We start from the raw sequence: 72089 nt of genomic DNA, 5'->3' as shown, positions 1-72089 counted from the left end.
CTGGAGGAGGCCCATAGCTCGCGGTATTCCATTCATCCGGGTGCCGCGAAGATGTATCAGGATCTGAGACAGCATTATTGGTGGAGGAGGATGAAGAAAGATATCGTGGGGTTTGTAGCTCGGTGTCTCAATTGTCAGCTGGTGAAATACGAGCATCAGAGACCGGGTGGCTTGCTTCAGCAGATGGTTATTCCAGAGTGGAAGTGGGAGCGGATCACCATGGACTTTGTAATTGGGCTCCCACGGACTTTGAAGAAGTTCGATGCTATTTGGGTGATTGTGGATCGGCTGACCAAGTCCACACACTTCATTCCTATTTGTACTACCTATTCTTCAGAGCGGTTGGCAGAGATCTATATCCGAGAGGTTGTTCGCTTGCATGGTGTCCCAGTTTCCATCATTTTAGATAGAGGCACTCAGTTTACTTTGCAGTTTTGGAGGGCCGTGCAGAGAGAGTTGGGTACTCAGGTTGAGCTGAGCACAACTTTTCACCCTCAGACGGACGGGCAGTCCGAGTGCATTATTCAGATATTGGAGGACATGTTGCACGCTTGTGTGATTGACTTCGGTGGTTCATGGGATCAGTTTCTACCGCTCGCGGAGTTTGCTTATAATAACAGCTACCAATCGAGCATTCAGATGGCTCCATATGAGGCTCTATATGGGAGGCGGTGTAGATCTCCAGTTGGATGGTTCAAGCCGGGTGAGGCCAGGCTTTTGGGTACGGACTTAGTGCAGGATGCTTTGAACAAGGTGAAGGTGATTCAGGAGAGGCCTTGTACAGCGCAGTCGAGACAAAAGAGTTATGCTGACAGGAAGGTTCGTGATGTGTCCTATATGGTTGGGGAGAAGGTTCTACTGAAGGTTTCACCCATGAAAGGTGTTATGAGATTTGGGAAGAAGGGTAAATTGAGTCCTCGGTTCATTGGGCCTTTTGAGGTGCTTCGGAGGATTGGGGAGGTGGCTTATGAGCTTGCTTTGCCACCCAGTTTGTCGAGTGTGCATCCGGTATTTAATGTTTCTATGCTACAGAAGTATATTGGAGATCCGTCTCATGTTCTGGATTTCAGCACGGTTCAGTTAGAGGGTGATTTGACCTATGATGTGGAGCCAGCAGCTATTTTGGAGCGTCAGGTTCGAAAGTTGAGATCAAAGGATATTGCTTCAGTGAAAGTGCAGTGGAGAGGTCGGCCCGTGGAAGAGGCTACCTGGGAGACCGAGCGGGAGATGCGGAGCAAATATCCTCACCTATTTGAGGCTTCGGGTATGTTCTTGACTCGTTCGAGGACGAACGTTTGTTTAAGAGGGGGAGGATGTAACGGCCCGGCCGGTCGTTTCATGAGTCACCGCTCCATTTTCCCCATTTCTGCTTCTTTATCTTTGTTCATCCGTGTTATATAGTATCGGGTTGGTTGGTTCGAATTCGGAAGGGTTTTGGAAAGGTTTGAGACACTTAGTCTCTTTTGAGTAAGCTTAAGTTGGAAAAGTCAACCGGATGTTGACTTATGTGAAATAGGTCTCGGATGTGAATTCTGATGGTTCGAATAGCTTCGTGAAATGATTTGGGACTTAGGAGCGTGATCGGAATGTAATTTGGAGGTCTGTGGTAGATATAGGCTTGAATTGGCGAAATTGGAATTTTGGCGTTTTCCGGTTGGTAGCGGAGATTTCGATATAGGGGTCGGAATAAAGTTCCAGAAGTTTCAGTAGGTCCGTTGTGGCATATGGGATGTGTGTGTGCAAAATTTCAGGTCATTCGGACAAGGTTTGATAGACTTATTGATCAAAAGCGGAATTCGGAAGTTTTTGTAGTTCTTAGGCTTGAATCCGTGGTTAATTTGACGTTTCGATATTGTTTTAGGTGTTTCGAAGATTAGTATAAGTATGGATGGTGGTATATGACTTGTCCGTACTTTTGGTTGAGGTCCCGGGGGCCTCGGGGTGATGGTTGACGGGAGGTTTGAAGTTGGGAATTGGCAGCTGAAGCTGCTGAAGTCTGTCATAACGACACCTGCGGCCTGCGGTCCCGCACAAGCTCCATCAGGGTCGCAGATGGAGAATTGGGCATGAGGGACTGAAACTGCAGATGCGGGTGTTTCAGCGCACCTGCGATAGAGCAGGTGCGGATTACTGATCACAGGTGTGGTCCATGGGTTGTTAAGTGGTTTCCGCAGGTGCGAGATTTTTGTACCGCAGAAGCGGTTTAGCTGGGATAGAACATATATATTTGGCCTTCGCGATTTTCATCTCTTCTTCACCATTTTTAAATCGATATTGGAGCTTTTTGGGAGATTTTGAAGAGGGAATTCAAGGGTACTTCATTGAGGTAAGATTTTTGAATATAAAAATCGTTTCTATGGTGTTATTTCACGGATTAGGCTTGTAATTCATGGAAGTTAGTGGTTGAAATTGAAGAAAACTAGGGCTTGAAATTGGAGACCTAAAATTTGGGATTTGAGGGGTCATTTGTGGTTGGATTTTGGTAAATTTGGTATGTATGAACTCGTGGGAGGATAAGGATTCCATTGATGTTAATTTTGTCGGATTCCGAGACGTGGGCCCGGGGGTCGGGTTTGGTCAATTTCGGGATTTTTGGTGTAAATTGGTTATTTTCGAGTGGGCTTTGTTCCTTTAGCGTATATTGATGAGTATATTCTGGTTTTGGATAGATTTGGAGCATTCGGAGGCCGATACGAGAGGCAAAGGCATAGCGGCCTAGAGTTTGAACCGGATGATCGTATATGTTGTCCTGAGGGTATGAAACCCCAGATTTCACATCGTTGTGCTATTTTGAGGTGACACACACTCTAGATGACGAGCGTGGGGTCGTGCACTGTTGGGGATTGTGACTTGGTCTGTCCCGTACGACTGTTAAGTCGCGTATTTGATTGAACACTATTTAATATTATTATGTTTTGGAAAAACATTACTATGTTTGGGGCTAAATGCCGTGTCTGGGCCTTGTGCCGATTGTTTGGACCCTTAGGGGCTTTTACTACTATTTTCCTCACTGTTTTCGGTTTGATATTTACACTCAGTTATGCTATATTCTTACTATTTTCATAACTCGATTTTATTCACTCCTTTTGATTTCATAAATGATATTTTGAGCCGAGTACTTGTTTTAGTTTCAGCCCGAGGGGCTTGAGTGAGATCTGACTGAGTGAGGCCGAGGGCCTGTGTTGTGAGGATATCATAGGATCGGGTTGCGTGCCGCAACATGTGGTACTGATTTGTGATATATGAGAGACCGAGAGCCTGATTTATTATGCCATGAGGTGGCTTGTCATTGTTATGAGGCCGAGGGCCTGTTTGATTATGCCACGAGATGGCTTGTCACGGCGCTTGGGCTGTAGGAACCCCTCCAGGAGTCTGTACACCCCTAGTGAGCTCGGGTACCCAGTGTGAGATGTGATATTGCCCGAGGGGCTGTTGTGGTTTCATGTTATTGCCCGAGGGGCCGATTACGAGTGATTGTGAGGTAGCCCGAGGGGCTGGTTCTGTTGATATTTTGCCCAAGGGGCGGTTGTTGATTTATGTTGTTGCCCGAGGGGATGTTTTTCATTTCTATACTTTTACTCACCGTTTCCATCACTCGTTTGAAACTTGTTCTGAACTTATACTGTTTTGCGGTAGCATTATGCTGTGGTTTACGTACTTTCTTACTGCTCAGCTGCCTTTACTTTTATTACTTACTGAGTTGGCATACTCACATTACTCCTTGCACCTTGTGTGCAGATCCAGGAGTCTCGGGTCACGCTAGCGAGTGCTGATTCGTCTTCCAGCAGGCTTCGGAGTTGACTAGGTAGTTGCTTGGCGTTCGCAGCCCAGTGCTTCTCCTTCCTATCTTTATTACGCTTTGTATTAGCTTTGTTTTAGACTATGTTGTGTTTTCCATATTTCTAGACGAGTTGTAGATGCTTATGACTGGTGACACCCGATGTCGGGCTGTGTTTTGTTTCTGCACGTCCTATGCTATCTTACATTTCGCGTTTTCAGCTTATTAATGACTTATTATAATTGTTGGATTGGTTTTTGGGGTTTGTGTCGGCTGGCCTAGTTTCACGATAGGCGCCATCACAACTGGGTCGGTTTTAGGGTCGTGACAGATTAAGACGTCTGTTGAGTTGTATTTGGGCCATTTTATTTATCTGCTTTGTTTCTTTTATTACATATGTAATTAGTTAGGCACGTTCTATAAATACGTATACAGTCATACATTTTAGACTAATGAGAAAGTCCAGATATTTTCTATTCCATCTGTTGCATGTCTCACACGCCATTCTTCTCTCTGTTTCACATTTGTTTCGGTCGCCGGAATTCACCATAGATTCCGGCTCGGATTTCTAATTTGTAACATGGTTTCAGAACGAATTCTTTGATTTTGCATCTCGTCTCATTTTTTGGCTTTGTATCAAGGTGTTCTTTGAGAATTTTCAGAAACCCTAATTTTCGTCGGAGTTTTTCTGATTTCATTTTTTTTTTTAGATTTGTCTTCACATTTGAGGATTTTAACTGTGTCTCTCAAGCTTTGAGCTGTAATTTTCACTTCTTCAACAAGTTCAAAGGTTCGTTTGCAATTTCGTGGTTTTGACGATAACTTCATTGTTTTTCTACCTCCAATTTTGGTAAATTCTCTCGTTTTCTCATCTTGTTTGTGGTAGCGATGGGTGATAATTCAGTATCTTCTGGACCTTCTATTGTTTCTTCATGTAACCCGTCAAATTTCAATAATCCAACTCATGAGCTCTATCTCAATCCTTCTGAAATCCTGGCACTATGATTGTCCCTATGCTTTTCAATGGTACTGGTTTTGGGGCATGGATCCGTGGTGTGTATATTGCTTTGGGGGAAAACAATAAACTTGGTTTTATTGATGGTTCTTATGTCAAACCACCCATAAGTTCGCCTCTCCTCAAGCAATAGGAACGATGCAACCTAATAGTATCTAGTTAGTTGTTTAACTCTTTGGTTCAGTGTCATATATAGTAAGTATGCCTATCATATTTGGGATGAACTTATTGAGCAATATGGTCAGTCGAATGAAGCAAGAATTTATCAAGTACAGAAAGAGCTCAATGCTTTAACCCAGGGATCTCTTGATATTCAGACTTATTATACAAAAATTAAGAAGAAATGGGATGAATTAGATTCGCTATTCAGGATGCACTTGTGAGTGTCAATGTGGAGGAAAAGCAAAATTACTGAAGGAGAAATGAACTCAGAGGCTTAACCAATTCTTAATGGGACTTAATGATAGTTATAGTGGAGCAAGGAGAAATATCGCTATGATGAAACCTGTTCCTAATATCATCCAAGCATATTCTATGCTTCTCCAAGATGAGACACAATCTGAAGTACAATCTATCTCTCATATTGTTCCTGAGTCTGCTTCTTTGTCTGCTTCTTTTGATGGACAAAAATTTCCTCCTAAACTCAACTTGTCTGGCCAGAAGAAGTCTAATGTGTCATGTAAATACTGTAAAAAAATTGGTCATACTATCGACAAATGTTATAGGTTGAATGGCTTCCCTTCAGACTTCAAGTTCACCAAGAACAAGCAAATAATGGTTGCTTCTGTTCAGACTGGGAGTTCACCTGGTGTTGGTAATGCTGACCAGTATAATGATGCTCCCAGACAAACTTCCTCTTCTGTCAGTGGTACTTTCACACCACAACACTTTCAACAATTGCAAGATTTGGTCTCACTACTGCATCACACTCATGTTAATCCTGAAAAATAACCTATGTCTCCTGAGCCTTTGACTGCTTCTGCACATTTTGCTGGTAAAATACCTTCTGTTTTTCATGCTAGTTGTGGTTCTTGTATTTGTCTTAATTCTAAACTTTATACTTATTAGTGGATTATAGATTTTGGGACAGCAGATCACATGACCTCAAACAAGTCTGTCCTTTTTAATCTACATGTTTTATCAGTTCCATATCTCATTACTCTTCCTAATGGGTATAAGGTTAAGGTTACCTGTACGGGATCACTAGCTTTAACCTCATCTATCACTTTAACAAATGTCCTCTTTGTACCCAGCTTCAAATACAACTTACTCTCGGTGCATAAGTTGTGTTCTCACTTACAAGCTAATGTTCTTTTTACACCTGATTCCTGTCTTCTGCTGCAGGGCCTTTCTCTGAAGAGGCCACTGGCTCTTGGTAGACTATTTGAAGGTCTCTACATACTGGACCACTCTATGCTTGAAAATTCTACCAGGCCTGATTTATCTTACTCAGTTCAACTTCTCAGTCGGTTTATGCACTCACCTTGTGAGGGCCATTTCCAAGCTGCCTTGCATGTACTCCGTTATGTTAAGGGGACTGTCGGGCAAGGCCTTTTCATGTCTACTAGTTCTGATTTCAAGTTACAAGCTTTTTCTGACATCGATTGGGCTGCATGTCCTGAATCTGGAGATCCATCAGTGGCTTTATTGTGCTGCTTGGTTCTAGCTTGCTCTATGTAAATCAAAGAAACAACCAACTATCTCCTTGAGTTCTGAGGAAGCTGAATACCGTTCTATGCATCACGTCATGGCAGAATTGGCATGGCTTTCTTGTTTGTTGGCTAAGTTAACTGTTCCTTCCGTGGTACCAGTTCCTCTTCACTGTGACAGCTAATCCGCAATTTACATTGCCAAAAACCCGGTTTTCATGAAAGAACAAAGCACATTGACTTGGATTGCCACTTTGTTCGTGAAAAACTCTATGAAGGTCTTATTTCCCTCTCCTTTGTCCCTACGAAGTTGCAGTTGGCTGACATACTTACGAAGTCTTTATCTGGTGCTCAATTTCGTACAATACTTGGCAAGTTGGGGGTTGGTCATCACCCGCCAACTTGAGGAGGGGTGTTGAGTTGTATTTGGGCCACTTTATTTATCTACTTTGTTTCTTTTATTAGATATGTAATTAGTTAGGCACAATCTATAAATACTTGTACAGTCATACATTTTAGACTAACGAGAAAGCCTAGATATTTTCTATTGCATCTGCTGCATGTCTCACACGCCATTCTTCTCTCTGTTTTGCATTTGTTTCGATCGCCGGAATTCACCATAGATTCCGGCTCGGATTTCTGATTTCTAACAACGTCTGAATCTGAATACACATCTGAATATCAAGGTGTGCATTAGGATTAAGATATTTGAATTTGAATATACATCTAAACATTAAGATGTGTATTAAGATCTAAATACTAGATGATTAAGACTGTTTATTTTTTAACATCTGAATGTAAAAATTTGCCTAAAAATTAATAAACATAAAATTTAAAGAAAATACTAATTAAACCAATATTCTATCAATAAAATATATATTTTTTAAAATATGGTAGTTAGTGGTGGTGAGGGCTAACAATGGTGCTTATGAATGCCGACTAGCGGTGGTGGTGGTGGTAGTTTTGGTTGATGGTGATGGTTCTGAGTAGTAGGTAATAGGTAGTGATGATGACTATGGTTGAGAATGTTGGTGGTAGGTGATAATAATTGATAATGTTGCGTGGTGGTTGTAATTGAGGAAGGTGGTGGTAGTTTATAATGGTGGGCAGTGCCGGCTATGATTGTTGATGGTGATGGGGTGGTTAATTGTGGTAGTTGAGGTGGATGAGTTTGTGGTTGTGGTTGAGAATGATGGCGGTGGTGAAAGTGGGATTCTGGGTGATGGTTGTCGATAACGGTGGCGATTATGATTAAGGAGGTGGTGGTAGTGGTGGTGGTTGAGTATGGTGATGGTGGGTGGCATAGTAATAGTTGATAATGGTAGGCGTTAGTGGCAATTAAATGTGGATTATAGCATCTTAATTTGTTATAGATTATAATCGGGAGAAATTCAAAAATAGCCAGATTTACAAGTGGCCATTCAAAAATAGTCACAGTTTCAAAAGTAATAGAAATATAGCCACTTTTCATGTAAAGATAAATCTGAACGAAAATACTGTTCAAAATCCGGACAAATACTCCAGTATAATATACTGGAACTCCAGTATATTATACTGGAACTCCAGTACTCCCTTTGTTTCTGTCACGACCCAAAAACCACAAGTCTTGATGGCACCTAACTCAACCCGCTAGGTAAGCCAACTAACAGAAGGACACAACTCAATTGAGATTATAAGTAGAAAGAGAAAAGATAACTGAACCTTTACAAGTTTACCAAGACCTGGTAATAGGAATCACGAGCTTCTAAGATTTGGAGTTTCAAAACCGATACTAATAAATACACGTTCTATTTTAAGGTTACTGATCGGTTCCAAGCCTGTACCACTATCGAGTGGCAAGGATGGTCGATGCAGTTTTACCCAACAAAGGTCGGGATCGATTTTCACAGGGAGTTAATTGATTTGGAGTTAGGTATCTAACTAATCTAGATATACGTGTTGTTCCAAATTGCACCTCCAAACATGGTTATGATTGATTATACTTCTAATTCTATATTATAATATTCTAGAATAAGCTAAGTGCACTATTTTTGGTGGGAGTTTTCAAGTGTTAAAAAGGCACTAGGGTGGTGACTTTTGCCTAGGTGGGTATCTAACGGGTATTGAGAATTCAGGGCAAGCTTGTTATGATTGGGGTCATGATATAGCCATCACACATAAGTGCTCCCTCTATACCTCTCGGTAGTTTGAGTGATTTTACCCAATTCGGCTTTCTCAAGTCCAAATGGGTGTTCATGCATAACAAATGATATTGGCTTAAGTCGGGTATTACTATCTCTATGTTTAACCCTTTAATTGGGGCTATCAATCTCTTGAATTCACCCTAATTCCTTTTTAGCCTAATTTTCCTAGACTTAGTCACTCTTTCTCAGGAAGAGTCTAAGTCATCAAGGCACGAATCAGTGTTTGTAACCACCAATTCTATAATTAAAGCATGAATTAAGCTAAATATCACTAACCCATAAACAATGAAGCCCTAAATTCAAGACCCATTAAATACCCACACTAGGGTTGGGTCACAACCCTAGACATGGGGTCTAGCTACTCATAATAACAGTAGAAATCAAAGATGAAGATGAAATATAAGCCATAATATTCAAATACAAGATGAAAATCTAAAGATTGAAGATGAATCTACTCTAAAATTACTCAAAAAGGTAAAAATCAGTCGCTCACGTGTTCTCTCTAACAAACTTAACCTAATATGTCAAAAAGGTCTATTTATACTAAGCTGAAATTTCCAGACAAAAATGCCCCTGCGGAGAATTTGCGGACGCGTAATTCTGACCACGTCCACGCTTGATCTTTTGCGGCCGCAATATAATGAGCGCGGTCCGCATTTCTTCATAACTGGGCTTGGGTAGAGCTTGACTTCGCAGATCGCGCATTTTCAACCGCGTTCGCATGAGAAACAGACGCGGCCGCATAATTTGGGCGCGGACCGCGTTCTTCACTTAAGCCAAAAATGTAGAGTCTCTGAACCTTGATATGTGCTCTCAGCGAAAATCCATCCACGGCCGCGCCATAGATTTCGCAGCCGCACTTTTCCATCGCGGTGAGGGTTGGTTTTTTAGCTCAAAAACAACCTCTCTGAACCCCACTTCGCGGGCCGCGTAATAGTGGTCACGTCAGCGGTAGTCCTTACGTGGCCGCTCTTTTCTGCCGCTATCAGTGCTCCAGTCCCAGCCTTGGATTAGTGCAAGTTTGACTCCTTCATGAGTTGATTATGGATTATTTGCCTCATTTTGACCAAACCCTGCAAGCAAGCACATTAAGTCAGTTTTCGGGAATATCTTTACGCATTTTCGACCCAAAACTTAAGCAAAAGAGAGCAAATAGTAGGCAAAAATCCTTAGTTATCAGTTACATTAACAGATTAACAATTATCTAAACTACCAAGGACAAGTGGCAGCCAAATGCACGAACATCTTCCGAATCAGCACCCGACGTCACCAGCAACTCCGCTCCCGAAATCTGCACGGAACATGCAGAAGTGCAGTATCAGTACAACCGACCCCATGTATTGGTAAGTATTTTGTCTAACCTCGTCAAAGTAGTGACGAGGCTTTTAGTTAAAACATGCTTATAGTTATAACCTGTTCATTAGATTAGCAGTAAAGCAGTTCAAAACATAACAGATAAAAGTATCATATACAACTCGGCGAGACAGTCAACAATTACTAGATGGAACCACAGTAGAAGATTTACGATCTTCCCTAGTATGAAAAATATGTCCAAAATATCAAATCGCATGGCACGGTAACACCCTTCGTGCTTTTATCTCGTCCTCACCATGTATAAATAAATTTATGTAACAATTCAATTAGCACGGAAACACCCTTAGTGCGTTCAACTCATCCTTCCATACGAACGTATAACAGAACCAACCATATGACAGAAACACAATGATAGAAATTCCGAAGTATGAAATACACAAGTAACAATAATGGACAAGGATATACATGTGGGCCACAGTAAAGGACTAAACGGAAGCACGTGAGTAATAACAACAATTGAAAATCAAGGGATATCAGCGTCAATTAATTAGTATATTGGGGACCTAAGTACAATTATGACAGATTAGGAGGAAACACATGATCTTTACAAGTTAGCAAGTAAGGGCATGAATGACTAACATGATGGAATGCTTAAACTAGAGTGCAACAGAATAGGCATGAAATGAGTATAATTTAAAAAGCAGGAAGTAGGCATGACATATGCAAGTTACATAAGTAAAAGACATGGAAAACACAACAACAATTGAGATAGAGGTCAAGTAAGGGACAATAACAATATATCACCCAGAATATATAATTGTGACAACAACATCTCAAGGTAAAACAAATATCACGTCATAATACATGTCCCTCATCCTCACCTGCACGGAACCACCCTCCGTGCCATGATCTCGCAATATTAAAGCATAACAATGTAAATGAAATGGCACGGCATCACCCTTCGTGCTTTACACTCTTCCTCACATGATAATGTATATGAAATGGCACGGCATCACCCTTCGTGCTTTACACTCTTCCTTACCAAGCATATGATATCAATAAAATGACAAGGCAGAAAGTATAAATAACATCGAGGAGAGTGTTCAAACGAATATTCCAACAAATTCTCAATCACAGAATTTCCAAGACAACAATAATTCAACAAGCCCTCAAGGGCCATACAATTCAATTACTTCCACAAATCTCACAATTTATCAGCAACACAAGTATGGAATCCAGCATCTCAAAATATCGACCGTAGCAATGTAGTAGTGATTACGCATAGAGATGACCAAACTAGACACATCAATGTATTACCAAAATTCTATCAAATTTGATCAAGTTATATTAGGCTAAGTCTTGATTACTAACATTTTATACTACGTTCTTAAAATCGGTAAATCAAGTGGAGCATGAAGCAAGGAAGCCACGTAATTCTACAAGACACAATTACAGCCAAATCTACCCCCGAGCATGATTAACCCCGGCATATACATATACGTTCGTCACCTCATATATGTATCACCCCCGCATGTAGCAAATAATGACAAATAGGAGAAAAAATTCCCTCAACAAAGTTAGGAAAAACACTTACCTCCATTCGGCTAACTCAACACTCACTCTAGCCTTTTTCCTTAACGAATTCGCCTCCGCCCGCCTCAATCTAGCCATTAACAACTTGAATACATCACACAATGCAAGAGAAAACAATTTCAATTAATAAAGCTGTGATTTTTATAAGATTTCACAAAAGTCAACAAAAGTCAAAACCCGGGTCCAAGGGTAGGTCTTGACTACCCACAGCCTCACGAGTCCAAATATGTGCTTTATTTTTAAAATTCGAGTCATATTCGACTCTCAAATATCATTTTTTTCATTTTTCAAAACATTGACAAAATTCCCAAATTTTTCCGTAGATTTCTCATGAATTTGATGTTAAATCTTGTATAAAATCATGAAATATAGTTGGAAATTGGTTAAAGACACTTACCCAATGTTTTGGTATGAAAATCCCCTCACAAAATCGCCTCACCTCGAAGCTAGGGTTCAAATTGTGAAAAATGAAGCAAAAACTCGGAATTCTCAGCACTTAACAGGCTGCAGATGTCGCATTTGCAATTGCGAACCCCGCAAATGCATACATTCCAACGCAAATGCGAAGGTTTGAAATTTCTGCTGCCTTCGCAAATGCGAGCGGCTTGGTCGCAATTGCGATAACTGGTCCTTCACAAATGCGAATCCCTCTTTTGCAGCCCAGCTTCGCAAATGCGAGGCTTCTTCATAAATGCAATGGCCGCATTTGCGACTAGAACATCGCAAATGCGAAGATACCAGAACCAGAAATCAAAAATTCATGAAAACCATTTGAAACCAATTCGAAACTCACCCGAGCCCTCGGGGCTCCAAACTAAACATGCACACAAGTCTAAAAACACAACATGAACTCGCTCGCGCTCTCAAATCATCAAAATAACGTCTAAAACCACGAATCGGACGCCAAAATGCATGAAAATCAAACTAAACTTCAAGAACTTCTAGAATCCAACCGAGCGTTCGAACCACATCAAATCAACTCTGAATGACGCCAAATTTTGCAGAAAAGTTCTATATGACAAACCGAACCTACTCAAAACCTCAAATCACGCATCACAACCTCGAAACGACGAGTCACACCTCAAGTCAAATCAATGAACTTTGAAACTTCAACTCTTACAACCGATGCCGAAACCTATCAAATCCTCTCCGATTGACCTCAAATTTTGCACACAAGTCACATTTGCCATTACAGACCTATTCCAACTTCTGGAATCGGAATCCGACCCCGATATCAAAAAGTCCACTCCCGGTCAAACTTTTTTCAAAAATCCAACTTTCGCCATTTCAAGACTAATCCAACTACGGACCTCAAAACTACAATCCGGAAGCGCTCCTAAGCCCAAAATCACCCAAAGCTAGCGGAACTGACGAAACTCCATACCGAGTTCAAATGCTAAAAAGTCAAACTTTGGTCAGCTCTTCCAACTTAAAACTCAAACCTTGAAGTTCATTCTTCCAAATCGATTTCGGATAACTTGAAAACCAACATCGACGATTTACACAAGTCATAATACCTCATGCGGAGATACTCGAGCCCTTAAGATACCGAGAAAAGTGCAGATTCCCAAAACGACCAGTCGGGTCGTTACAGTTCCAATTTATGTGAACCTGTTTGACTGGGCACGGAGTTTAAGAAAAAATTAGGACTTTTTGAATTTGTGGTCCTAAACAACTCAAAAAGGGGTCCACAGTATTTGTGTGGTTATAAAAGCTTCTCACTAAGGTAGAATTGAGAATTTAAGCTAAATTGTTTCCAAATTTAGAAAGAGGTCATTTTTTTTTTGGAACGGACCAAAAAGGAAATAGGTTCACATAAACTAGAATGGAAGGAGTATAATATAGTGGAGTTCTAGTATAATATACCGGTCCAGTATATTATATTGGAACTTTTCGCGTGTTGGAGTTCCAGCATAATATGCTGGAAGTTCATACACGGGTGCACCGATCTCCAGTATATTATGCTGGAACTTTTCGTATTGCAGCAAAATAGTGATTATTTTTCAATGACTTTGCAAACGCTGGCTATTTTTGAATGACCGGTCCGAAAACTGGCTAGCTCGTGCTAGTTTTACATTTTAATCATGCAGACCTATTAAGACTCATTAAGTGGTTATAAAGTAACAAAAAAAGACTTAATGATTAAGATCTGAAAGATTAAGATTCAGACTTTACAAACAAACGCACTTAATATTTAAGATATCAATACGTGTTAAGAGTGTCTTGAGCCGTAGAACCATGCTTATAAGTTATATCCCTAAAATAGAGAGAATAGCTGATAGTAATTCTTTGTTAAATTTTCAAATCCATGTTCGGGATTCGGTTTTAGATAATCTCATATTCTCAATCATTTAAATCTTAATAAGTTTTCAAGAATAATTTTTTTTTAACAAGCAAAATATGGAAATCTTAAAACAGCTACTCCCTCCGTTTGAACTTATTTTTTTTAGTCCGTGCTAAAAAGAATGACTTTAGACTGACCCCTTTTCATATTTGGAAACAATTTACCTTTATAAAATGATTTATAGCCACACACAATAAATGTACCTCATTTTACATTACAAGTTCAAAAATCTTCTTTCTTTTTTTAAACTCTATACCCAGTCAAATGAGTTCACATAAATTGAAACGGAGAAAGTATAATGCATAACGCACGTCGAAAAATTGGGAGATCTATGGAGCAATATGACTTAGAAATACATCAGTGTGCTACAGCCCTCCTATTTTATAGCAAATTCTGAACCGATCTTATCTAGGTGACTTACGCCCCACGATACTTTAGCTCTCCTCCTTGAAGCTTGCCTCGGAACTCGCTCAAAAAATATCTTTTGAGAACACTAATTTAAAATAACTGGAAACACCTTTCAATTCCAAACTGTTATGAACAATAAAAGAAGAAGAAGAGTATTGCAGAGAAAAGTAGAGGGAGAGAATTCTTATTGATTTGGGATGAATTACAATAGAATAGAACCCTCTATTTATAGGGAGAGAGTGACTTAGCCCACCAAGTAATAAGCCCTAGAATCTCTCTAAATATAGAAATTCACCATAAATAAAATTCTATTTATAACACTCCCCCTGAATGTCTATTCAACAGATAATATGCCTCGTTAAAACCTTAACTAAAATAAAACCCAATGGGAAAAAAAAATTAGAAAAGGAAAAAGAGTACACATGTTTAGAAATGCGCCTATTGGTTGCCTCGTTAAAAACCTTGCAAGAAAAACCCAGTGGGACAAAACCTTGTATCGGAAAAAGAGTGCAACGCGCATTAACTCCCCCTGATGAGAGCATCAATTCACATCCTTGAGCCTTCGCATCCTAATCTTGTACACTAGTTTCTTGAAGGTTGACGTCGGTAGAGATTTGGTGAACAAATCAGCCACATTATCACTTGAACGAATCTGTTGCACATTGATATCAACATTCTTTTGAAGATCATGTGTGAAAAATAACTTTGGTGAAATGTGCTTTGTCCTATCTCCTTTTATGAATCCTCCCTTCAATTGAGCTATGCATGCTGCATTATCTTCATACAAAATTGTAGGTAGTTTGTCACACTTCAAACCACATTTGTTTCGAATAAGATGTATTATAGACCTCAACCACACACATTCTCGACTTGCTTCATGAATATCAATTATCTCAGCATGATTAGATGAAGTAGCCACAATTGATTGCTTAGTCGATCACCAAGATATTGCAGTGCCTCCACAGGTAAACACATAACCTGTTTGAGATCGAGCCTTGTATGGGTCAGATAAATACCCAGCATCAGCATAACCAACAAGATCGGAACCGCAATTATTGCCATAAAATAAGCCCATATCGGTAGTCCCTTTTAGATACCGCAATATGTGTTTGATTCCATTCCAATGTCTCTTTGTGGGAGCAGAGCTATATCTTGCTAAGACATTAACTGAAAAAGTTATGTCAGGCCTTGTAGTGTTAGCAAGATACATTAGTGCACCAACTGCACTAAGATATGGTACTTCAGGACCAAGTGGCTCTTCATTCTCTTCTTGAGGTCGGAATGGATCCTTGTTCACATCAAGTGATCGAACAACCATCGGAGTACTTAATGGATGTGCTCCATCCATGTAAAACTGTTTCAATACCTTTTCTATGTAGGCAGATTGATGAACAAAAAATCCGTTTGCCAAATGTTCAATTTGCAAACCAAGACATAATTTTGTCTTTCCGAGATCTTTCATCTCGAATTCCTTCTTTAAATAATCAATTGCCTATGTCATCAACATATACGGCAAGTACAACAAATTCTGATGTTATTTTCTTTACAAAAACACATGGACAAATGGCATCATTTATATAACCTTCCTTTAATAAATACTCACTAAGACGATTATACCACATTCGTCCTGATTGCTTTAGACCATACAAAGATCTTTGCAATTTGATTGAAAACATTTTCAGGGACTTTGAATTATGTGCGTTGGGTATTTTAAATCCCTCGGAAATTTTCATGTATATCTCATTATCAAGTGAGCCATAAAGGTAGGCGGTAACCACATCCATTAAATGCATGTCAAGCTTTTCATGGACAACAAAACTAATGAGATAACGGAACGTTATAGCATCCATAACGGGTGAATATGTCTCTTCATAATCGACACCAGGCCTTTGTAAAAATCCTTGTGCAACAAGGCGTGCCTTGTATCTTTGTACCTCATTTTTCTCATTCCTCTTGCGTACAAAGACCCATTTATAGCCAACAGGCTTAACACCATTATGTGTTTGGACTATATGCCCAAAAACTTCACGTTTCGCAAGTGAATTCAACTCTGATTGGATTGCTTCTTGCCATTTTGGCCAATCACGTCTTTGTCGACATTCTCCAACAGATTGAGGTTCAAGATCCTCATTATCTTGCATAATCCTAGATGCAACATTATATGCAAAGACATAATCCACCACTACAATCGATTCAAATTTGTCTCAATGTCGATTGGATTTATTGATAGTTCCTTATTTTCTTGAGTCCTGGGCTCAGTGGTTTCCTCATGAATCTCAGAATTTGTTAAATCATGGATTTCTTCATGAGACTCTTTCGTAGTGTCATTTTGATCATTTGTTTTTCTTTTTCTAGGATTTTGATCTTTGGAACCCAATGGTCTGCCACGTTTTAGGCGTGCTTTTGACTCATTAGCTATGACACTAGAAGATTGTCCAATAGGGACATCAATACGGATTGGAACATTCTCTGCAGGGATATGTGATTTTGTTATCCTTTTCATATCCGTAAATGCATCTGGCATTTGATTTGCTATTCTCTGCAAATGAATAATCTTTTCCACCTCTTTTTCACAAATAGAGGCACGTGGATCAAGATGAGACAATGATGGATTTTTTCACAAAATTTCCCATTTGGTTTCACCATTTTCTCCCCCTAATTTTGGGAAAAGTGTCTCATCGAATCGACAGTCTGCAAGTCGTGCAGTGAACAAATATCCCGTTAATGTTTCGAGGTAGCGAATAATGGAGGGCGATTCAAACCCAACATATATTCCTAACCTTCTTTGGGGACCCATTTTGGTACGATATGGCGGTGCTATAGGCACATATACTGCGCATCCGAAAATTCTCAAATGGGATATATTAGGCTCATGATCCAAAACTAATTGCAACGGAGAATATTTATGATAATTTGTCGGTCTGAGACGAACTAGCATTGCTGCATGCAAAATGGCGTGACCCCAAACAGAAGTGGGCAACCTCGTTTTCATGAGTAACGGTCTTGCTATCAATTGCAGACGTTTAATTAAAGACTCTGCAAGGCCATTTTGAGTGTGAACATGAGCTACAAGATGTTCCACTTTTATCCCAATTGATAAGTAGTAATCATTAAATACCTGGGATGAAAACTCAACAGCATTATCAAGTCTAATAGACTTAATTGGATTACCGGGAAATTGCGCCCGTAATCGAATTATTTGTGCCATTAATTTTGCAAACGCGAGGTTGCGAAATGACAATAGCCACACATGAGACCATCTAGAAGATGCATCTATTAAGACCATAAAATATCTAAACGACCCACTAGGTGGGTGAATAGGTCCACAAATGTCCCCTTGTATACGTTCCAAAAATGCAGGGGACTCAATTCCAACCTTTGCTGGTGATGGTCTAATAATTAACTTGCCTTGATAACAAGAAGTGCAAGAAAATTCATTATTTAAAAGAATCTTTAAATTCTTTAATGGGTGCCCATTTGAGTTTTCAATAATTCGTCTCATCATGATTAATCCAGGGTGTCCCAATCGATCATTCCAAAGTACAAAAGTATTGGAATTAGTAACCTTTTGGTTTACGATAGAATGTGCCTCAATTGCACTAATTCTTGTCCAATACAGGCCACAAGTTAAAGATGGAAATTTCTCAATAAGCCTTTTCTGGCCAGAGACATTCTTGGTAATGATGAGATATTCACAATTATTCTCATCTATTGTCTCAATATGATATCCATTTCAGCGGATATCTTTAAAACTCAACAAGTTCCTTTTGGACTTGGAGGAGAATATTGCATTCTCTATGATAAGTATTGTTCCCTTAGGCAGAGTTATAGTAGCTCTTCCAGAGCCTTCAATTAATTTACTACTACCAGAAATTGTAGTAACATCTGCCGTACACATACTTAATTGAGAGAAATATTTCTTCTCTTTGAATATTGTATGTGTCGTACATGAATCAACTAAACAAATATTTTTACAATTGAACTTTGATCCAAATTTGTTTTGTGAGGTATCCATATTTGCTTCCAATTGTTTAACATACAAAAGAAATATACGAATAAATATTAGTATTTTCAAACATCCTTAGTGCTATAGTAGTCTTTGTTGTTACAAGTGACAACACGTGATTTATCCGGTACGAGGTATAAATTGTTCGAAAAACTCTAGAAGTTGTTGGGGTGAAAAATCGTCAATAAAGACGTTCTAAAACGTGTATATTTCTATCCAAGATCACATGAATAAAATCTTTCTAAATCAAGCATTCAACCAATGATTTCCATTAAAATCGTTCTAGCTATCTGATTTAGATTAAATAGCAAGTTAGCTAGTTTCCTTTTCCAATGAATCACATGAATTCTAAATCTCTTGTCCCGACAATTTGTCGGTAATACTTGTACAATGAATATAAAACAATTATGAATAGAATTTTCAAGGGGTACATATTGCATAATATTGCATAGAACAAATATTAGAAATATATTTAACCAAAAAGAACTAACACTGTTTCATAAAATAAATAAAACTAATGACTACTATGAATAGGCAAAAATAAAAATTAAACTACTCAATCATCTTTAACCACGGATCCATCATCGATCAAGTGGTCTATTTTTCCATCAGGATGCTCAAAGAAGTCTGCCACATCCAAGTGGGTGATGTCAAAATCATTGTCAGAGACAAAATTAGCTTCAGGGCCTTTATTCTTTAGAGATGCTTGATAAAGCTCAACCAAATGTCTTGGTACACGACAAATATTTGCCCAATGCCCTTTTCCACCGCAACGACAACATTTGGTTTCTGAACCATTTGCCTTTGGCTTCTCATCTTTCCCTTTCCACTTTTGGTGGTTATTTTTCTTTGGGGGGTGATTAACACCAAGAAAATTTCTTCCTTGTCCACGGCCATGACTATGACCACGAATAGGTCCACGCCCTTTTCCACGCTTGGCATAATGGGAATACACCTCATCCACTTCAGGCAATGGTGTAGACCCAGTGGGTCGATTTACGTGATTTCTCATGAGCAAGTCATTGTTTTTTGGTTCAGCCACAAAGAGAAGAGAAATCAACTCAGAGTACTTCTTGAAACCTTTCTCTCGGTATTGTTGTTGCAAGACCATATTGGAGGCATGAAACATTGTGAACATTTTTTCAAGCATATCATAATCAGTGATAGTATCTCCACAGAGCTTCAATTTAGAAGTAATTCTGAACATTGCAGAATTATATTCAGAAACAGACTTAAAGTCTTGGAGCCTTAGATGAGCCCAATCATATCGTGCTTGTGGAAGAGTGACTCAACTTTAAGTTGTCATATCTTTCCTTTAAGCCATTCCACAAAACAAGTGGATCTTTGACTGTGAGATATTCTATTTTCAACCCTTCATCAAGGTGATGACGCAAGAAAATCAAGGCCTTAGCATAGTCTTGGGTGGATGCTTTATTTCTGTCTTTAATGGCGTCTCCAAAATCCATTGCATCTAAATGGATTTCAGCATCCAACACCCATGTCATATAGTTCTTGCTCGAAATTTCAAGGGCAACGAACTTTCTTTTCATAATGTTAGTCATAATTAAAAAGAGGAGAAAAGTTGTACCTTAATCTTCTTGAGACGGTAGAGTCTCGTGATGATAACGTGTTATGAACAATAAAAGAAGAAGAAGAAGAAGAGTATTGCAGAGAAAAGTAGAGGGAGAGAATTCTTATTGATTTGGGATGAATTACAATGGAATAGAACCCTCTATTTATAGGGAGAGAGTGACTTAGCCACCAAGTAATAAACCCTAGAATCTCTCTAAATATAGACATTCATCATAAATAAAATTCTATTTATAACACAAACTAAATAGTTTCTTAAGTATATAAATTTTAAAATTAGAAGTCTATTCAGACTAAAAGTAGGAGAATGTCGATTTTTACATTGTATTCACTGTTATCCTACTAAAGACTGCATCGAGTAATCTTCACATCTCAAATACCACCAAAAGCAAAATAATACTCACCTTATTTTGTAGGGTACTTTTGTTTACCTTCAAATTCGGATAACAATTAAACTTATATTGTGATTTTAAGGATATGTGATTTCGTCCAATACCAGTTGATAATCAAGAAAATAAGTGAATAAATTAGAGAATAAAGTTAATCAGACCAGTGTGCTAACCGGGTCTCGACCTCGACTTGGGATAGCCTCGAGGTGGGATGGCAAGAGTAGTAAAAGATAAAGCAACTCTCATGAACAAAAAGTGAAATAGCAGGACAGTAACGAGTGTATATATTATTGTTAATGAACAATGATCATTACAAATGAATGCGATCGCTCTTTATATAATAGAGGAGTCTTAAATAAGGTACATTTCTGATTATAATTAGAAATTATATTAACATCTAATTAACCGTTGTAAATTGATCCGTTCTGAGATTCACGCCATGATTCTCGATCAATTGCGGATACCTCGCCTTTTCCGTTATCAATCTATGCCTATGTCACTCGAAGTCTACCTCTTTCTGGCTGCAATCCATGTCGACCTCGGTCCAGACTCGACGTCCTAGCTCTTCCACGTGATGTTCTTGTCTCGGACAAAGAATGAAATTGCTTAGCCCCGATTTCTACCGTATACAGATAGTCCCCTCGTTTCTTAGAGTAAAACGATAAGAAACGACTTAAGCCTCGATTTTCTGGAGACCCCGATAATGATGTCATCCCCGTGATGTAAGCGATTGAGGTGACCGAAGCGTCCCATCGGTACAGTTCCCCAAACCATTAATGCTTGCCAGTGGACGGTCGGCCACTAGCACCACCGAACCGTCGTCGTGAATCTATAAATATAGGCTCTTTGGTTAAATCAAAATTTTACTTTCACCTCCACCAAGCTTTCTAAGTTTCTTACTCTCTCCATCTCTTCTCTTTCATTGCCCATTGAATCAATGGCGAAAACCTCCAAGACCGTCCCTCAAAAGGAGAAAGCTTCTTCCTCTTCTTCCCGACTGGCAGGTGACAAAACGCCAGTGGTACCGCTCCCTCGCGAGTATGTTCCCAGCCCTTATGTCTTAAAATCTGACTTAAAGTCGAGAACCCTCCATCGATCCCTGGCCGATGTGAACACGTGTCGAGATACATCTGCTCGATAATGGTTGTCCATCTCAAGGCTGTGAAGAGAGACTGTAACTGGGGGGCCGAGGTCGTGGTGCAAATCCGCGCTCCTGAATAGAGCATTACCACCTATGTGGAGGGGTTTCTAAGTGCCTACACTTACCCATCACATTGGGTCCTCTCGACCTAGTCATTGTCGATTTTTCTAAGAGGTACCAGGTCACCCTCAGCCAGGTTCACCCCTCATTCTAGCGTATAGTGATCATGCTCCGCTTCTTTTCCAGTAAGGCCGAGGGGTTGGAGTTCACTCTCAGCCACCTCATACGGTTATACCCACCTCAGCTTTTTCGAGGGTTGATCAAGCTCCAACGCCGAGCGAAGAAGGCCTTGTTCACGAGCATCGACGAGGACAAGGATCGGGGTTTGATGAGCCATTTCGTGTAGGTAAGGACCTGCGACCTTATCCCAGAGGAGAAATTGTCGCTCCCTGAGAAGTGGAACCCCGGTCGTAAGTAACATATTACCCATTAGTCTTCGTACTCTATTTTTTGCTTTATGTAATACTTCCCTCTGTTATGCAGCGATCGCCTGGATGCCTCACGTGGTCCCCGACCTCGAAGACTGGGTTCGGAAGTTGGATTCGACTTCCTCCCATGCCGAGCGCTGTTGGCGTGACTTGGCAAGGGGCAGATGGGAGGCCAAGAATCATGGTAAGCTTATCTTGTACGCTTTCGATGCCTTTTGTGAGAAGTTTCATATATTTAAACTTGACTCCCTTTTATGCAGGCCTCGGAGACGTTGCTGAAATGAGGCCGGCCCGGCCTGGGGAAGAGGCCGAGTCCCCAATTCTGATATCGGAGGAAGATAACAAGAGGAAGAGGGTCTCAGAGTCTAAGAACCCCCAACCTACAAAGGCTCCAGCTCGAAGACGCAGGAGAAATGTCATCCCTCTGACTATAAAGTCGGTCCGTCGGCTCGGGGAAGAAGAAGAGGAAGATGAGGGCGATGATTTGGCGCTGGTGGTTCGAGCAAGGAAGCCCGTCGAGGCCGCCAAGCCTTCCAAGCCGGAGGCGATTGTCGAGACCCGGCCTCGTGATGAGGAGGCCTCGAAGAAAGATTCGGGCAAAGCCCCCGAATCACCTGAGGTCAAGGTTATCCCTCGGCCATCAACGAACATACCAAAGGGGGACGGTTCTGAAACCCTCAGGGCTGAACAGGGCACCCCGAGTGATTCGCTCGAGGTTGTGATAGTAGGTCACTCTCCTTCTCTACCGGCCTTTTCTGAGGAGGCTATAGGTATGCTCGGGCTCTACAGACCCCTGACATAAGTGGAGTCCCCAGTGAAGAGGATCCCTTCCGGGATTGTTTTACCAGGGTCGATGATGCCGTTTATCTCAATGATGCGTCTACCCTCTTTGAAGAGGCCCAACGCCTTTTATCTCGAGTAAGTACTAATCCCCGTTGTTGCAATTTTCGTTTCCTTATTCTCCCTTTAACATAACTTGTATTTTTCTTCTCATATAGGCTTTTACCAAGTCTCAGGCCGACCTGAGCCAGTGTGAGGTCGAGCTCCAGAAGACCTCGGAGGAGAGGAATGCTTTGAAGCGCCTTTGGGGTCAAAAGGATGAAGAGCTCAGGGATCTTCGAGCAGACTTGGCCCAGGCATGTAAGGAAGAGGCCGAGCTGGACGAGCAAGTAAATATCCTTTTGAGAACATATGGGCTTGACCCAAGAGTGGAGGCTAACACCTCGATGTCTTAGTTGCAGCAAAAGATTGAAAGGATCGAGCTACTCCGGGGGGAAGTCGATCAAGTTTAAGCTGACTGCAATCGATGGAAGAGAACATGGACCGCTTAGCTGCGGAGAAAGAGGTTGCCTTGGTGCGGCTTTCATCAGCCTAAGTTCAACTTCGGAGTACTAAAGAGAAGAGCTCAGCCCAAGCCAAAAGGATCGAAGAGCTCGAGGCCGAGCTTGTTGAGGCCAAGGCAAAGGTCGGAAAGGCGAAGGTCTAATCTGACAAGTCCATAGCTGTGTACTTGGCTAATGTCGAGGCTGCCCAAACTCAGCTGAGGGAGGTCGTCGATCAAGCGCAGTGGAGTAACCATCTGGCCAAGTGCCAATCTCAGAGGGAGACCCTCGAGGAAATCCATGCTCGAGGTTTTGACCTTTCGAAAGAGATAGCTCAAGCTAAGGTGCTTGAAGCTGATGCCAGGTTGCTTTCCTCCTCCGATGATGACGATGATGATGAAGGAAGCCAAGGCGGGCTTGATAACGACGAGGGCCCAAAGAAGAAGCTCCCCCCGAGAGAGAAATTAGCCCCGGGCATTGTTAGGATTTTATTTTTCTTTTTCTCCTTTGTAAGACCCTTGTCGGTCCCTTGTACATATTTTTGCCCATATATAAAGAAATTTCCCTTTTGGATCCCTTCTCAAATTTTGTCTTCCAACATGTTTCGTGCGTTGTACGATTTTAGCACATTTTTATGCTTCAACAATATGTTCAAGGTTTTGGTTTCAAATGACTTGATCGAAGCCACAATAATAATACTGCTTTTATAGTCGGATTCCAGTGAAACCTGAACTCGAAGCGGAAAAAAAACCCTAGGTTTGTTTTGAACGACATAGAATCCTCGAAGTTGAGTAGGTTCATGTTCGATTTCAGGATAGCGGGACTTTTAGGTTCGAATCGAGCGAGAACGTGTTCTCAAACTCGAAGTGTGTTGGCCCTTGGGCTCTTTGAACTGGGCCGATATGGCCTCTAAAGGATGGCTATTTTTTCCCTCTTTCGGCTCAAAGACTTAGTAAAATTTTCTTATGCCTTTGCATGTATATTTTTTTTAGCATTTTTGTGCGTTTAGTGTTGATCAAAACACCTTTGTTTTTTGTGCATTAGCACAAGTTTGTATTTGAATAATTCGATACCTCTTAAGGTTTTTCGAGGGCTGATTTTATCGAAGCCCTTTGATTATTTTGCCGAGGGTAGCCTTTTTTAATTGGTTTTTGGAGAATCTGAAGGCCAATTTTCATTGCGGAGTTCGAACGTCTCCGAGCCGCATTTGTTTGGCCGTAGCCTTTGGGTGTGACTCTTGGTCTTACTTCCCCACCAACACTTCGAACTTGCTCGAAGTGTTAGTCCTCGAGAATAATGGCCTTGGCCTATAAATTGAGGGGTGCCTCTTTGAGGTCTTTAGATAATTCGAACATGTTGATTTTCGAAGAGTCCCCAAGTAAGGGGTCGATTCGTTCGAGGTTTAGTTGCGATTGGCTCTTGAGCCGATTTTCGTAAGTAAGAAATTATAAAGTAGAAATTTCACTAAGGCATGGAACATCTGATAAGGAAAAAATACTTCTTTCAATATATCATTCATGTGTACGCGTTTTGTCATTAGGGCTTAGGCAATCTACATGGGCACAATTCATTTGACCGTTTGACCCTTTACAAAATTTTCCTATCAAGACCATGTTGGTACGAAGCATCTCCTTTGAAAACATAACATCCGAGGGTGATGCCCCCCAGTACACGAGATTGATCGTAGAGAAGACTCGGATACTGTTGAACTGTCCCCGGGTAGCACATATTATTGTTGCCTGGTTAAAAACCTCGCCTGAAAAAACCCTTGGGATAAAAATCGATCTAAGGGAAAAAGAGTGCAACGCGTGCTTTAAAACGTAAGGTCTGTGTGTTGAAGAGCTTCTCGACATCTTCGATCGAACACCTGCAACAAGTTAGTATCGAATATAAATGAAAAGGGAGAAAGACATACCTTAGCAATAATATCGTTTGAGGAGCGATACATTCCAATTGTTCGGCAATTGTTCGCCCTCTATCTTGCCGAGTTTGTAAGATCCCTTTCCTATGACACCGAGGACTTGATATGGCCCTTCCCAATTTGGGCCGAGTTTTCCTTCGTTCGGGTCTCGGGTATTGAGAGTGACTTTCTTCAGAACTAAGTCCCCGATTCTAAGGTGGCGAAGGTTGGTTCTTCTATTATAAAATCTCTCGATTCTTTGTTTTTGCGCAGCCATCCGAACGAGTGAGGCTTCTTGTTTTTCATCCAATAGTTCGAGGCTAGTATTCATAGCCTCGTGATTTGATTCCTCCGTTGTATGTCAAAATCTGGTGCTAGGTTCCCCGACTTCGACTGGAATCAAAGATTCGGAGCCATATACTTAGGAGAATGGGGTTGCCCCCGTACTGGACTTCGATGTTGTTCGATATGCCCAAAGGACCTCAAGTAGAATTTCTCTCCATTTTCCCTTAGCGTCGTTCAACCTTTTCTTTAGATTCTGAAGGATAGTTTTGTTCGTTGACTCGACCTGTCCGTTTCCACTTGGATAATACGGTGTCGATAAGATCCTTTTTATTTAATGTTCTTCGAGGAACTTCGTTACCTTGCTGCCGATGAATTGCTTTCCGTTGTCGCATACAATTTCGGCAGGTATCCCAAATCGGCATATGATGTGATCCCAGATGAAGTCTATAACTTCTTTTTCTCTGAATTTCTCGAAGGTATGTGCTTTCACCCATTTAGAAAAGTAGTCAGTCATAAACAAAATGAATTTAGCTTTACTTGGAGCCGATGGCAGAGGGCCGACGATATTCATCCCCCATTTCATGAATGGCCATGGGATAGGACCGAATGAAGTTGTTCTCGGGGTTGATGGATCATTGGCGCATACCTTTGGCATTTATCACATTTTTGAACAAACTCCGTAGCGTTTTTTCCCATATTATCCCAATAGTATCCTGCTCTGATGATCTTGTGAACCAGTTATTCGGCACCTGAGTGGCTCCCACAAGTACCTTCATGGACTTCTCGTAGAACATAATCGGTGTCCCCTGGTCCCAAACATACTGCTAATGGTCCGTCGAGCGACCTTCTGTACAATGTTCCATCTTCCCTCAATGTGAATCGAGCAGCTTTTGTTCGTAGGGCTCTCGATTCCTTAGGGTCCGATGGGAGCTTTCCATTTTTCAAGTACTCGATATACTTATTCCTCCAATCCCAAGTTAAGCTTTTGGAGTTTATCTCATTGTGACCTTCTTCGATCACTGATCTCGAGAGTTGAACGACAGTTCCCGAGCTGATTTCGTCCTCCTCGACTGATGACCCCAAATTTGCAAGAGCATCGGTTTCACTGTTCTGCTCGCGAGGTACGTGCTGCAAGGTCCATTCTTTAAAACGGTGCAAAGTCACCTGTAGCTTGTCCAAATACCTTTGCATTCTATCCTCTCGAACCTCGAAAGTTTTGTTTACTTAGTTTACTACCAGCATAGAGTCGCACTTGGCTTCAATGATTTTCGCCCCCAAGCTTTTAGCCAGTTTGAGACCTGCAATATGGCTTCGTACTCGAACTCATTGTTATTCAGCTTAGAAGTTTTGATGGATTGTCTAATAGTGTTGCCCGTGGGCGGCTTCAAAACGATGCCTAGCCCGGACCCTTTCACATTCAAGGCGCTGTCTGTGAAAAGGGTCTATACCCCCGATGATGTACCTGATGTTAACAAGAGTTCCTTCTCGACTTCGGGTACGAAGGCTGGCGTGAAATCGTCCACGAAGTCTGCTAAAATTTGAGACTTGATGGTCGTTCGGGGTTGATATTTGATATCGTACCCACTGAGTTCGACGGCCCATTTGGCCAATCAGCCCGATAGCTCGGGCTTATGCAAAACATTACGAAATGGGTAAGTGGTTAGTACACATATGGGGTGACATTGAAAATATGGTTTTAGCTTCCTAGAGGTGCTTATCAACGCAAGTGCTAGTTTCTCTAAGTGTGGATATCTAGTTTCTACTTCTCCTAGAGTTCGACTTACATAATAAATAGATAATTGTGTACCTTGATCTTCTCGAACCAGGACACCACTTACCGCGATCTCCGATACTGCCAAGTATAAGTAGAGTTTTTCATCTACCTTTGGAGTTTGAAGCAATGGTGGGCTCGAGAGGTATCGCTTCAATTCTTCTAATGCATGTTGCCATTCCGGGGTCCAGGCGAAATCGTTCCTCTTTTTGAGTAGAAAGAAGAATCTATGACTCCGATCGGATGATTTCGATATGAATCGGCCTAAGGCAGCTATCCGCCCCATCAGCCTTTGCACGGCTTTAACGCTGTCCACGTTGGTAATGTCTTCGATAGCCTTAATTTTATCGGGGTTGATCTCGATTCCCCGATTTGATACCATGAAGCCAAGGAACTTGCCCGAACTGACCCCGAAAGTGGCATTTCTCGGGGTTGACTTCATGTTGTATTTTCTCAGTATCTTGAATGTTTCCTGCAAATGTGTCAAATGGTCCTCTGCGCACACGGATTTAACTAGCATGTCATCAATATATACTTCCATTGATTCACTTGTATGTTCTTCAAACATTTTATTCACTAGGCGTTGGTAGGTAGCTCCTACGTTTTTTAGCCCGAAAGGCATTATATTATAATAATATGTTCCATACTTGGTGCTGAATGAAGTCTTTTCTTGGTCTTCCGGGTTCATTTGAATTTGATTGTACCCTGAATAGGCATTGAGAAAACTAAGGATCTCGAGGCCGGCCATGACGTCGATCATGCGATCGATGTTAGGCAGTGGAAAAGAATCTTTGGGACATACCTTGTTTAAAACCTTATAATCTACACACATCCTAAGTTTGTTCCCTTTATTAGGAACCACGACTACATTAGCTAACCACTCGGGGTACTTTACTTCCCGAATGGACCCTATTTTGAGAAATTTAGTTACCTCGTCTTTTATGAATGCGTGCTTTACCTCGGACTGGGGCCTTCTCTTTTGTTTCAACGGTTTGAACTTTGGGTCCAGGCTTAGTCGATGCGTTGTTATCTCCGGCGGGATCCCTGTCATGTCTAAGTGGGACCAAGAAAAACAATCTACGTTATCAATAAGAAATTGAATAAGCTTTTTCCTGAGTTCGATGGTTAACCACGTTCCCAGGTATACCTTTCGCTCGGGCAGGTGCTCGATCAATATAACCTGTTCCAGCTCTTCGATCGTTGATTTGGTGGCGTCGGAATCTTCGGGAACAACAAAAGTTCGAGGGGTCAAAAGATCTTCCTCCTCCTCTTCCGTTTCCTACTTCTCCGATTCAGTCGAGGCTGGTGGCAGTGGTTGCTATTTGGCTTCATGTTTGCCCTTGATGCTCGATCCTTCCGATGTTGACAGCACCGAAATCGGTATTACCTCATCGACCGCGAACATTTCTTTTGTAGCATGTTGTTCCTCATACACTATTTTTACCTCGTCCGACGATGGGAACTTCATCATTTGGTAGAGAGTCGGAGGGATTGCCCTTATGTTGTGGATCCAAGGTGGCGTTGTACCTCATGTCGCCTTCGATCACGTGAAACTTGGTGTCTTGGATAGTTCCAGCCATGTTTACCGGTAGGATAATCTCCCCTTTGGTTGTTTCACTAGCCATACCAAAATCATTCAAGACCCGAGCTGCGGGCACGATCTGATCTTGTAGGTCGAGTTGCTCCACGACCCTCGATCGGATGATATTTGCTGAGCTACCTGGATCCACCAAAACATGCTTAACTTGAACTTTATTTCATAAGATAGAGATTACCAGAGCGTCGTTGTGAGGCTGAGAAATTCCTTCTGCCTCCTCGTCGTTGAATGATACAGTGCCTTCTGGCACATAGTCTCGGGTCCGTTTCTCCCTAGTAATTGATACCTTAGTGCTTTTGAACACGGGCTTGTGAAATATCGGCCCCTCCGACGATCATATGAATTACATGCTGCGGCTCCTCCTGTTCATTTTTCCTATTGGTGTCCCTTTCCTTGAAATGATTCTTAGCTCGATCACTTAGGAATTCTCGAAGGTGGCCCTCATTGAATAACCGGGCTACCTCCTCCCTTAGTTGTCTACAGTCCTCGGTTCTGTGACCATGGGTTCCATAGTACTTGCACATTTGATTAAGATTCTTTTGGGGTGGATCAGTTTGGAGGGGTCTAGGCCATCTAGTATTCTTGATCTGTCCAATGGCCGACACAATACCTAAAGCATCGATGCTGAAGTAGTACTCCAATAATCGTGGTGCTTCCTTAGGATCGACGTGTTTATCGAAATCATTCTTACTCATGAGCCCTCGGGAATTTTGACCTCAATCATTCCTTCGATCATTTCGAACGGTATTACGTCCCGATCCATTGTTCCTTCGATTTGCGCTATATGGTTGGTATCGATCTCTGTTCGATCAGGGCTCTCTATCGATGTCCCTCTGAATCCTGCCTTCGGACCTGTTTGGGTAAACGGAACCGGATGGAGCTCCCAACTGATCATCCTCGACTCTGATCTTCGATAGGTACCGATTATGCACATTGGCCCAGGTAACCACTGGATATTCAGTCAGATTCTACTTTAGTTGGCGTGACGCTACCGAACTTCGCTCGTTCAAAGCTTGAGGGAAGGCTTGAACAGCCCAATCAACAGTAACCAGGGGTAGGTCCATGTGTTCCATCTAAAATCGAGATACGAACTCCCTTAGCATTTCATTGTCCTTCTGTCTCACTTTGAAGAGGTCCGATTTCCTAGTCACGGCCTTTATTGCTCCCGTGCGCCTTTACGAACGAATCAGCGAGCATGGCGAAAGAATCGATGGAGTTAGGAGGCAAATTGTGGTACCATATCATTGCCCCCTTTGATAAAGTTTCCCCAAATTTTTTCAACAAAACGGACTTAATCTCATCATCTTCCAAGTCATTCCCCTTTATTCCGCATGTGTACGAAGTGATGTGTTCATTAGGATCGGTGGTCCCGTTGTACTTAGGTATGTCCGGCATACAGAACTTCTTAGGAATGGGCTTCGGAGCCGCACTTTGAGGAAAAGGCTTCTGCACGAACTTTCTTGAATCCAAACCCTTTAGGATCGGGGGTGCCCCCGGTATCTAATCAACTCGGGAGTTGTATGTTTCCACTTTTTTATCGTTAGCTTCGATTTTCTTCTCTCCTGACTCAATCCTTTTGGTGAGCTCCTCGAGCATTTTCATTATTGCAGGATCAATCCCCGATTCGTTACCATTCGACCTTTCTGGCACTGGCTCGGTACGGCGAGTGATTTCTAGCTCGACCCTACTCGGAGTCCTATGTTGATTTTGCAACTGAGCAATAGCGGCCTGTTGAGCCTCTAGCATCTCGAATATCGCCTAGAGACTAACTCCTCCGTCTCCTCTGTCCTGTGTACCTTAGCCAACAGATTGACCTTCTCTGCGTACACTCCCTTCGGGTTCCGCGCCTAGGTCCGCATTCAAAGCAATGTGCGAACTAACATCGACTGGATTGGAAACCGGTGCTCCCCCGAGATTAGCCTGTGGCACCCCGGCTCCTAGAGCAATTACATTGTCGTTCTCCCCGTGAAACCCGAGACCATCTTCACCATGTGTGGGTGCTTTTTGTGAGTTTGACATGTTTTATCCTGGGAGCAAAGTACTTAACAAGAACAAGCGTAAAATAATGTATGTTATTAGAATCAGCACCGAACAATCACTATTATCCTTAGCCTCACTGTGGGCGCCAAACTGTTTACCCTCAAATTCGAATAAAAATTATATTGTGATTTTAAGGATATGTGATTTCGTCCAATACCAATTGATAAGCAAGAAAATAAGTAAATAAATTAGAGACGACCTCGACTTGGGATAGCCTCGAGGTGGGATGGCAAGAGTAGTAAAAGATAAAGCAACTCTGATGAACAATAAGTGAAATAGCAGGACAGTAATGAGTGTATATATTCTTGTTAATGAACAATGATCTTTACAAATGAATGGGATTCCTCTTTATATAATAGAGGAGTCCTAAATAAGGTAAACTTCTGATTATAGTAGGAAATCATATTAACATCTAATTAACCGGTGTAAATAGATCTGTTCCGAGATTCACGCCACGATTCTCGATCAATTGCGAATATCTCGCCTTTTCCGTTATCAAGCTATGCCGATGTCACTCGAAGTTTGCCTCTTTCTGGCCGCAATTGATGTTGACCTCGGTCCGGACTCGACGCCCTAGCTCTTCGACGTGATGTTCCTGTCTCGGCCAAAGAATGAAATCGGGTAGCCCCGATTTCTACCGTATACAACTTTCTTTCTGAAAAACGGCCGCCTAGCAGTCCAATTCTTCCGAAAGGAGCAAACATTTTTCTTTAATTTTTACATCCCGAATTCCATGAAAAGGAAAATATTACTCAGCTTAATTTATACTTCATCCGGTCCTCTCTTATTTGTAAATTAAAATTCTAACAATCAATATAAAAATTCATTTAATACCATTAATTATAAGATATATCTGACTACGTTACCCTTATCTCTTCCTTAAATGAGTAATTAGAGACCATATATCTAGGGACGTTCGTCGGTCGGAACGGTACGGTATTTAGACATTTTGGTTCGGTATTCGGTTTCTTAAAATTCTATACCAATACCATATCTAATTAAATTTGGTAGGGTACGACTTTTCTCCTTTTAGTTTCGGTTCGGTTTGGTAAGTTCGATTTCTTCGCCTCGAATATAGCTAGTGCATAAAGCCGTAAAATTTAATATTCTTAAGTAAGATACTCACAAATACAAAAATAAAATATTATAATATAGTGGATTAAAAAAGATGAAAACCAAAAATATTAAACCTAGACGGGAGAAAGGTTAAAACCTAAGTAGGCAACCAAAGAAAAGGGGAAAGACAAATATAGTGGGAAAAAAAGGTAGTAAAGGCTAAATATTACTCCCTCTGCTCCAGTTTATGTGAACATATTTCCTTTTTGGTCCGTTCCAAAAAGAATAAACACTTTCTAAATTTGGTAACAATTTAGCTTAAAGTTACAATTCTATCCTTAATGAGAAGCTTTTAGAATACCATTTTTAACTAGTTTAGGACCACAAATTTCAAAAGTCTTCAATTTTTCTTAAACTCCGTGCCCAGTCAAACAGGTTCACATAAATTGGAACGGAGGGAGTACTATAAAAATAACGGAACGTAAAATTTAGAACTTTAATATTTATTGTATAATCAATGGTATGTAAATTGTGACTTAGTATATATTTCAGTACAATATTTGCATTACGGTATTTTATATTTAAATACCTAATACCAATTTTCTTAAAAAAACCTTAAACCAAATACCAAATATCAAATACCATCAAATACCAAATATCAAATTTGCTGGTTTCGGTATGATAATTCGATATTTACCAAATTATGCACGGTCTACGCATACCTTCTGGGAGTAGTAAGGATGGAATTAGGAAAAATTCTCTTTTTAATAAAGTGACAAATACTTTTGAACTAAATTTTTTCAGCTAAAGTGACAAATAAAAAGGGTTAGAGAGATTAGTCAGTTCAAATACCGACTTCTACCACAAGGAAAAATAGAATTAGAATCTGCATCAGATCTGGAAAAAAAAAAGCACTATTTCTGTGTGTCTAGCTTGTCGAAATAACTTCCCCAACAATATGGACCAACAGTGTTAATGCCTGATATGAAGAACAGAATGAAACATACAAAAAAGACTCTTCCAATGATTCCTAATAGTAAGACCTTTCCCAGAAATCAAGTTAACCAGGATATTATTAACAAAACAAACAGTAAAAAGCTGTCACCACAAGGTGCAAAAGAAGCTTAAACATTTTGTCCTTTTTATTTCGTCGCCATCAGACAAAACAAGAGGCCGTCCAATTAACCCTCCAGTGCTGATGCTCCTGATATGATCTCTATTAGTTCTGTAGTGATCGATGCTTGACGGGTTCTGATTTACAAGGAAAAATATATTAATCGGAGACCAATTAAACTGACAGACGATAGAAAGAAAGTAAAATTATACATGGACTGAGAAATAAGTAAATATTACTTGTAAATTATATGTCAATGGTTTCGTGATTTCTGTTAATGATGTATAAGCCAGCAGGTTAAGAAACACCGGTATTAGTGGTCACTAGTGGTGGCAAAATGGTTAAAAGAAAACAGTTATCCACTCATATTATCCATTAAAAAATGGGTTGGATAATGAACTTTTTTGAAACGGGTCAAATATGGATAAGAACCATATTATCCACTTAGAAAATGGATAACCAATCGATAACTAATGGGTTTAACTTCTACATTTGTAAAGCCTCAAATTGGGGGTTCCTCAAGTTTGGGAGACTAGAATTCTCCCAAAAGTGATCATATTCAAGAAGCTATGAATAATATGAATATCCATATTTATCCGCCAGTTAAACCCGTTTTTATCCATATCAAAATATGGGTCGAGCCAAATAATTTATCCGTCTTTGCATTACTCGTTTTCGACCCGCCCATATCCAACACGACCTGCCGTTTGCCACCCCTAGTGGTCACTAATGTTAAGATGGTAATAATGAGTTTGGTGCCACTAAAGTTGATGGGTGCCTTGGAAAGTGTTCTATATAAGAAGCTACTGAAGGTGCTCATGAAGAAGAACAAGTCCATGAGGGGGAAAAAAGTGTTTCCGTGAATTTATGTTTCAGTGGTCTTTGTCCGATGCTGCAAGTGTGAGTAAAAGTAAGAAAGAGGGAAAGCAGAAAAACCTGTTGTAAGTGAGAGTGAGACGATCAAGCATATCACCAGCATTTCTGCTGGAGCTATCCATGGCAGACATTCTTGCTCCTTGCTCACTAGTAGCATTCTCCAGCAATGCATTGAACAAAACCTGGAATAAACAGTTTAATACATTCAATCCAGTTTGGAATAGAAGTCATGATAATCTTTATCTTCAATAGACTCAATACGTCCATCACAAATAAAGATAGAGACTTATATCTCCCATACTACCAAATCAGTACTATTGTACTAATGCTATGCAAAGTTATGAAGATCAACTAAGAAGTTGAAAAGTCCATTCAACACTGCAAAGGCAAAACTTACACATGAAAATTGGAACTCAGATAGATTCTGAAGAACTTCAGACTTCGTCTCGGCGCCTTCAACTTCGTAAGAATCGAGTTCCCCAAGCTTTCCACCGGATTCAGACTCTCTCTCCACAACCTACATTGCACCAAAAGAGACTTATTCCAAGAAACAAAACTCACAACAAAAGGAAGCTGACAGAACAACTGATCAAATCGTCGTATCAACCTCTGGGGAAAGTACAGTAGACATTGTTGGCAAAAATGCGACTACTGACTGGAACTTGTTATAAATGATCCTCAGTGCATCAAATTCCACATTCTTCAAGATGTCATCTGCAATGACAGAAACCTGCAAGACATACATTGTCTAAATCAGTAGGAAGGAAAGAGTAGAAAAATCAATATAACTAACAGTGCAGATATTCCATAATTACATAAGTATCACTTCAACGAGATCAAATGGTATTGTTATTAAATGTTCATCCTATTCATCAAAAAATTTGAAGTTGCAACGATTCAATTGAAGTGTTCAAAAGCTACACAGTAACTAGACAAGAACTTATTATCAGCCAATATTGCAATTAAGATTCACCAATTCAGACGGAAAAGAAAGGGGAGTGAAAATAGAGCTTTCATCTGCCGCACCTATATCATCTTTGTTTGATGTACAACAAGACAGAAGGTAGCAAAAGAAAGGATATACAAAATGTTTGCTGTTCAGATTAAAAACATCATTATGTCAAAAAATTTCATACTACTCAACCATAACCACGAGATTGCATAAAGGTGGCCACCAACTTCAAACATAGTTGGACAAAAAAGAAATGCAAAGCAAGCGTACAACAGATTACTTGTACATATGCAAGATGTAGGATATCATAACCTGTGTGTAGTTAAGAGGATTTTTCTGCAACTCAGTCATGATCAGCTCAATGTCCTTCTTTGAATCTCGCACCAACTGAGCCTTTGCCTTTTCCCCCAAGACAACATATTTATTTTCCTTTTCAGGACCTAGCAATTACATATTAACAACAATTATATCAAGTTCCAGAGGCGAAAGATATTTCCACACTAACAATTTTGCTTTTACCAGAATTTAGCTTATGAAGGGCCCTGCTAATCTTGACGGATGTAGAATTAATTCCACCACAAAGACCTTTGTCCGAAGAGATGGTTATGATAACATTCTTCTTCACATCAACACCTGAAGCAACAAATATTAGAACGGCTACTAAGCATTCTGAATAATTATAGAATGCAACACTAAAAAAATTAATATCAAATCCCCTAAAAGCTAACATCTGACCCAAAAAAACAACGAAAAGTTTAACTATGTTGACAAGATCAACTTTAACAATGGTAAAACACGCAATTCAAATAGCTCTATCTTTTTTTGAGAATCCTCATCCACAAAATGATTTGGGACCCAGTCAAACCCGTCCAGATGATGTATGCAAAATTGCCATGCATCAAAATAAAACATATGGCCAAATACATAGGCGACCCATCAAAGTTAGCTCTAATTTTCATTTTGACACCTTAAATGAGACTATTTCCTATTGATCACTTGATCTAAACTTAAAATATTCCTATTAGACACAAATTGTTGCGGTGGCACGGCGAGTGTAACACACCTTTGAGATCGTGGAAAGCCAAACAACAATTCAATTTTTTTCCTCTTTCTCCTTCCTCCTCTATACCCCCCCCCCCCCCCACTACCTCCATCCTTCCCCTTCCTGCTACTTTCTCCCGGCCACCACCAACCAGCCACCCCATTAAACCTCTTCTGCTCCACCCATTTCATCATCAGTGCAAAACTCCATTTGCGTCATTTTTCTACACAAAAACCCTTTTTTCTCTTTATTTTCTGGGTGATAACGATGGTGTTCGGGCCAACTTTATTTTTCTCTATTTGTACTTAGCTTCCAGTTCTTCTTATTTCATGATTCGAGGGGTATCCTAGCCAGTATTCTTTTGGAAATAAACAATCACCCGAAACTTTATAATAACTTCATCCTCTAGACACTATCCGGCTCCAAGTGAAAATGCATCTAACTAGGGCTAGTTTTACCTCAGTATCAATTTTCCTTGGATCCAGAAACCACAACTAAAACAAAAGAACGAACACTATGTATATGTAGAACAACCATTCACTATACAATTAAAGATACCAAATTTAGCAGTAAGCTGAATTAAGCTTAAAAGGAGCAGGAGCAGCAGATCATAGGATGCATGGAGACTCTACAACACGCTTGAACAAGATCTGTTCTATAGGCTTGTACCACACTCCTTGAGTTCTAAGGATGTATGAGACTCCATAAAGTGATTCATCCCTACCCTTTTCCCTCTTTCTCTTTTAACTACTCCGGGAATCTAGCTAGATGCCAAAAATCTAATTACAACGTACTGGGAGTGTCGCCAAGAAGTGCAGTAAATGGCTGCCATAGTCCGCGTGAATTTTCAGCTCTAGTCTGAATAGCTCTAAGCTTTGAAGCAGCAACCATCTTCATAGCCTTTGTAATCTTCTGGATATTTTTGACACTCTTCATCCGATTTCTGACTGCATAAGGGCATTTTCAGTGTAAAACATAATGTAGTAAGAAGAAAACATCAGTAAAGAAGGTTAAGAGAACATAATTGTGATATACGGAAACGGAGTATATAACGGATTTACAGTTGAATCTTACCAACTTGTGTTGAAATATACCGAACTCCTGATGAGACTGGTTCCCTGCATATAAATCAGGGGTCATATAGAAGTAACAGATAGAATTGTTTTTTTCCGCTGGGGAAAATGAATGATAATTTTGATAAAGAAAGAATGATAGTTAGTTAAGGTGAAGAACATAATCCTATTATAGCTGCATATATAAATCATCTCTATCATCTTGAAACAAAAAGGCCATTGCAATATACTCCCCCCGCAAAGCCATCCAGTATCCAGTTACTGATAAAACAGAGATCTCTATTTTCCACTCTATCCAACACAGAAGACTTTGCAATTCTTGTAAACCTTTCGCTTTCTACAACTACTACTACACCTCAGCCCCAAGCAAGTTGGGGTCGGCTATATGGCCATATTTCAACCTCTGTTCCAAAAACTTCATAACAATTAGTATCCAAAACCTACCTCAATTATCGAACGTCCTCCCTTCTGCCCAAATGACCATATTGACCATATTCTTAAATCTAAAACAAGCATATCAAATATCCAGTCTCTTGCAATTCTTATATGACACATATACAGCCAGCTTTACAGCAAATCTTAGTTCAGAAATTTTAAACAAGCTTACCAGCATAAACCATCATTGCCATTGATTTAAAACAGAGAAGCTGGATTTCCCTTTTCAAAAAAGGTAAAAAAAAAAAATGACAACCAACTTGCTCTATTTTATAATAGATAAATGTGTAAGTTTTATTAAAACCGCCAGCAAAAAAGGGCATGCTGGGGAAATTACAGCCAAAAGAGTGGGACCATTACACAAGTTGTAAAATGAGCTAAGAAAGTCAACAACGGCATCACTATCATTTACATCTAAAGCGGCCCTGTTGCACCAAAGCATGACAAATATATATTTTTTACCAACCTATCTCTTCTTTATACTTAAGACTTTTGTATGATTTTGCGAAAAAACTAAGGCATTTGTTGAGATTTATTGGCATATTTCAGGTATTATGTGATTTAGAGAAGATATGGAAGAAAACAAGTTAAAATGAGCTAAAAGGGAAAAATTGACTACTACCGGTGACTGCTCTTTGCGATCGCGGAAGGTACAGATGCGATGGCGAACAGCCCTGAAAATGACCTTCGTGAACGCGAGGGAAGGTATGCGGACGCGTTGAAGGAAGGTCTGGTCAATTGCCCTTCGCGAACGCGGAGCTATAAAGGCAACCGCGGGCCGTCGGAAAGTTGTGAGTCGCGATCGCGGTTCTTCTTATTGCGAGCGCGAAGAAGAATGTTTGGTCAACCTAGTCAAGTACTCTCCGTGAACGCGGGGACTTATGCGCGATAGCAATGCTTTGCAGCAGTGGTTCACCCCAATTGCGTTGCATGTTTGCGCGATCGCGAAGCTTATTAACTGGGCAGAACTGGAATTTCACGTTTTGGCACCCAAACCATTTAATACTCGACCCGGCTCATTTGGAAAGGATCTTTGGCAAAACTTTGGTACTCTTGACTAAAAATACAAACTTTGGAGCTAGGGTTTCTTGCACCACACTTGGAGATTGAAGATTTGAAGACTTTGGATGAGATTTTCTTACCCTTTTTACTCATTTCTTCAAATCCTTGATTTGTATTGAATATCTAAGTGCGTAATATTTATTCCATTACTTAAATCTTGTTTACGGGAATATTCATTATTAAGGTTTGGATTAAATCTCTTGTTATGCTTACGTATTATGCTTACATATTGAATGATTTTTATTAATTATGAAGTGAGTTATGGTTTCTTTAATTATTCTTGTTCTTTAATGTCTTAAGGGATTAGCTAATCCTAGGACTCGCGCATTTACTTCGATTTAGACTTGGAAAAGGCAAACTCGGGGTTGGGGTAGATTAATTAACAAGAACTTGAGGCATTAACCCTCATTTTAATTCTATCTAGGAATAAGATTGAACTACTTGTAGCCACATTTGGGTGTACTTAACCCTCCTAATTGTTTTAGGAATAATTCAATTAGGAAGTCTCGTTAGTCTTCGGAAGAAGCTAATATAGAATCATTATCCGAGACTAATTAACAAAACTCGCTCATATTTGTAAAATCGTGAAATACATTGGATCGTTACTTGAGTATAATTTCCCTTGTATCCACGCTTGTAGCCATTGATCATTTACTTGCTTTCTAAGTTACCTTATATTTCCGTTTTAGTTATAATATTTTCTCAAAACCCTTTATTAGTGTTTGGCTTAGCATAAAAAGGGATAAATCTCTTACTTGCCTAATCATCTACATATTTTTCCTTGTGGGATACAGCCCCGACTCATAGTTGGATATATTATATTGCATGTAAACATGTCCGCTTGATCTTTGAGGAGTGGATTTGGACGTTATCAATATACAGTTGAGCTTGAGTTTAATTATAGAACCTTTTTTGTTCTCAAAAGATATGTTATTCCTTCCCTTCCAGGGGGCCCATCAAAAACCAACTTCCTCTACTTATCCAGCTTGCAAAGTAAAATAGCTGCTGGCATTTAAGCCACAAAATGCAAATACAAACGGCTGAAGAGAACAGAGCAAGGATAATCTGCCAAAGATTACAAAGCATTTCTATGCTAATTTACAAAACCAAAGTACTTCCCCATGTTCAGATGGCTGTACATGCCAGTGAGAGAAGCAATAAAAATAATTTTTGATTGTTAGTAAAAAAAAAATGTTTTTTGAATGAAGTCATAAAGAAGTCCTATGGCTCCGGAAGAACGCAAGAGATCAAATGGTTTTTCACATTATGATACAACGCCTCAGCATTAATATTGAAGACTTGCAATGAAACTCGTAAAGAAATTTCAACACCTAAATTGCAAAAAAGAAAAAAGAGAGAGAGAGAGAGAGAGAGAGAGAGAGAGAGAGAGAGAGAGAGAGAGAGAGAGAGACTTTTTTAGTGAGGCCTGATATTACAACTGATCCAACTAAAAAAATATACTACATAGAAGAACAGCAACTGAAATCCCTTAATTCCAATAACTGAAGAAATGAAAGAGGAAAAAATATGAATCAACTACTCCTCAATATCAAACAAGTTTGAATTAATTATATAAATCCATTCCTCTCAATCAGACCCATTTCATTCGGATACTAAATAATTTATCTTTTATATAAATCATCTAAAATATTAATTCTGGGCTCGTTTTATTCCAATAGCACAAATTAAAAATTCTCGAAAAGTAAAATCTCATATGCATAATACTTATCAATCGGTCTCAATTACAACGTAGCTGGGGTTGAACATATAAATATCATATATTCATTCCGCTCCATTCAGACCCATTATATAACAAAACTAGACAAATTGCATTAACACAGTTACGAGCTCTTTAATCTGAAAAATGTTTTTTCTAAATGGAAGAGGCAAAAATTCAACAAATCAAAGTCAATCCACTAAGCTTCTACACAAACTAGATGGGGTCGACTATATAAATCCATCATATCTATTCAGCTCATTTTGGACACATTTCATTTCACTACTAAACAATTATCTTCTAACACAAAAATCATTCAATCAGATGCCTTTATACAAAACTAGTTGGCACATTATACGAATCCTCTATTTCCATATCGATACTAAATTTTTTTTCTTTTTTTTAACATAAATTATGAGTTTCATATAACTATACGAATAGATCAAAGAGTGATGTTGGATGAAAACATACTCGGAAGGAACGAGAGAAGAGCGGAGAGTGTTGAGAGGGCAGGGATTAATGGCGAAACGCCTTCCCTCACGTCTCAAAGCAGCCATCGCCATTGCGAGATCTGATGATTCGATCAAATCGCTTATTCTTCTTCCTCCTGATTGTTCTTGTGCAGATCGACAACTTTCGCTAGGGTTTTCAATGTCTTGAAATGACAGACTCAAAAGGGAGTGTACATTTTCCCACGGTCGATGTTTCAAGCAAACGACTCCGTATTATGTTGATCGACTTTTTTACAGATTCCGCATTAGATAAATAATAAAAATTAGATTCTTTTTTTTTTTTTGGTAATTCAAATATTATTAATTCAAGGCAACAAATTACATGAATATATGGCTAACTCAGCAAGTATCAATCACTATTTCCTATCCCTTCTATACTCCTTATTCCTATTTGCCTAGTTTACATGGTAGACTTCTATTTTCCCCCTTCCTATACAAACTTGTATTGTAGGACATCCTTGAGTTTACCTACAGCTCTAATATTACAAATGTAGATAATTTCTCTCACAATGTTTTGCTTATCTCTATACACCTTCTCAAAGACTCTATGATTTCATTCCACCCATATGCTATACACTGTTTCAGCTGGAACCATTCTCATCAGTTGCCCTTTGGTTGTTTTCTTCTTTGCTTTCCCCATGAACCAACATAGTAACTGGTTCTATGTAGTAGCTGTAACTGGAATTTGTAGCCATTTGAATATGTCATACCATAGCTCCATGACAATAGAACAATTATAGAACAGATGATGATGGTGCTCTGGTTGACATTTACAGAATACACAAGTAGTATCCACGTTCATGTTCCATTTGCTCAGTCTGTCAGCCGTTAGCATCCTTTCTTGTATGACCAGCCACATAGAAAATATAGCTTTGGGTCTAGCTAAGTTGTTGAACATGACTGCTTTCCACTCTACCTTGTCTAATACTCCCAGTTGCTGTAAGTATATTTGCCTGATGATACTGCCTTTGCTCCCTTGGTTTCGATTCTGAAGATTTGGCCCTTTGATAGTCAGAATTTTTTGAACCATCCAGCTAGCTTGTTTTGGCTCCTTGATACTCAATATAGGCTGCCCTTTTATATAGTACATATGCACCTATTTGATCCATAATCTGTCATTTTTTGAAGCTAGGTCCCATTGTAGTTTGAGAATAGCTGCTTTGTTCCGTTGCTTCAGGTTTATGATATTTAAGCCCCCAGCACTCTTTGGTCTGCATACTCTCTCCCAGGAGATCAGTGCTCGTTTGGTTATTTCATTTGTCCCTGACCACATAAAACTCCTACAATAGGCTTCAATAGTTTTGATCACCTTGGTTGGAATCAAGAACATTTGGGACCAATAGGATTGGATACCAAACAGTACAGCTTTTATAAGTTGGATTCTTCCTGCATATGATAATTTCTTTGCAGTCCAGGATGAAATTCTTGCTACAATCTTTTCAATCAAGGGTTGCCATTGAATTACCTTCATTTTTCTAGTAGTTAGAGGGACTCCTAGGTATTTGAAAGGTAATTCACCTCTTATATAGCCCAACTGCTGCAAGATGTCTTCATGTTCTGTGTCTGTTACCCCACCAAAGTAAACTGAGCTTTTACTTAGATTAGCTTGGAGACCTGAGGCTGCAGAGAAAACCTCAAAGCATTGTTTTAGCATTGGCACAGACTGCTTATCCCCCTTAGCAAATAATAACAGGTCATCTGCAAAACTCAAGTGAGTAATGCCTAGTTTTTTGCACTTTGGGTGGAAGCTGAATTTTTTCTTGTCCTTCGGTTCTTTCAGTAGCCTAATGAAGTATTCCATGGCTATAGCAAATAGGAAGGGTGACATTGGATCACCTTGTCTGAGACCTTTTGCTACATGAAAAGGTTCAGCCAATTCACCATTGATCAATATAGAATAACTCACACTTTGGATACAAGCTGCTATCCATTGTGTAAATCTGTAAGGGAATCCCAATCCTTCCATAACCTGTAGGACATAACTCCATTCCACACTGTCATAGGCTTTTTGCAGATCCACTTTGATCATGCATCTAGGTGATATGTGCTTTCTTGAGTAGGCTCTAATCAGTTCATGGGCTAGAATAGTATTGTCTGCACCTTTCCTTCCAGGTATAAAGCCAGATTGTGCCTCATCAATTATGTAGTTCATAACTTTCTGCAGCCTAGATGCTAAAAGCTTAGCAATGATTTTGTACAGAACTGAGCAGCAAGATATAGGCCTATAATCTTTTATAGTAGCAGGATTAGAAATCTTGGATAATAGAGTGACAGTTGTGCAATTAATGACCCTGGGCATTGTTCCTGTTTCAAAGTACTCTATGACAGCTTCATAAACATCTTCCTTCATTATATCCCGTGCTTTCTTAAAAAATACTGCATTGTACCCATCAATCCCAGGAGCTTTATCATTTCCAATAGCCTGAATACATTCATCAACTTCCTGTCTGGTTGCAGCTTTAATCAACTCCATAGATTGTTGTTGAGTTAGTTGAGGTCCCTTCTTCATTGTTTGCATATTCACAGCAGGTAATTGAGCAACAGCTTTCCCCATAAGTGATTTGTAAACGTCTACAATCTCTCTCTTGATACTCTTTGACTCTGTCAGCATATTACCATTCAAAGCTGTTAGGGTTGTAATGTTTTTCCTGTATGCTCTTTCTTTCATCACTGCAAAGAAGTATTTATTGTTTCCATCTCCTGTTCTGATCCATTGAGCTCTTGATTTTTGTTGGAAAATCTTTTCTTCAATGAGTGACCATTTCTTTAGTTTTTCTCTAGATGCTTTCTCCATCATTCTTAATTGATCAGTGTAGCCATTCTTCATCTCTTGTTGACATTCAATTATCTCCCTTCTTGCTTGGTCAATTTTCCCTGCTGCATCTCTGAACTCCTGTTGTTTAAACTCTTGAAATTTGCTTTCATTTCTTTCATTCTATTCCATATGGTTACTAGTTTGCACTGATGTTGTCTTCCTTGCCATCCTTTAGTAACTATGCTTTGGAATGCCTCATCCTCAGCCCAAACATTTAAGAACCTAAATGGGATTTTTACAGACTTCCTTTGTTCAAACTTCAGGGACAAAGGAGAATGATCTGATATGAATGGATCTCCCACTTCAACTGTTAGGTGCCCAAACTTCATCATCCATTCATTATTTCCTAGTGCTCTATCAATTCTGCTAATTACTCTCTCCACTCCCGTTTGACCATTAGACCAGGTGAAATAGTCTCCCCTCCAAGGAATATCAGTAGTCATGGTATCTAAGCAGAATTCTGCAAAGTCTTGGATATCAGCCAATGTTACTTCCTGTCTTGATATTCTGTCTTGAGTAGTCTTAATTGCATTAAAGTCTCCCCATATGAACCATGGTTGATTAATAGATTGAGCCAGTATCTTTAGCTTGTGCCACAGTCCTTTCCTCAAGTCTACACTGTTATATCCATATGTCACAATCATAGCACAATTCACATTAGTGCTAGTAACATTACAATGAATAAACTGTGCATCCTTAACCACTGTATCCACCTGCCAAGTGTTTGTATCAAACATAATCCATATTCTACCATTAGCTGCTTGGTCATAGTTGTGCACCAGTTCCCAGTTATGAGCTATTTTAGGGGCAATTACAGAAGCTTTATGCTGTTTAACTCTAGTCTTTACAAATCCAGCTAGTGTTATGTGTTTGTCTTTGATGTATTTAGCTAACTCTTTCTGTTTATGCCTTTGGTTTGCCCCCCTTACATTCCACATAAGCATTGTCATTTCAGATGATCATTTGTACCACCTCTATCTGGTGGTTGCCTATCCTCTTGTCCTCCTTCTAGAATCCAAAATGCATTTTGTGTGGCAATAGAGAAATTCATACCAATCTGTGCATTGCTAGAACTAGTAGCACCTTCATTTTGCCCTTTTGAGTTAGTCTCTTTCCCATTCTTCTGATTGTGCTCCTGTGTCTTTGTCATTGCTGTCCTACTAGTTCTAGGGGATTTGTTGTGCTCCATATTCTATGCAGGTTCCTTAACATTTATCACAGCTTGATCAGTTATTGTCTGTGCTACACTTGTGTTCTGTGCCATCTTTTCCTTGCTTCTCCACTCTTTGACTGGTTGTTGTGTCTTTCCATTTGGTTTCTGCATTTACTTCCTTTGCATTTCCTCATTTCGTTTACACACATGTCCCATTTGTTGACATTCAGGGCAGAACTCAGGCTGCCATTCAAACCTCACCACTTGCTGGTGTAACTTTCCCAATTGATCCCTTATTTTGACTTCATTTGGCAATGGTTTCGTAATGTTAACTTCAATCAACATCCTAGCAAAAGATATTCTAGATTGCTTAGCTGTACATTCATCTGCAAATAAGGGAATTCCAATTGCACTTCCTAGCCTGCTAAGCGAGTCCTTACTCCAGTAGGTCATAGGTAAATTGGGAAAAGAGACCCATAGAGGTATCTCTTTCAGAAAAGTGGCATCAAACTCAGCATCTGGAGACCATTTCTTCAGAATGATTGGTCTATTGTTTATCGTGTACGGCCCTCCATATAACAATTCCTTGAAATCTTCTTCCACTGTAAACTTTGTTATGTAATATCCCCTGTCATGCCAGAATAGCTCAGAACATGTCGTAGACCAATTTTGATTTATGTATCGCTTCATGTGATTATACCAGGTAATTTCCCCAATTACCGCAACAATCAATGAATGTTTCCATTTTTCAGCTTCCCTTGCTGTCTCCTTAGGATCTAGTTGAATAACTACACTTCCGTCAACAATCGTCGGTGGAATGTAAGACAAAGCAATGCCATTAGAAGCCATTCTATTCCTAGCGAACAAATTTGCCCATACCGGGGCTTCTGCATCTTTGTTTGGCTCCGATCTCTGAGAATTTTCACTTGCAAATACAGTTGTTTGAATTTTTTCTATGATCGTTACATTCGAAGATGAAGGCATGCAATCATTCAACATTTTACTCTTCCCATTATCAATCTTTGTTGTTCTAACTTCCTCAGTTACTTCTATGTAATTATTCAAAGTAGAATTGTTACCATTCATTTCCGCCATTGATGCTTCCGCCGGTGTTGTTGGTTGCGATTTCTGAGAAATTACAGATGTTGATGGAGATGAATTTGACGATAGTGAGCTTCCTAGTGCTAGAATTTGTGTTTTCCTTGGTCTTCCTGGTCCATTCCCTTTGCCTCTCGCCATTGATAGCCACTTTCCCCGCCAAACGTAGCCACCGCTTGGTGGAGATCGTCAATGGAGAAGAATGCGGTTATAAATATTAGATTCATTCTAAAAGAAATTGTTGTTTTAATTATTATTTTAATATTTAGGTTTTAAAATCAAATAAAAATCTTTTACTGAATTCTTTTCTTATTTTATCAATACAGAGAATTTTAATACTTAAGTCTTTAGAAAAAATTAAGATTTTACCTTAAAAAATAAGAGAATTTAAATACTAATCTCATTGTAGAATCTCATTTTTTTGGCCCCAATTTATTGATCTTAAGAAGTGAATTATCTTTTTCTTTATTTTTTTTTGTTTTCCGTTTAAGGGGATAATTAATTTTCAGTATAATGCTACGACATAGGAGGCATAATTTTATTTAAAAATAATAGTCAAAGCTTCGAAAGCCTAAAATTGAGCTTGAAATTGAGTGTCCAATCACTCTATGTCTGTAATTTCATATATAAAGAGGAAGATTAAAAACTCATCGATCTCCTTACCGCTCCGTGGGGGTCTTCATTCACTCTTCTCTTTCTTTCTCTACTTCTAGAAAAATTACATGTCGTTTCATAATGTATCGTATTTTATTATATTGTATTGTACTGTATTGTTTAATGAATATAATCTTTGGATAGATTGTATCGTTTGTCATCGTTTCATGATGTCACGCACCAAAAATACAAAGAATAAATTTGTAACATTACTAAGAAAAAATAAGATACGGAGTAGAATTATTATATTAAAAAGTAGGGTAAAGTAAAGAAATATGATTATTTAATAATAAAGAAGGGAAAAATAAGAGAAAAAATAAGGTAACTACGCCACCACACCAAATCTGTTGTTATATAAAGTGGTATACTTGTATAGGGTAAAATATGTTATATTAAATGATCGCATAAGGAAGTGACACGTGGAGCCGAAGGCAGAGGATAGCTGAAACCGAAGGCAACTATTCCGTCTGTTACCGGAAAGGATGATACCCACAAAGATGAAATAAATGCATGCAACTCGGTAGCATTTAATGAAGAATATTCTACAGCATTTAGTACATGCCCGTTACAAAGAATATGGCATTCATGCCCGCCATTACACATTCTTCAATGGCCCTCACAATTGACATTAAAGAAGGGCTTGATCCTATGACCTTGTTCCCTAGGTGCAGCTATAAATAGTGAGCTCTATTATCATTGTAGAGGACACGAATTTTCTGCCAAACATACGCTATACTCTATTCAAAGCTTAATATAACTTTAGCTTCTTGCTTTTTGATTTCATTGTTGTTGTGCCCGGAAGCCTTGCTCCCGGAACTGTTATTTCTGCTACGTCTCCATCTCAAGGCTAAGTATTGAATATCTATATAATTCATCAATTATTTCAGGATAAAATTAATTCACTTGTCTAGAAACAACGTATAAATTCAACTATACCGTTTTACGGATAAATAATTTGGCACCCACCGTGGGGCCTAGACAGTTGTGTAATTAAGTTGGTCTTGCCTCTTTTATTAACATGTTTTGATTATTTGTTCTAAGCAAAAAATTACAGAAAATGGCAGATAATGGTGTTAACAACACGCACAATCTTGAGGCCCAAGAAAATCAGCCTCAGCACGAGAATTCAATCAGTGATACCTGCAGTGAGGGGAACGATGCCACACCGGTCCACGGCAGGCGGTATCCGCGACACGTTCGGGAGGCGACTCATGATCATGCTGAAGAGGAGCATGTCGTTGAAGCGGTAAGGGTCCTGTAGGAGCAATAAAAGGTCATTTTAGGTCATCTCACACGACAGGATAAGGTTATAACATAACTAAAACAGGCATTATCGGGTGCTTCCAATAACGCGAATGGACGAGGTCCAGTTCCTCCCGGTGCTCCTGCAAATCAAAAAACGCAGAGGGTCGACAACAACACCCCGAAAGGTGAGGTCAGCTTCGATGGGGCCAAGGGGAGCGGATCCAATCACAACAACGAGAGCGATCCCTTCAAAAGCGAACTCCTACGATTTATGAGGGAAGTGAATGCCCGCATGGACCAAATCCCGGGTGCACCACCAGTGCTGAAAGGACCGGACTCAAAGAAGTACACTCAATTACCGCAAAAATCGAGCACGGCACCAAAATTGATCCCGAAGCGATTTAAAATGCCCGACATGCCAAAATATGATGGGACTTTGGACCCTCAGGAGCATATTACCACCTATACAACGGCGGTAAAGGGGAACGATTTAGCTCCCCACGAGATCGAATCAATTTTGCTAAAGAAATACGGAGAGACTCTCATGAGGGAGCCTTGACGTGGTATTCGATGTTGCCTGAGCATTCCATAGATTTTTTTGAGATGCTCGCGGATTCTTTCATTAAGGCCCATGCCGGGGCTAGAAAGGTGCACGAACTGCACAAGGAGAGTCCGAGTTGCTGTGGGAATTCGTAACCCGGTTCTAGAAAGAAAAATATTGCTCCCGGCTGTTCTGGATGAATAGACGGCTAAAGCATTCACTAAGGGTTTGAATCCAAGAAGTTCTGGAGCTTTCCGAAAATTGAAGGAAAGCTTGTTCGAGTTCCAAGTGACAACTTGGGCGGATATTCACAACCGGTACGAGTCAAAGAAAGGATTGATGATGATCAGCTCGGCTTCCCAACGTCAGTTAAAGGTCATGAGAAGAATAAAGAGAAATCAAAAGACAATTTTGACACAGATAGACGATCTTCGGAAGCTGATTTTTTCCCTATGAACGGGCCGAAAGACGCGGCAGAGGTTTCCGGTCGGTAGACAGGTTCGTTACTGGTAGAAGAACTAATCGCGACCGAAATACAGATCATTACAAGACAAGGAAACGACAGGTTCTAGAGATCCTTCCTACCCCAAACTATCAAAATACAACTTCAACGTCAGTGTAGTAATGTTGGTATCGGCTATGAGGAACATTAAAGAAGCACGATTCCCAAAGCCGATAAGGTTTGATCCCAGCGAGAGAAACCCTAATTTATGGTGCGAATACCATAGTACGAACGGCCATCGGACTGGGGATTGTTGGCATCTGCATGAAGAGGTGGCGACACTACTGAAAAAATGGCCATCTCAGGGAATTCTTAAGTGACTGGGCCAAAAAAAACTACGGCTGTAACCATGATAACACGGAGCCCTCAAAAACAGGAAAAGACCCATCGCGCCAGACGATCAACATGATTTTATGGGGGAACGAGATTAACGAGGTTACCTTCTCGGCAACAAAAAAGACGAAGGTATCAGTAACCCATAACTAGAGGCTCCGGGAGGTCGCTGAAGCCTGAAGACGATATCACTTTCACGGAGGAAGATGCAGACGGATTGTTGCTACCGCACAATGACGCATTAGTAATTTCTTTAAATGTATTAGATTTTATAATCAAACGTGTTCTGTGGATCCAGGGAGTTTTGGGACTTATTGGAAGCATCATTCCGGCCACAAAACTCCTCGCCGGGTTCAACCTCGCAAACATGACAACCCGAGGAGAGATCCTGCTGCCCACAAATGCTGAAGGGGTGATGAAGACGACCCTTTTCGAGGTTGTGGATGGTGATATGGGCTACAACATTATCGTGAGAAGACCGTGGTTGCACGAGATGAAAGTTGTACCATTAACATATCATCAGTTGCTGAAATTCCCAACTTCCGAGGGGATTAAACAGATTAAAGGCAATCAACCAGCGGCAAGGGAGATGAATGCGATTTCGATCTCCAATAGAAAAGGGAAGAAGCATGCGGCATAGCAATAACAGGAACCGACGCCTGCTCCTGAATCAAGTAATGTCAACTAGGGGGAAGAGGCGTCGGAATCTTATTAGGTGCCAAGATATTTCCAGGTACCAGAAGAGACGGAGGCAACGAAGTCCACAACGGAAGAGCTTGAGCAAGTCGCATTGTTTGAAAAGTTCTTGGAGAGGAAATTCCACTTAGGGACAGGACTGCACCCTGAGCTAAGGTCTGGATTATTGAATTTCTTAAATTAATGCTGATTTTTTTTGCGTGGTCGCACGCGGATATGACAGGTATCCCGACGGAAGTGGTCGTACACAAGCTAAGCTTGGATCCCAGTATCCCTCTGGTAAGACAAAAGAAACGTCCTATTGCCCAGGCCAGAAATAAATTCATCAAAGAAGGGGTAACTCGCCTACTTGATATCAGTTCGATTTGAGAGGTAAAGTATCCGGACTGGCTAGCTAACGTAGTAGTAGTTCATACGAAGAACAATAAATTTTGCATGTGCATAGACTATAAGGACTTGAATAAGGCATGCCAAAGGACTCGTTCCCACTGCGAAACATCGATCAAATGATTGATGCATCGGCCGGGCACGAGTTAATGAGTTTCCTCGATGCTTATTCCGGGTACAACCAAATTAAGATTAACCCGGACGATTAGGAAAAACTTCGTTCATAACGAATTTAGGCACATATTGCTATAATGTGATGCCCTTCGGGCTAAAGAACGCTGGAGCCACTTATCAGCGGCTCGTAAACAAGATGTTTGAAAAACAGATAGGGAAAACCATGGAACTTTATATAGATGATATGCTTGTTAATTTTTTGAATGCAAGTGATCATCTTAAGCACTTGAAAGAAACTTTTGACATCCTAAGGAAGCATAACCTGAAGCTTAACTCCGAGAAGTGCGCGTTCAGGGTCAGCTTCAGCAAGTTCCTAGGATTTTTGGTGTCACAAAGGGGGATTGAGGTAAACCCCGATAAAATCAAAGCCATCAAAAAGATCAAGGACCAGCTATCAAGCGTAGAAGAGGTTCAAAGGCTCACAGGGAGATTGGCCGCTTTGAGCAGGTTCATTTCCCGGTCATCAGAGAAATGCCACTGTTTCTTCGAGCTACTCAAAAAGAAGAATAACTTCGAATGGACCCTAGAATGCCAGCAAGCTTTTAGGGATTTGAAAAGGTACTTGTCAAGCCCTCTGTTACTATCAAAGCCGGAGGAAGGTGAAAAATTATTAATCTACCTAGCACTCTCGGAGGTAGCGGTAAGCGTCATTTTTGTCTGTGAGGATAAAGGTACGCAATCTTCCATTTATTACATTAGTAAAATTTTAACGGGATCAGAAACTCGCTACCCGCATTTGGAGAAGCTGGCCTTAGCTCTCATAGTCGCCGCTCAGAAGCTAATGCCTTACTTCTAATATTACCCAATAGCTGTGGTGACCACCTTTCCCCTGCGGAATATCCTTCATAAACCCGATTTTTTTTGGTAGGTTGGCCAAATGGGCTGTCAAAATGAGTGAATTTTGACATAGAATATAAACCTAGGACTGCGATTAAGTCGCAATTTTGGCCGACTTTATGGCTGATTTTAGTCTGGGATCGCTACCTCTAGCAACCAAAGAAGCAGTGCCGGTGTCAGAATCGACATGGGAGTTTGGACCCTATTTATGGACGGACCTTTCAACATAAAGGGGTCTGGCTTGGCATAGTATTAACCACGCCTTTGGGAGAAACCCTAAGGCAGGCCATAAGAATGGTCCCTTTGACTAACAACGAAGTAGAGTAAGAAGCTTTGATTTCAGAAATCGAATTGGCCCGGGGACTAGATTCCAAGGACATAAAAATCAAATACGACTCCTAGCTAGTGGTAAATCAGGTCTACGGGATCTTCAAATGCGACTCCCAAGGAGAAGCACATGCAACAATACGTAGTGAAGGTTCAGGCTCTGCTTGCTCGATTTCGGGAGTGGTCAATTACGCACATACCGAGGGAAGAAAACTCGAAAGTAGACGCATTAGCTAACCTTGGATCATCAACGGAAATGAAGGGATCAGATTCTGGTACGGTAGTACAGCTCATGCACTCAGTTTTGGATGCAGATAGCTACTATGAGGTAAATACGGCTAATTTGGTATGGGACTAGAGGAATGAGATCATTGATTATCTCGAGCACGGGAAGTTTCATAAGAGCCCAAGGCATCCCGGGCGTTGCGTGCTAAAGCAGCGTGATATAGCTTCAAAGAAGGCCAATCGTATAGGAAATCCTTTCAAGGCCCGCTGGCCCGATGCTTAGGAGCCTCCGAAGCTAATTATGTTATGCGAGAAGTCCACGAAGGGATATATAGAAATCATTCGGGTGCAGATTCCCTAGTACTAAATTTGGTAAGGGCAGGATACTACTGGCTCCGAATGGAATAAGACGCCAAAACTTTTGTTCAAAAAATGCGATAAGTGTCAATGCTATGCACTATTGGTACATCAACCAGTCGAACCATTGCATTCAATTTTTTCCCCGTTCATGAGGTGGGGGATGAATATCGTCGGACCACTGCAGCCGACCCCTGGTAAGGTAAGGTTTCTTTTAATTTTAACTGATTATTTTCCTAAGTGGGTTGAAGCAGGTCCTTATCAGAAGATCGGCGAACGTGAAGTGGTGGATTTCTAGTGGGAGAATATAATTTGTAGATTCGGAATACCAAAAGAGATAGCTTGTGGCCATAATTTATAGGCGCAAAGGTCATAAAGTTCTTCGAAGATTTGAAAATCAAAAGGATCTTAACTTCTCCCTATCATCCGAGCACAAATGGTCAAGCAGAGTCAACAAACAAAGTAATTATACAAAATCTGAAAAAGAGATGGAAGCAGCTAAGGATAAATTGCCCGAGGAACTGGCTGGAGTACTATGGGCGTACTGAACAACGGACAAATCGAGCAAATGAGAGACTCCCTTCTCCCTTGTGTACGGTGCGGGAGCCTTGATCCCAGTGGAAGTAGGGGAGTCTACCTTGAGATACTTCCAGGCAAATGAAGACGCAAATAACAAAGTAATGTTAGTCAATCTGGAGTTGATCGATGAGCGTAGGGACTTGGTGCATATAAGGATGGCAGCTAAAAAGTAGAGAATAAAAAGATATTATAATCAAAGATCCAACCTCCGTTATTTCAAGATGGGAGACTTGGTTCTAAGGAAAGTAACTTAAAACACCCAAGAACTCAACGCAGGGAAGCTAGGTCCAACATGGGAAGGCCCCTACCGGGTTTCAGCTATCACCGAAAAAGGTTCAAACGAGTTGGAGAATCAAGATGGATAAAAGTTTCCAAGCAACTGGAATGTGACACACCTCAAGAGATATTATTGTACATCATCAACTGGAATGTGACACACCTCAAGAGATATTATTGTACATCACCTGTACTGAAAGTATGTGCTGCACTCTTTTCCTTCGTCCAGTTTTGTCCCAATTGAGTTTTTCTAGCAAGGTTTATAACGAGGTAGCTATGGAAAACATATTACAAAGAAAAGTTTCAACAACATCAATAAGACCTTCTAATAACAAGGCACACAAGCAAAAAACCACGTGGACGGTTAGATAATCTTTTGCTCTGTAGCAAAGTTCCTACTGGGAAGTTAAGTTTGCTATCAAACAAAGGTCACCCGACCGTTCACAAGTGTAAGCCACTAGGGGATTGTTGGATAGTCTTTGGCTCGATAGCATAAATTCCTAAAGGGAAGTGAAGTTTGTTACCAAACTGAAGATTATATACCGATTCACTAGTAGAATCCTCGAAGGTGCAAAACTTCCAGTGTTTAAATTCGCATTATTCGCATTCGAACACTGGGGAGGAATGATACAAGGATAAGGCAACAATGACTGCCACATCGACCGGAATACAAAAACTGGGAACATAGTTGTGTAATCGGGACCGTAGAAACAAGTTGTACACGTTGAAATGGCAATTTCTTTTTAGTATAACGAATGCTTGTGTAGTTTTGAAAGTGGAAGGAATAAAGTAAAGTCCTTTTATTTCTATCTTGTTTCTTGTATGAACGATGAATTGATTTTGTCATTTGAAAGTTAAACAAGTACTTCAAATTCTAGTGCCATAATGAACATGAAATGTCCTCTTCAAGAGCACCATAAACATAAGAGGGCCCTCTCTTATAATAACCCTTCACGATAAAGGGTTGATTTCGGAAGAACTTGTGCCCGAAATCCAATTGCTTCGGAGGAAAATACACCCAAAGCTTTGGATAGTCAGATGCAAACAGTAAAACTTGCGCGAAACATTTAAGCAAGAAAGAACACAAAGATTAAACTTGCATAAATGTTCAAACGAAAGAACGCAGAAAGACTCGTACAATGCTCGAGAAAAAGGTGTTTTTATTTACAATAAATATGCCAAAACGACACAAGTACAAAATTTGGGAAAAGAAATGAAAAGCTAAGCTACTGCATCTCCGGATCCCGGAAGAAGAGAAGCATTCGCGCCCCAGGAGAAGTGGGTAGATCTGCCGCCGACTCGATATCTTGACGTTCATCATTCTGGCCTTCAACATCTTCACCTTCCGGTTCCTCTTCAGTTCTCGAGGCCTAGCCAGAAGACCCCTTTTAGCAGCTGACTCCAGCTCACGGGCTTTAGCGATTTCGGCGTCAAAGTTGATGACACCCGCTTTAGCCTCTTCCAAGGTGTTTCTCCTCATGTTGTACATGACATATATTTTTTCAACAACAAGTGAAGCCGCTCGGCGCTTGAGTTCTTCTTTAAGTTGGTAAACCTCGGCAGAAAGATTTTCTCGTGCAGATCTAACGAACCAGAGGCTAACATCGAGATCACGAATATTAGAACTGAAAAGTCTGTTATGCTTAATGGTCCTCTTATACTTCTCTTCCAGTCGGGCATGTTTCACCCGACAGCAGCAAGCTCTTCAGTTTTGGAGTTCAAGGCTGTCTCCAAATTAGTCAATCTTTCAGCGGAGGCAGCCTCGCGATCGGATGCAGCAAGAACGACACTATGGACTTCAGCCCATATGGCCCTAGCCTCTTCAAATTGAACCCTCAGTGGGGCGATCTCTTGGGGTCTCTACTTCTTGCTAGCTTTGCTGCAAACGAGCCTCTAACACAACAACCTAAGTAGCTTTGGCTTCTAGTTCTGAGAGGCGAGCAATAGTTTGGTCCCGCTCGACCAAAAGTTGATCCCGCTAGGAGGTGAGTTCCTCCTTTTATCAAATCAATCTTTGGAGGCACTCGGAAGCAAGGAAATTGTCATGCGAAACAAGAAAGGCAAACTCAAAATACTACTAAATCAAAGATAGAAGAAATGATAAAGGAAATGAAGAGTATACCGCTGCGGCGTTGTGCATAACATTATTCAACAAGCATTCTCCCGAGAGAGCCTGTATCATTTTCCAATCTTTTTTTGAAGCCAAAGGCTTCAAATAGTTAGCAATTTCCACCGATCGGGACAACAGATCGCACCTGCTAGAAACCGAGAGAGTAATACTCCTAATCCTTTGGAGATCTACTAAGGAGGCATCGTATTTTTACCCCCAATTCCCATGAACTGGGGACTGGGGTAGAGGAACATCCTCTTCTAGGATGGATGTGGACGGTGGAGATGATGTAGTAGTTGTTGGTGGAAGAGTCGGTGAATAAGGGGATGAAGCTGATGGCGGTAAAGGATGAGAAGCGGCTGAGGCAAGCGTAGTGCTAGGTGTTTGTTTCTCGTTAACCGAAGACGGTAGGGACCCGGTACTCAGCCCCACAATACCGGGCGTAGCGACTGGGATCCGGAAACGGGAGTTGGCATTTTCCACCATCTCAAACTCCCCCAAGAGCGCCAAGGCATCATCCTCGGTTGGTGTAACTAACTCAACAGACTGAGCAGTCTGTTGAGCTGAGGAAGGCAGTCATCTTTTGTGTAGAGAAACCCCCTCCTCGTTGGATTCTCTATGGCCGGCCCGGGCGGAGGGCTCATCACCACGACTTCCGGAGACGACTCAGGGGCGGCGTTCTTCGCCCTTTTATTCATTCCTCCGGCCACGGAAGAACGCCTTCTTTTTGGTTGCTTGTTCTCCAGCCGGGGACTCAGAGAAGAAGCACTCGCACTAGAAGCAGGACCGAAGACGCCTATTCGAGTAAACACCTCCTGAAGCAGCCTCGCCGCATCAGCAGGGTCTATCAAAACGTCCTCCTCGGGGACGACAACCGAGCCTTGGTGTAGACCTGAATTCGGCAAAGAGAGAAAGGATTAATTAATTTCCTCACACAAAAAGTAGAGACGAGATAGTCTAAGTTACGATGATTTTTGGTCTTCCACCCATATTTAAGGGCCATTTCTTTCCACGTGCAGGTTTCGGGCATAGTGACGTCCAAGATTTTCTGAACCCACTGGTCCAAGCCTTAAACCCTAGGTGGTACCCGTCGAGTTGCCGAAACAGGCAAAAGAAGGAGGGTCAATAATGATATGAGATGATCTCTAATGAAATAAAGATTAAATAAGGAACTTATGAGTACGGTTCCATAATTCCAAGAAGGATGAAGTCGTTGCCAGAATGATATCATTTATGGCAATTGCAACGAACCGTTATCATCATCCATGCTAGATAGTAGAGCATGGTGGCCATTTTTGCTGAAATTTACCATTCCTCCGCGGAAGATCTTGGGGTAATAGAGGTTCATTACGTGAGCTAGGGATAACTCCTCTCTCGTTTCTTGGCACAGGCGTCGAAGACAAGCAATCGTCCTCCATACGGAAGGACTCACTTGTGCCAAACACACCTCGTAGCAGAGGCAGAACTCCACAATGACGGAGTCAAGCTCTCCACTCAGAGAAAACGCCCCCAAAGTGAAGGGATACGTATAGAAATACGTAAAACCCTTATTGGGTAAGGTTACCCGCTCCTCCAGATCAGGAGCGATAATGTCTAAATCCTGGTAGTGGCAATCTTACTTCACAGCGGGAATACTGGAAGGACGGATGGAAGAAGGGTATCTACCAACGGCCCATGTACGAGGGTTAGCGGAATAAAATTTCTCTTCGAAGTCTTTAGTTGTGACGAGACTTTTGGAGATGATGGTACTCACTATGAGAGGAGCAGCCTCATCGGCTTTGCCTTCGTTCTTTGAGGAACTAACGTTTTTAGAAAAAAAGCCATTCTATGTTTGAGAAGAAGGAAAAGCTTTTCTCTTATGAAGAAAATTAAAGAAAGGTTGAAGAACAGAGTACGACTTGAATGAAGAGAGTTTGCGAGAGTTTGAAGAATTATGAAGTGAGAATGAAGGAGGTTCATGCGTATAAGTAAAGGTTTAAGCGGCTAAATTTGTGGCCATAATTACCTCGATAACTGGCCAAAGTTATGCTGAATCACGGGATGACGCGTGTTTGGCGCATTAAATGCGGAGAGACGTGCGTCTAATCAACCGTCAGAAACTTTTCAGAGGGGTCAGTAAATTTTCCGCCGAAAAGAATGTTTCTACCAACTTTCCGGTGACACAAAGTTATGCCATCGAAAAGTAGGGGGACTATTTGTATAGGGTAAAATATGTTATATTAAATGTTCGCATAAGAGAGTGACATGTGGAGCCGAAGACAGAGGATAGCTGAAACTGAATGCAACTATTTCGTCTGTTACCGGAAAGAAAGATACTCATAAAGATGAAATAAATGCCTGCCACACGGTAGCATTTAATGAAGAATATTCTACATCATTTAGTACGCTGCCCGTTACAAAGAATATGACATTCATGCCCGTCGTTACACATTCTTCAATGGTCCTCATAATTGACATTTAGTAGGCGTTTGGACATAGGAAATGTAAAATTTCAAAAAAAAAGTGAAAAAACATTTCAAGTAAAAATGGTATTTGGAAATTAGAGTTGTGTTTGGATATGAATATAATTTTGGGTTGTTTTTAAAGTTTTGTGAGTGATATGGGTGAAAATTTTGAAAATAGCTTTTTGGAGTTTTTCAAATTTTCGACAAATTCCAAAATTCATCTTCAAGTGAAAATTGGAAATTTTATGGACAAACACTGATTTCAAAAAAATTGAAAATTTTTCGAAAAGAAGTGGAATTTTTTTTTATGTCCAAACGGGCTCTAAAGGAGGGCTTGATCCTAGGAACTTGTTTCCTAGGTGCAACTATAAATAGTGAGCTCTATTATCATTGTAAATGACACGAATTTTCTACCAAACATACGCTACACTCTATTCAAAGCTTAATATAACTTTATCTTCTTGCTTTTTGATTTCATTGATGTTGTGCTCGGAAGCCCTGCTCCCGGAACTGTTATTTCTGTTATTACACTGTATTTGTAAAATAAATTCTGGAAATATAAATGAATATAAACAGTAATGAATATAAACAGAAATGACATAAACCAATTCGAGCCCACTGAATTCACAGTGTTTCCTTAAGGAATTTAATCCCCTCCTAGTACCCAAGGTTATGGATTATTTCCTCCCAGGATAGAACGAATTACACACTGGTGTAGTGGTACTTCAAACCCCAGTGTTTCAGCGAACACAAAGTTCGGTAGCAAATCACACTTACTTTTTGCTTTGTTTTGATGCTAAAAGTATGCAGAAGAAGGAGAGGAAACTCAGAAAATTGTAGTTAAAATTCTGAGCAGAATAGTGTTGTATTTATAGCCAAAGTTGGGTCTCTTCAGAATGGCTGTTTATGCAAAACGCCCACAACATAAATGCCATTACATAAATGGCCATTTACTCAAAATAAAGAGGGAAAATTGAAGAGGGTAGTTACTTTTCTGTTACCAAAACAGAAAAACGGATTGGATTTAATATTAATATTTTGTTATTAAAACAAATATTTAATAATTAATATTTTACTATTAACAAATAAATTTGGTCCAAAAAGTTAATCAATCAATGACCAAATCCGAATCCGTAGCCGTAGCCGTAGCCGTAGCCGTAGCCGAAGCCGAAGCCGAAGCCGAAGCCGAAGCCGAGCCGAGCGAGCGACGACGACGACGGCGCGAGGCTTGCCTTCTTCTCAACTCTTTAAGAGCTAGAAGAAGAGCAATTGCTTATATACCCATAAAAAACCTCTTCCTCTTCTAATATGGGACAATGCCCATTTGCCAAGGGAGGGGGAACTTAAAATTTCACTCAAAAATTTCATTTCCCTCCATTTCCCATTCACCCTCTTTTAAGTATTTAATATATTAATTAAATACCTTAAAAACCCAACAATTTCTGCTATTACGTCTCCATCTCAAGGCTAAGTATTGCATATCTATATAATTTATCTATTGTTTCAGGATCAAATTAATTCACTTGTCTAGAAATCACTTATAAATTCAATTGTACTGTTTTACGGGTAAATAGTACTTTTCGTCGTTACGTAACGACGTTTAACGATACGATACAATAAAATTTAAATAACAATTATGTTTAAAGTAACATTACGGTAGAATACAATTGGTAAAAACTCAAACAAGCGGTTAAGGTTGGCAGTCAAATTGTTTCCACCAAAAAAAAAAAAAAAAAAAGTCCCGAGCACACTAGTCATTCCGTCATGCATCTGGAGAGAGCTGCGCGCTCATCTGACTTGCACGAAAAGTAACTTACATAAACCTCGAAAATCCCAAACCCCAAAACCCTAAGCTCAGTTTCTGAAATTGCCATGGCAGCCACCAAGTCACCTTCTGACGAGCCATCAAAAGCTTCACCAGCGCATATGAACTACTCAAATGACCATCATTTCTTTGGTAAACTACTTATACTATTTCTCATTGCAACTCCCCATTGCATTTTCTGACTCTGTGATCAATCAATAAACTATAATGCAAAGTCGAACACAAACTAACACGCAAATATATAGTAATAAAATTGTAGTTAGTAGTACTCAACATAGCGTAATTAATTGATTGATTGAGACAAATATTTTCGTTTGAAGTTTAATTTTGTGGTTGAATAATGGAAACTTTTGGGCTCGATTAGTTCAAACTGAAGTGTTTAATTGTTGTATCCAGTGTGGAGAGAGTTCGTATGGGGAGCTATTGCTGGAGCTTTTGGGGAAGGAATGATGCACCCGATTGATACTGTAAAGACCCGGATACAGAGCCAAGCCATTTTCAGTGGATGTCACGTAGTTATACAGTCAAACTTCTCTATAATATACTTTATAACTACATTTTACTACAACGGCCAAGTTTACTTTGCAACCGATTTTTCGTGTTATATTATATTATATGTTCTCTATAGCAGCATTTCATTATAGCAGCTGAAAAATGCCCGGACAAACAACGCAATTATAGAGAGGCTTGATTGTATAATGTTAAAAAATGTGCAATGTCCTTTTATATAATGTCCTGTGTGATCATCCATATGTGCTTCTCTTATTGTATAATTAGAGGAAGAGGCAGATTCAGTATTTTGAGTAAGTGGATGCAAAGTATCATTGCACCTGTTATTCATCTGTGGTAGTTGATCTTAAACTTAGTATGTTTTCCTTTTAAATTACTGCATTCAACTATGTAAGTATTGGTGGAGTTAAATATAGAGGGTACGCCAAACTTGGCACAAATATATGTCTTTAAAATTGTTCAACAATATAAGCAAGTCGATCGGACACCTCTGCACCTGCTGCTGCGACTCTGCATCCACATCAAATTTTGATTTGCATGAATGTATTAATTATGTTGTATAATAATTTCCTTGTGTTATTTTCAGAACCAGAAAAGCATACTGCAAATGGTACGAACTGTTTGGGTTACCAATGGATTAACTGGTATTTCATTTATCTTGGCGCTTAGCTTGAACCGATTTGTATGTGATTTTAAATAAAACACTGCCACTTTTGCTGCTAGGATTTTACAGAGGAGTAATGCCAGGGGTCACTGGTTCTCTTGCCACGGGTGCTACATATTTTGGCGTTATAGAGTCAACCAAGAAGTGGGTAGAAAAATCACACCCGAGCCTTAGTGGCCATTGGGCACATTTCATTGCCGGTGCTATTGGTAACCTTATCGTTCCTTCTCCTGATTCATACTCATTAGCTTCATTGGATATATTATGCTGCAATTTTAGAATTCTGAATTATTAGTTGTTCAATCTGCATTTCAGGAGATACACTTGGGTCTTTCGTGTATGTTCCATGTGAAGTGATAAAGCAGCGGATGCAGGTTCAAGGCACCAGTAAGTATTGGGCTTCTGTTGCCTTGAAGGATGGAAGCTGTGTTACACAGGGCCCAAACATGTATGGTTATTATTCAGGAATGTTTCAGGCTGGCTGCTCTATATGGAAAGAACAAGGTCCAAAGGGTTTATATGCAGGGTACAGCTTTTCATGTCATTCTTTGTTGGATAGTTAGCTGCATAAATTCTCTGTATCAAGTAGAAAGGCAATTTGTTCATGATCACATGTCTGTGTATACGTTAGCAGTACTCTGTGCTTCACATGAAGGTGCTGTCCCAAGCACATTAGTTTTTAATTATGAACAGGAAATATTAGGTGGGGAATTAGGAGCCTATGTGCATTGTGCACTGAATACCATCTCTGCTAGGTTGAGGCTATTCATTTAATTATGTTAAACTGTTTGACGTTGACATTTGTTTCTAATGTTTCTTCTGATGTATAATCCAGACTCCGCAATCAAAACTTAGCTGTTTTGGTTGCTAAACTTCCTTTGCCATTTCATTTGCAGATACTTCTCTACACTTGTCAGAGACGTGCCCTTTGCTGGTTTGATGGTATATCGGTCATGACTCAAATCTCATTTTCTTTCTTTCCTTTTGTTTGAAGATGGATTGTGTGCTTAGTCTAACTCTCCAATTTATTTTATTTACTAGTACTTGTTGATGTCAGACATTTAACTGCATCTTCTTGTGTCTGAAAATTTATAGAGAACTTTTGATTTTAAAATGTTTCACATCGAGTAAGGTTATAATGGTTGGGTGATGAGTTATAGAGAAGAAGAGAAGCAATGAAAATGAGGGTGCTGATGAGCATGACCATAGAGTAACCTAGGGTATCTAGTGGCTTGTGACTTCTCGTATGTATTGAAAAACATATGTCAGATGTTGTGTTACAATCAAGGATATAATGGTGTCAGTTTGGTATACTATGTGGAAGCTTAGCCTTTCTTTGTCTGGATTCAACTTGGTTCAATACTCACGGTCTTGTGCTTTATTGGGCTACTCCGAGCTTCTGAAATGACTTCTTGAAGTTGAAGCTATATGATCAAACAATCTTGAGCTTGGCTCAAACAGTAAACTTAAATACTTGAAGCTTGATTTAGCCAACCAAGTCCAAATTCAATCCAAGTGCAAATTCAATCCTGTAGAAGGATGCTCTATTTTCAGTACCTTCTTGGTACTGTTTAATAAAATCTTACGTTTTCATATTAAAAAAAAAGTGTCAGTCCAGGAAAAAAGATAAACCAGGGAAACCTATAGATCTTTTTTCTTATATAAATCTGACAGAGAAGAAACTTAATTTTGATAACAAAAAAATCTATTATATGGTTCAAGTAACAGTTGATTTAAAGAATGTTCAAGCTATAAAATGTTGGAAAACCATTTTGTTCCAATTAAGCTGACTGCGAAAAGAACAAAATTATTGCCTCATTAAAAACTGACTGAATCATTATGAAACCTCGGTTGTACAAAACAATCTTCTCTGCTTTTAATCATTATGAATCTTTAAATCAGATTGTTGCATATGTAATGCAAATACATGTGGCTTTAATGTGATGCTATAAAGAAGTATTCTGAAATGGATGGTTCTATGCTTAAAGGTGGTAGGGCTTCAAAATTCATAGGTTGGGAGGAGTAATAGTAGAATATAGGAGAAGTAAGAAAAGACGGAGATCTGGAGTAAGGGAACAGCTGACGGACAGAGGGTGAGAGATGGAAAGGATGGAAACAATAGCGAGACCTATGGTTTTGGAAATCCTATAGAGCAGAGATACATGTATGCATAAATCAACTTACAGAAGAGAACAATTAAGCCTGCTGAGCAGCGGAGCTTACAAGCCTGTTGAGCGAGATCTTTTGAGACGTGAAAGTACTGTTTGGGGTAGCTTGAGCTTTTCCGAGGATGAGCACAGTGAAGCTTCAAGCAAACTGAGCTTCTTTAGCTCGTAATCAAACTGGTCTAACTCGCAGCCCTACTTGAAATTTCTGCATATAGGTATCACTTCTTGTATACGATTGCATTAGCGAATAAACAACTCGAGTAGAAACTTATTTATTGAGACAGATCTCCATTAACTAGACCGAGATCAGCTATTCCAATCCTCTTAACTAAACTGAATATCTAGAAGCAATTACAAGACCCATAGTAGTCTCTGTACCTTTCAATTCTTTCCAGTCTATAATAGCAGCATTGGAAGTTTATGCGAAATACAAGATCCACCTGATGCTTGTTTTATTTTTGCCCTTTGTTTTTATTTAATGAATACACCTGAATTTGGAGATTGCGGAGAGAATCGGTTCGGTGAATTGGTAAAAAAGAAAAGAAAGAAGAAAAGATAACAGCAACTTCGTCACTGTAGTTCCTGAACTTGCAATTCACTTCCCTGCTCATTTGCTAACTGAAGATGCTACAATGTCCAGTCCATTAGGAATTATGCTCTGAGTAAGATTGTGTCAAGGAGTTCTGACTTGAATGCTCCACGTATTTTTCACTCTAGAGACAATTTCCATGGTTTGTAGTTAACATCATAACTGGATAAGAATCATGAATTTCTTCTACTTGTGTAGACAATCATTCCCCTACTACTGTTTCCTCCAAAAATGTAAAATTTGCCATTGATCTGTGATGCTTTGATGACACACTTTTCAATTCAAATCTAATGAAACTATTTTTTTTTTATATATTTCTGTTATATCAATTTATTTTTAACTTTATTAAATGTTCAAATTCATAGGTTACTTTCTATGAGGCTTTGAAAAGCATGACTGAGTATGGGAAGCAGAAGTGGTTTAGCAACTTTAGTCATCACTCAAATGGTTCTATTGAGGGCCTCCTTTTGGGAGGACTGGCGGGAGGTATGTACTACTTTCTCCTTGTTAAAGCTTTTTAATGGTGTATTTGGATATGCAATGACTTTTCCATCTCACTCACAGGTTTAAGTGCATATGTCACCACTCCCTTGGATGTTATCAAAACAAGATTACAAGTGCAAGGAACAACATTAAGGTGCTTATCTATCTATAACTTATCTTCTTTGTCGCAATGTTAACCCTTTCGCTAAAATTTAAGATCTTTTGGAAAAAACAACATCCAATGTAAGACTTTAGCTCTTTACTACTTGTAAAACTCCTGAGTTACATCCCTTACAAAATAAGAAAAAGCCTTTTTGGTTATTCAGACACCATCCTGAATTAGGAAAATTATATATTCTCTTACTTTGAACAGCTTTACTTATAAACAGGAGGCTAAACTTTTTGTTAATTATTTTTTGGTGCTTTGTAATAGCTCGTGCTATGTTGAAAGATATGATATCATCCATGATTTTTTCATATATCGAAGTTCTGCATTGTTAATGGGTTGCCAGGTATAGTGGCTGGCTGGACGCTGTTCAGAAGATTTGGATGACTGAAGGTGTTAGGGGGATGTTTAGAGGTAGCATTCCTCGAATAACTTGGTACATTCCAGCTTCTGCTCTTACATTCATGGTGGTTGAGTTTTTGAGGGAGCATTTTAATGAGGAGTTGGACAATGATAAACTGCAAGATGTTACTAGCTTGTCAGTGGAGACAACAAGTTCTTCTTTGCAAGAGGTGTCGTGAAGCATTATATTGCTTGTAAATTGCTATTGATATTGCACCATTTTTGAAATAGATGCTTCTGTACAAATGACCTGGAACCATCGATTTTTTTTTTAATAGTCCCTAGATCAAAGTGAAATATTCATTAGGCTTTAGTATTGTTCTTTTTCTCATTGTTCATACAGTTGTATCTACTCTGTAATCTGCCATACATTTAAAGTTTTCCCACTCTTCAGAAGCTACTTTGTAGCTTTATGCATAAAATCATTGTGGGATCATCTTCAAACGATGATGTCATCGCGGTTTATTCATCTTCATTTGATAAAGAAAATCGTGGACATACAACGCTTGACAGTATTTATTTATTTCTTAATCATCAAATGTTCAAATAAAACTAGCTGTTTCTTTTTCCGATCGGGTATCCTTTACAGTATATGTTACTTTACAGTATGATTAACATGTTAGTTGCAGTGACGGTATACACTTTTTTTTTTCTTTCTAATAATTAGTTGCATGTAATTAATCTTTTCATGCCACCATCTTCTTGACATTGTATACCTACATAAATGATGATGACCAAAGGTTAAAAAAAAAAAAAAAAAAAAAAAAACACGTTTCTCCAATTTTTTGAAAACTTCTCTACTTTTATATTTTGCAAAATCATCTAGAGTTATTCTTATTTATGTTTTTAGTTGTGCGAAATTATTTGAATTGATGATGGCATAGCCTAAGCGACAAACCTGTGAGGTTTAGCAAAGCCTATATCTATTTCAGAGTATTTTTTTGCACTACTTAAGTAAGCCTATATCAGAAAGGCATTACTACTTTTAGAATACTGATGCTACAATTGACTCAGATGAATTTTGTCATGCAAAGCTGGGAGACTTATATTTGTTTTTTGGAGCGGTTTGCTGGTGTAGATTTTGTTATTCCATGTTTCTCCACATTTAGTTGTGACTTGAAATAACTATCAACCACAAATTTTGCAAGCATACTTTCAAGCAACTACTGTCAGAAATATGGCAAGGACAGGCTCAAGCCACAATCTATACTAGTTAGCTTGACAACTGAGAATGAACAACCAAGTAGTTTAGTTCTTCAACTTTGGGTCGGACCAACTAGTTGAACACGCTTGGGAATACAAGTCAAAGGAAATGCTATGTGAAAATTTCTGCAGTAACCAGAACATGTATGTAGCAACATAACACCAAACAAAGGTCTTTAGAGTCGATTGATTAACTCACTAGGATTATTTGTAAGGTAATGTACCAGAAGTTGAGAAGGCTTGAGGTAGAGTAACTTGGTGTTTTACCAATTCTCAATGAACAGCACAAATAATAATGTAATGTAAGCCAAATGCTAAAAAAGATATTACCAGAATTTGACTCCACCCTTGTTATCAACTAGAAAAAACAACCAACCAAAGGACCATTAAGTTTTTTAAAAGGAAAATAAAAAACAAAACACCAACGACAACATGAAACGGATGCACCACCTACTCGAAAGAAAACCCTCAAGAAATTATGGGTGGAGCCACCCTGCCCCGCCCTCAATCCCCGCCCCGGAAGAAAGAACCACCACACAGCATCCACAGATTGTGTGATGGTTAACAGAAGATAAAGTAAAATTCCTCTAATGAGACAGAGAAGACAACTTGGAATGTAACAGGAGATCAAAGCCATATATGGCAGAGGCGGATTTATGTGGAGGGGGTGGAGTACATGCACCCATGTTCCCCTCCCTAAGCTATGTATATACAGTACAAAATTTTCAGTTAAAGTTGGCACGATTTTTCATTTAGACACCTAAACTAAAGGGTGTTTCTATTGAGCACTTATACTACCCGAAACTTATTCCAATTGAGCACTTCTTGCTGAGTTGGCACATAAAGTGAGTTTCACCTGATATAAGCGCGTAAAGACCCCAGAAAACAGATTTTTTCTTTTTTCTTTTTTATTTCCTTCTTCTTCTCCCTCATAAACAAAATAGATTTGCCAGTTGTCTCTTCACTGCTGGAATTCGGCGAGAAAAACCGGCGGCCTCATACTCTCCGAGAAAACCAACGAGCCCCCCTCTTCTTCTTCAACCCTAAGAAACCAGCTGCACCCCATCTCCAACCGCCGCCGCAACAAACCAGGCTGCTCTAAGAGATTTCCGACCACCACGCTGTCGCTGGACTTCATCGCCGGCGGCGACCCATCTCCAAGACCATAGCTGCCAGAACTCCAATCCAGCCGCCTCTTCATCTTGCTCAGGTCAGCGGAGGCCGGAGAGAAGCAGCCGCACCCCCTTCTTTCTCTCCACCATTGATTAAAACTGAAATGAAGAAGGCTGAAATTGTTGAAATTTTGTTGCACTGATTTGGGTATCAAGACGCGTTCTATTCCGTGGATTATTCCGTCCGGTTTAATGATATCATCTGGGCGAGTGGGAATCATGTGGAAGAGGAGAAGCTTTTGGAGGGATTTGAGATTCCCGGGTTCAAGCAAGAAATTGTTGAAATCTTGTTGCAGAGAACTGCGACTAAATGAAAGCCACCATTAATGGGGTCTTTAAAAAGCTTGAAGGTTTAAAATGGGTGATTTGATTTGATGAAATTGGGAAATTAATATTGGGGTTGTTTTCAGGTCGTCGTGGGGAATCTTTAGCTGAAGTTATAACAAATTTGGAGGAGTTTCTCTTAAAAATTTGGATTAAACTCATGCTTGGAACAAGAACACACATGAAAATAGTGAAGAACACCAAGACCACTGATTGTTTTGTTTATTAAATAGATTTAACATAGTTTTTCCTTTTTTAACTCTAACTAATATATATCCTTTTTTTATTCGTCATTCGCCATGTCACCAGCGAGTGCATTGCACAAACTTTGTAAGTTTGGCTGATTGTCAAAGAAATGCTCAATTGGAATTTCGGATAGTATAAGTGCTCAATAGGAACACCCTTAAGTTCAGGTGTCTAAATGAAATATCGTGCCAACTTTAAGTATCTCCGTATGTATTCAGCCTAAATATATTGGTGACCACCTATGCTCAATTGACTACTTTGGTGTATTGGTGTTTGAGTGCCCCTTTTGTCTCCCAGATCCAGAATTTGAACCCCATCCCCACATACTTCGTTTTAATTAAAATTTTCTATTTTTTTCTTTTCTAAAGTTCCTTTTGATTTTTAATTAAATTTTTCTATTAACAAATCCCTAAACACTAAGACCCCAACCCACGTCCCTTCTTACTATCTTTTTCTTTCCTTTTTTTCTTAGTCAAACTTTCAAATTCCTAAAATAAATTAGATACAATTAATCTCTTTCTCACTTCCAAACTCCATCTCTCTTCGCCCACGGTGGATTCTTCAAGAATCAAGAGCATAATTTCTTCTCATTGGTCTCTGCTTTTAGTTTCTCAGGTATGCAACTACCCTGTCTCTCTTCTTTCTCTTTATTTTAATTTACTCGCTTAACTTTCTTCTCCTCTTGCAATTTTCCGAATTCTCTTTTCCCTTTCTATTCAATGTTTGAATATCTTGCCAAGATTTTATTTTTGTTGTTGGTGATTATTATTGTTTATTTCTAAGATTGGGCTGTTGAATGCTATTTCTTGGGAGAACTATGACTTTAAGGTCTTGAATACTGGCAGTATTGATTTTTCCACATATTGTGTTTGAGAAAATGCTTAATCGAGCTTAGTTAAGTAGGGGCTATGTGAACTTAATTCCTGACTGATTATTAGTATTTTGGGCCAAGATAACATAAGATTGAACTCTGCTAAGAATTCTCTAAAAATGAAGTAATTACTAATAATAATAAAAAAAGAATCATAATATGAAGCCAATGAATGAGAAAACTGATCTAGTGCAGTAACCAATTGATTTGTGTCCCTTAAATCCAATTACTCTATGATTTGAATCATACTATTCTATTTGAATTAAGATAGATTGAATAAATGTGTAAATGTTTAACTTTGTATGGATGATAATCCTTAACATTGAAATGGATAGATTTCTCACTAAGTCAAAAATTGGTGAGCCAAGTTCTAGTACTACTCGGCCATCCCTGAGTTCACAAATAGCTCCGGAAGTTCAAAGGATGACAAATCCTTCACTACTTTCAAATAGTGCACCAATGGTTTTAAAATTCTAGATACGCCTCTGATATATAGTCATGAAGATTCTCTTCTATCGAAAACACAATCAAGAAAAGAAGTTACATTTCCAGTACCAGGGCCAAATAGACTGAAATGGCAAGATTCATGTTCTCTTGATCTTAGACAATGCTCAATTCTGGACAAAATAGGTGCTTTGAGTTCCATTGCCAAGTTGATATGCGTATGTCTGAGGATTTGATAGCTCGATTCCATGACATAAAAGGTAACACAATCAGAGGCCTATCTAGGTTAATGTATATGGGTTCACGTGAACCTGTACTTCTTTCCATAAACTATATATAACAACGTTATATTTCTTTAAAATTACTTAAATATATGTGCGTGCACCAATACTCAGATACTCTTATGGTGCAATTATTATTGGGTGCACCTCTACAAGTAAAATTGGCGCGGTTCAAATTCCACTCTGAACGGTCTTGTTTTCGGCACGGACTATAGATACTTGAAAACTACTAAAATTTTAAAGAAAATATAATTATGAACCTATAATTTCAAAAGTGAAGTGGATTCATCGTAAGAGACTATAGTTAAACCCGTCAAACGTAAATTCTAGATCCCCTCGGCACCCATTCTCTTGAAATTCTAGATCCACCTCTGACTGCACAACAATAACCAACACAGAAACAGAGGAAAAGACTAGTAAAAAGAAATGTAAGACATGAAGGGAAAGAGATTGCCAAAATTAGACCAACAAAATCTTAACGAAATTGTCAACAAAAATCACGAGTAACGAGTAAAAATGTGTGATGACCCGATAGGTCATCTTATAATTTAACCAAACTCTATGTTTCAAAACCTTTAGAACCTCATTCTAGCCTTTCCCGATTTGCATGCGCAGTCCTGGTATTAACCCGGAAGGCTTATCTGCTAAAAACTGATAAGAACAAGAATTTTTGCCTTAAAAGTTAATTTTAGTTCACTTCGGTCAACGTTTTGAGTAAATGGACCGGACTCGTATTTTGACGGTCCTGGAGGATCCGTATTAAAATATGGGACCTGGGCGTATGCCCGGAATCAAATTCCGAGGTCCCTAACTCGAGATATGAATTTTTGTTAAAAATTGAAAGACTGAAAATTTAATGGTTTTAAGAATTGATTGATGTTTGGCCTTGTTGATACCGGGTCTGTATTTGTGTTCCGGAGCCCCGTACAGGTCCAATATAATATTTACGACTTGTATGCGAAATTCGGTGAGAAACGGAATTGCTTTGACGTGATTCGGACGTTCGGTTGAGAAATTAGAAGTTTCAAAGTTTTCTTGAAAATTTCATTCGATTTGGTGCTAAATTTGTAGTTCTAGGTGTTATTTTGGCAATTTAGTCGCGAGCAAGTTCGTATGATGTTTTAAGACTTGTGTGCATGTTTGGTTTGGAGCTCCGAGGGCTCGGGTGAGTTTCGGATAGGCTACAGAGTGAACTGAACTTAGAAATCATAGCCGGTGTGCATCAGACCTGCAGATCTCGCATTTGCGAAGAAATCCCCGCATTTGCGAAGTTGGTCTGGGGGAAGGGTTCTTCGCATTTGCGAAGAAAGAGGCCGCATTTGAGATCCTCCAGTACCGCATTTGCGAAGGCAACAGAAATGTGACAAGTTTGCATTTGCAATACCTTTCTCGCATTTGAAGGCTTCGCAAATGCGAAGCTCAAGTCATATTTGCGACATCTCCAGCTGTGTAAAAATGACTTAGACGGGATTTTTCTCCCATTCTTCAAATTTTCAAAATCTAAAATACAAGAGGCGATTTTTCGAAGACCATTTATTCCCCTAAACATTGGTAAGTGATTCTAAACTAGTTTCTTTCAATCTTTCACTTCATTTTACAAGATTTCAACTTAAAATCTAAGGTTTTCATTGTGGAATTGGGGATTTTTGGGTAGAAACTAGGGATTTCGAAAATTGAAGATTTAGACCTCAAATTGAGGTCGGACTCCAAAAATAATTATATATGCGGGCTCAGGGGTGAATGGGTAATCGGGTTTTGGTCCGAATTTCGGATTTGGACCAAGCAGGCCCATGTATTGACTTTTGTTGACTTTTACAATAATAACCTAAATTGAATTCTTTGCGATCATGGGTAGTTCCTAAGGCTTTATTTGAATCGTTTGGTTGGTAATTTGCTAGATTTTACTGGTTCGGAGGCTTGTTTGAGAGGAAAAGTCGTGGTTGAGCTTTGAGTTTGGCCGTTGGAGCGAGGTAAGTGTCGTGGTTAACCTTGACTTGACGGATTAGGTCTTATTTACCTATTTGCTACGTGTTTGAATATTGGGTACGACGTATAGGTGAGGTGACGAGTACCTATGCGTTGTTGTCGGGTCATAGCATGTGAGTGGGTCTTATTTTTGTATTTGTTGCCTTTCCGTGATCATATGATCCATGCTTAGACTAGTGAATTGTTATGTTGATCATTCTTATCATGTTTACGGATTTTTGTATTGATTGAGTATTGACCCAAAGTTGAGGTTGGTATTGTGGAACCGAATGTTGAAGTAAGACTTGTTCTTGATATTTCTATCTCCCTTTTGTTGATGTTCATTGTTTTGGTAAGGGAGAGTGTTAATGCACGAAGGGTGATGCCGTGCCATGCTTTGTGAGTGTTAATGCACAAAGGGTGATGTCGTGCCATGATTTGTGAGTGTTAATGCACGAAGGGTGATGCCGTGCCGTTTCTGTTTATTCATATGGTGAGGTTGAGAGTAAAAGCACAAAGGGTGATGCCGTGCATTTTTATTTACTGTGTTTACTTGTTCCTATCTATTCAAGGTATATCGGTTGATCTAGTTCTTATTACTGCTGTGATTCTTTATCCTGTGATCCCCCTCCGCATGTCCCCTCCCCAATATTACTTGTCTCGATCTTTCATTGCTGCTAGTAGTACATATACTGTTAAATTGCACAGGTTAATTGTGGGTGTCTTGTCTTAGCCTCGTCACTACTTCGCCGATGTTAGGCTCGACACTTAACAGTACATGGGGTCAGTTGTACTGATACTACACTTCACTCTATGCAGATTTTGGTATTGGTCCCAGTTGATCGAGAGGCATAGCAACTCGGACCGGACCACCGGAGACTCAAGGTAGATCTGTCGACGTTCACAGACCTTGAAGTCCCTGCCATCTCTTCTGTTTTACTGTTTTTATCGTTAAAAAAGTTGTATTTCTTTTAGACTTGTAATTGTAGTAAATCCTAGAATGTTTGTGAATTATGACTCAAGATCCGGGTAGTAGTACATATATTGAGGTCGTTATAAATTTCCGCATTCACTTAAACTCGTTATAGCTTATTTGCTGTTAATTTCTGAAATGTATAAGAATTGGCTTAATGATTCTCTAACGTTGACTTGCCTAGCAAGTGAAATATTAGGCGCCATCACGGTCCTAACGGTGAAAATTCTGGGTCGTGACAAAGGGACAACTTTGGAAATGCACAATGTTAACAAGCTTATCCCATCTTTTTACAACTAGGCATCAATTTCAAGCAAGTTAGGTTCAACTATATGAATCTTCGCTGACCAAGTTGCTCCGTTTAAGCTCATGTTGCATCAAATTGTTTTTTGTGAAGG

At 39.7% G+C, this 72089-nt stretch overlaps 3 protein-coding genes across 5 annotated transcripts; 1 reads left to right on the top strand and 2 right to left on the bottom strand.

The window, feature by feature from the left end:
* Positions 1-32738: 32738 nt before the first annotated feature.
* Positions 32739-40862, bottom strand: LOC109243174 (ATP synthase subunit gamma, mitochondrial). The gene is made up of 9 exons (XM_019410087.1): positions 40612-40862; positions 36928-36971; positions 36648-36800; positions 35331-35444; positions 35124-35251; positions 34467-34589; positions 34257-34376; positions 33920-34041; positions 32739-33120 (listed from the first exon to the last, which is right to left on the bottom strand). The coding sequence occupies exons 1-9, from the start codon at positions 40701-40703 to the stop codon at positions 33051-33053; spliced, it is 966 nt and encodes a 321-aa protein (XP_019265632.1). The 5' UTR covers positions 40704-40862; the 3' UTR covers positions 32739-33050.
* A 2634-nt stretch (positions 40863-43496) lies between these two features.
* Positions 43497-44417, bottom strand: LOC109243167. The gene has a single exon (XM_019410069.1). It carries the CDS (start codon positions 44415-44417, stop codon positions 43497-43499), a length of 921 nt encoding a protein of 306 aa, XP_019265614.1.
* A 14737-nt stretch (positions 44418-59154) lies between these two features.
* Positions 59155-64681, top strand: LOC109243173 (mitochondrial substrate carrier family protein E). Of its 3 annotated transcripts, none has more exons than XM_019410083.1 (9): positions 59155-59362; positions 59627-59745; positions 60327-60384; positions 60464-60613; positions 60720-60930; positions 61301-61346; positions 63527-63647; positions 63726-63798; positions 64157-64681. In XM_019410083.1, exons 1-9 carry the CDS (start codon positions 59278-59280, stop codon positions 64389-64391), a joined length of 1098 nt encoding a protein of 365 aa, XP_019265628.1. In that variant the 5' UTR covers positions 59155-59277; the 3' UTR covers positions 64392-64681. The 3 variants fall into 3 exon arrangements, with proteins under 3 accessions (XP_019265628.1, XP_019265631.1, XP_019265629.1); XM_019410086.1 differs by having other exon boundaries at positions 59156-59362; positions 59627-59697; XM_019410084.1 differs by having other exon boundaries at positions 59156-59362; positions 59627-59742.
* The last annotated feature ends 7408 nt before the right edge of the window (positions 64682-72089 follow it).

The sequence above is a fragment of the Nicotiana attenuata genome, unplaced genomic scaffold (genome assembly GCF_001879085.1).
Source record: "Nicotiana attenuata strain UT unplaced genomic scaffold, NIATTr2, whole genome shotgun sequence".
NCBI lineage: Eukaryota > Viridiplantae > Streptophyta > Magnoliopsida > Solanales > Solanaceae > Nicotiana > Nicotiana attenuata.
This window is presented reverse-complemented; position numbering and strand designations above follow the sequence as displayed.

Bases quoted from the DNA above. Each gene is read 5' to 3' on its own strand.
- LOC109243174 (XM_019410087.1), bottom strand. From the start codon at position 40,703: ATGGCGATGGCTGCTTTGAGACGTGAGGGAAGGCGTTTCGCCATTAAT. The intron at 36,972-40,611 runs GTATGTTTTCAT...ATTTATATGCAG, and splicing joins TCTTCTCTCGTTCCTTCCGA to GGAACCAGTCTCATCAGGAG. The intron at 34,042-34,256 runs GTAAGTTTTGCC...TGTTTATTCCAG, and splicing joins CTGAGTTCCAATTTTCATGT to GTTTTGTTCAATGCATTGCT.
- LOC109243167 (XM_019410069.1), bottom strand. From the start codon at position 44,417: ATGACAATGCTTATGTGGAATGTAAGGGGGGCAAACCAAAGGCATAAA.
- LOC109243173 (XM_019410083.1), top strand. From the start codon at position 59,278: ATGGCAGCCACCAAGTCACCTTCTGACGAGCCATCAAAAGCTTCACCA. The intron at 60,614-60,719 runs GTAACCTTATCG...TCTGCATTTCAG, and splicing joins TTTCATTGCCGGTGCTATTG to GAGATACACTTGGGTCTTTC. The intron at 63,799-64,156 runs GTGCTTATCTAT...ATGGGTTGCCAG, and splicing joins GTGCAAGGAACAACATTAAG to GTATAGTGGCTGGCTGGACG.